The 63,641-nt window shown below is 41.6% G+C and overlaps 2 protein-coding genes and 1 long non-coding RNA gene across 4 annotated transcripts; 2 read left to right on the forward strand and 1 right to left on the reverse strand.

Moving 5' to 3' along the window:
- The first annotated feature begins 36,552 nt into the window (after positions 1-36,552).
- On the forward strand, positions 36,553-38,443 carry LOC145779267 (uncharacterized). Of its 2 annotated transcripts, XM_082590805.1 has the most exons (4): positions 36,553-36,687; positions 37,280-37,466; positions 37,692-37,812; positions 38,096-38,443. In XM_082590805.1, exons 1-4 carry the CDS (start codon positions 36,658-36,660, stop codon positions 38,106-38,108), a joined length of 351 nt encoding a protein of 116 aa, XP_082446931.1. In that variant the 5' UTR covers positions 36,553-36,657; the 3' UTR covers positions 38,109-38,443. The 2 variants fall into 2 exon arrangements, with proteins under 2 accessions (XP_082446931.1, XP_082446930.1); XM_082590804.1 differs by lacking the exon at positions 36,553-36,687 and having other exon boundaries at positions 37,233-37,466.
- A 4,196-nt stretch (positions 38,444-42,639) lies between these two features.
- LOC145780107 (uncharacterized) lies at positions 42,640-45,057 on the forward strand. Its single transcript, XR_014290599.1, has 4 exons — positions 42,640-43,027; positions 43,245-43,451; positions 43,786-43,911; positions 44,516-45,057. It is a non-coding gene; the product is annotated as an uncharacterized LOC145780107 (long non-coding RNA).
- Positions 45,058-51,807: 6,750 nt separating this feature from the next.
- On the reverse strand, positions 51,808-59,117 carry LOC145780120 (elongation factor 1-alpha). The gene is made up of 8 exons (XM_082591831.1): positions 59,036-59,117; positions 54,480-54,652; positions 54,155-54,334; positions 53,676-53,848; positions 53,145-53,419; positions 52,750-53,006; positions 52,248-52,482; positions 51,808-52,177 (listed from the first exon to the last, which is right to left on the reverse strand). The coding sequence occupies exons 2-8, from the start codon at positions 54,621-54,623 to the stop codon at positions 52,059-52,061; spliced, it is 1,383 nt and encodes a 460-aa protein (XP_082447957.1). The 5' UTR covers positions 54,624-54,652; positions 59,036-59,117; the 3' UTR covers positions 51,808-52,058.
- Between the last annotated feature and the right edge of the window lie 4,524 nt (positions 59,118-63,641).

Below are 63,641 nucleotides of genomic sequence, written 5' to 3' on the forward strand. Positions count from 1 at the left end.
ATTTAAAGCCTTTTACAGTTTTGCATTCATTTCTTATGGTAGGGGGAAGCTTGTTCCAAACTGTTGGCCCCATGTTCCGTATTGATTGTTTGCAAGTGTTAATTCTGCAATTAATCGCAATATAAGGAGAATTACTTCTTGTTGTTAGGCTACTTGATTGTTTACACATAATTATATCATTGAATGTTGTGGGAAGTAGCTTTTTTGAATATTTAAACATGAAAGTTGCATAGTTTTCATTGTTTTAAACATGAAAGTTGCAATCTCTGTATTTTTTATGTGGTTAATTGATTTTAAATTATTGAGTTCCATTAGCCTACACCTTTTATGCTTTCTCTGCGGTCAATGTCAAATACAATACGAAAAAAGTTATTGCATGTAGCCTACGTTGCAGCTTTTGCACTTAAGTTTTGTTTTCATGACACCATGTTGAGATACAATATAATATCTGAATCTCATTCTGAAGAAAGAGGCGTTCTTCCCGGCTATCACCACAAGGCTGAGCACTCACTAGTAGCCTACATCGAGCAGTTGCGATTCGCTAACCATAACGGTGTAGCTTCCACGCTAGCCATTCAGACCATCCAATCAACAATATGTTTCTCGGCAGCCGATTTGTAGCAAGAATTGACAGCGATAGACACCGTGTTTCGCCCATGAGGCTGGGCTCGTCAGTATCGCACCACTAAGTGTTAAACTGTTTTATTTGCATCAACAGCGCACGGGTACAAATAATTGACACGGCGAGAGAGCACAAACAAACATAGCCAGGTCGAAGACTTTAGAAAACCGGCCTGCCACACCCCGCGGCGGCGGGGAGCGGCGTGATTTAGGGGTGACGATGCACCCGGAGGGGTAAGTCCACCAGCTTAGGTCGCGGGGGCTAGGCTGGGGAGTCGAGGTACCTGTGGAGGGAGAGTGTGGATCGAAAACGTTACATGACCCGTCCGCAAATTTAGAATGGCGGAGCGGGCCAGGGAGACAGGCTCTTTCTGCATTGCCCAGAAAGATGGCCTGCGACGGGCCGGGCGACCCGTCGCGTGTGGACGCTGGAACCGGCAGTAATTGACCGCCGGGCGGCGCCCACGTCTCCCTCACGCGACCTCGGCGCAGGTACTTGACTCTTATACCCGGTCTGCCAGTAGGCAGAGCGGATAAAATTGGGGTCTACCACGAGGAAGAGAGTCAACTATTTAAGGATAATTTGGTTCTCGTGGCAAACAAAATTCAAATAAAAATGTGGAGCAGAGGCTCGATTAATCAATAGAAACAAAAAATATAGGTGGGATTGTAATACATAGGGGAGACCGGGGCTAGTTGTAACATTTTTTGAATTATTTATTATATGTCTGTAAAAACAAGTCTGAGCGAATTTTTTGGAGATTAGTTGTATAGGTAGACTATTTACGCATATTATTCCACCTAAAGCCCTGTGATATATATGAAGGATTTTGAGAAAATTGGCCTAGAAAAACTTTAATCGGGCGTTACAACTTGCCCCGGATCTGGGGCAAGTTGTAATACAGGCAGAGGCAAGTTGTAACAGAATATTTTTCCTGCGAATAAATAGCAAACACTTTACTAAACATTCACTTTTCTTCAAGAAAGGTTTATTCACTCCTCAAGGTCAGAAAATTTTCACCAGAAGGTACACACTGAAGCAAAACTGCACACAATATAACAGGCATTTCAAAAATTCACATTTTTCCTTTACTCCTCACAAAGGTGACAATAATACTTTGGCAATCCCTCGGTACATTGAGAATGCGACCAACCATGGCACTTTTCACACCTGACCCAATTTTCTCCCGGTCTACTGTTCGAATACGCTCGAAAGACATAGGCCTACAGGTGTTCAATGTTTTTTCTTACAATCAGTAAGCTATCTTAGGTAGGCTAGTTAAGTTTACCTTTAACTTTCTTAACCAGTCTGTACAAAGTCACATGGCATATGTTGTAATCTTTGGCAATTTTTCGAATAGACTCATTTCCAGTGATGGCTTCCTCAGCAGCACGTTTTAATACAGCAGGTGGAATCTTCCCACGTTCACTTTTTCTTTTATAATTACGCATAATTGTAACAGTTACCAAGTAATCTAGCTCATTTACTGCCAAAGAACATAACACAGCTCTTGTTACATCTTGCCCCAATAGCAGTTAGCCATGAACTGTTCGATATTTCACCAATAAAATGCCACATATTTTTGGTCACCTTTAATTTTTTAAATACCTAAGTAAATGGTTATATCAAAAAAAAAAGACCAGCCCTTTAGCTTACTTTTTCTTGTCGTAGTAACTACAAGTTTATTTTTCTAAAATTTTACTTTCAGTAGGCAAAAAATGCTTTTCGTTATAACTCAACTGTACGGAGAGATATTGAAACGAGGGTTTATCTGTAACTTAGCTACAATACACTTGATAGAGGGCGCAATAGAAAAATACATTTTTCTGTTTAGTTGGGGAGAAAATGATAGTGTTACAACTTACCCCTGTTACTTTTAGCCCCGGTCTCCCCTACTCACTGGAGAAGAGTAAGCTTTGATTCGGCGAGCACGGATGTGCACTGGCCAGACGTTGACGCAGGTTCGCCCAGCTGGGTCGGGGAGGCTAGCGATTGAAACTAGAGGCACTGATAGGCTACATTACCAGGAAAAAGTAGAAAATTGGGGTGGAAATTTTGAGGCTGCATCGAGTTGATCAGGGGATCGTGTTGATCAATGCGTTGAAAGCAGAGCGAGGTTGATCCGAGCGGGCAAGAACAGCGTTACAAGGCGAAGGCAGCGTAAGATAATTCGAAACAATTGATTGATTAGTACATAGAGATATAGTGATGATTGAAGTTACTTAATTGCTGTTAAACCATGTATACATTAGACATTTTATTCCTTTCCTTTGTTCATTTTTAAATGCTTGGGTTTGATGAGACTGGAGCGTTATAAAAAAAGATGACACTGGTTTATAGACATAAGTTGATGATATAAGGTGATGAATTTTAAGCCAATATTGTTATAAGGTTATAACGTCTAAACGGTTTGCTGTCTTGCGCGCTCGGATACTTACTGCAACGTTTCTGTTATTGGGGAATAAGTTTCTGATCGCTGAAGTCGTCTTTTCTATGACGTAGCCCCTCCACAAGTGAGCCCGGCGTTCCAAGCTTTCCAGACGCGGAAGGATCCTTTGATTGAGAGGGAAGCCACTTTTCTAGCCACCTCTGCTACCCCACGAGAAGGAACGCCCAAGGCCGTCAGAGCTCGAGAGCTCGTCGGGGCATAGCTCCCGAGGGAGCCTACGACGAACGGAAGTGACAGGACGTCCCTGCAAGGGCGCTTCCTGTCTTCCTTTATGTTGACACATAACTCGCCGTACTTGTCGTGTTTCCTGTCGGCGGCTTTTCGAAGAGAATCCGCGCCGTTGTCGAACGGACATGTGACGTCACATACGACCGTGACACCGTCAGGGCGTTGCAAGACGATGTCAGGACGCAGATCGGCACCGCCCGCTTCCACGTGCTGTGGAACCGTACTATCTATGGAAAGCCCGGGTTGCCATTCGGCAGGCACGTGCCCCACGATCTCCCTTAATACTGAATTGTGTCGTTCCGTGACGACAGTCATCACGGTAGGGCAGTGATTCAATATGTGGGGGAGAGTCTCTTCCGCTTTCCCACAAGCACGACACATGGCAGGTAGGTAACGGCGGCCATGGCTTGGTTTTGATTTAAGTGGCATTAGATTCAATCTAGCTTTGTACGCAAATACTCGGTCCGCGTGATCCAGGAGCTCCGGGCGCCGGGTCCAGGAATTTGAGAAACCGGACAGGCAGTGGGCACTGACCGTCTTGCCTTGGTCAGGTTTGGATTCCCACTGTCTCCTCCACCACAAGTCATTGTGTTGATGGAGGGTCGGCACCACTTTTTTCCTTAAGGGAGGGGTGATTGTGGAGCTCCCCGCGGCCAACTCAAGGCCGCCATCCGGGCGGGCGGACCAGCGTACGTTCAGACGACGGGTAGCCGCCGGGACACGGCCCCACAGGCTCTCGCCTGTAGGGCACGGTCTAGAGCGGGCGCCGTCGGGAGGGGGTTCACTGTTTAGATAACTGGCCAGGTGACCAGGCGTGGGATCCGGAGTGCCGAGCCTCAGACAGGCATGACGCCTAAGCTGCCCGAGAGCGACGGCAGAGACAATGTTGTCAGGTGACGTCAGCATCTTGAAAGCATGAGCTACCGAAAGCGTGTCACTTTCGCGACACAAGTTCAGGATGCCCAAACCTCCTAATGCAGGCTTACAGTAGAAGAACGCGCTGCACGCCCACTTGGGAAGACGCCACGCCACCTTCAAACACCGCAATACCAGTCGGTCAAGCTTCAGAAGCTCATACTGTCTGAAGCGCCGCACTCGCAGATGGTATGACGCGGACGGGAGAATGATAGAGGTGAGTGCCAGGAGTTTCTGGCTTGGGGTAAGAAAGGATTTCATTAATAGAGAAATGTGCTTCTCCAGAGTGGAGATGAAGGGTTGGGTTAGGGATGCGTCCGAGGCGTAACCGGTTCGAGCGCCGAGGTATTTATACGTCTCGCCCTTGGGGATGACTCGAATTTTCTCCCCGGCAAGGGAGAAAGGTTTCGGGTCGACCCGCAGACGGGACGCCGACACTTTCCCATAGGAAAGGGTGCCACACTTGCGTGGGTTGAACCGTAGCCCAGACCAGGAAGAGAAGGGTTCGGTAGAAGATAGGAGAGAGATCATCTGCTCGCGATCGGAAGAAACGAGGCAGATGTCGTCCGCATAAGCCATACAACGCACTTTAATGTCGTCTTCTTTGGCAGGAAGGTTGTAGCCGCAATCCGTTTTGTCACGGACGCCCCTGAGGAGCACCTCGATGACCAAATTGAATAGCAGCCCAGACAACGGGCAGCCCTGACGGACTCCCCGCCCCACAGGGATACGGTCGGTTTCACCATTGCCGCAGCGGACGGTGCAGGTGTTAGCGACGTATATGTCGGAGATGCATTCAATAAGGTCTGTGGGGGCGTCGAAATGACGCAGGACCTCGGCTATGCACTCGTGCCGGACACTGCCAAAGGCGTTTCGGATGTCCAGAAACGCAACCGACACAGGCCTTTTGCGTGACTGTGCATCCGAGAGGATGGTGTCGAGCATGAACACATGCTCATAGACGCCTTCTGTGGGCATGAATCCTTTTTGCTCTCGGCTGATAACATTCCCCTCCACCGCCCATCGCTGCAGGCGCCGAGCCAATACGGCGGCGTAAATCTTGTACATGTTTCGGCAGATGGAGATGGGCCGCCAGTTGCTGACGTCGTGCAGGTCACCCTCAGGGTCTTTACATATGAGTGTGATCCTGCTGGCTCTCCACTGGTCCGGTACACGACGGTTGATCCGGCAGGTCTCGAAAAGGCTGGCCAAGAGTCCCCCTCTTGGGTCCAGGATCTTCCAGAAACCGTAGGACAATCCGTCAGAACCAGGGGCAGAACCGGCATCTAGCGACTGGAGGACCGCCTCCACCTCCCGGGCCGTAATGGGACCTTCACCGTCATCGACGGGGGAGAGGTTTACATTATCATGCTCGTAGCGGTGGGCGTTCATCCACTCGGGCATCTGCGAGCAACTCCCAGCTTCAGGAGCGGTCATGTCGCGTCGAAATCTCTCTTCAATTTCTTGAGGTGGGATTTCGCAACGACGGTCACAGTTTTTTCCTTCAACGATCCGGCGGACCGTTCCCTTCGCGTCCCGCGAGAAGGCGGCTCGCAACCCCACGCCGCTACGATATCGGGCTCCGTTCCCGCGCGAACCCCCACCGTCCGACCGAGGAGAACCCCCGTTCGAACGACGGCGAGCCGCGCGAGCCCGGGCGCCACGATTGAAGCGTGGTTTGCGAGGACGTGTCCTCTTGGGCGGCGAAGTGCCAGCGGTCCACTCTTCCAATTCGATGCAGAACTGGTCGAAATTTATGCCACCCGCTAAAGTAAGGTTCACTAAACTGCGAAGAGCCCGCCTGGAGCTCTTCGTCTTACTTTCCCTGACCGGTTCAACAGGGTGTTGGATGGATCGTTGATTGTTGGGTGTGATGGACATCCCTGGGGTAGTCTGTGGGAGTCCGGGGTCAATCGTGGGTTGGTTGCATGTCATGGTGTCACTTCGGGGTCGAGTCAAGGTTTGGGGAGAGATAGTTGGCAGGAATTTAGAGTGGGTGGTTTGGGTAGGTGGGGTAAAAGGTTGGGCTTCAGCAGACAGCGTCGAGGAACAAGGTTGTATAGGACAGATGGAAACAGGATTAAAGAGTAAAGAGGAGTGAGATGGATGTTGAAGAGACTTAGATGAAAAGGTTTGCATGGGCGGCTTGGAAGAGCTGATTAAGTCTCTAGTTTCAGCTCCGGTGGTGGCCGTCAGTGGCAGAGAAGAAAAAGAAAAAGGGCGCGAAGCCGGCTTGGATAAACCGAGCGAGTCCACTGCCACGGATCCGGTGGAGGTCGGCTTGCGCAGAGGTACATGTAGAAGAGGATTCGCTCTGACAGTAGGGCCGTAACCGTCCGTGGTTGGGCTATCAGGCGAGGAAGTGGAAGAAGAGGAAAGAGATTCGCTGTTCGACGAGTCAGACGAGTCGGAAGAGTCCCCACTTTCCGACCCAGGTCCGGCCGAAGACAGACGAGGAAGAAACAACACATCTAGATCAGGCAAGCTGTCAGTATCAGCAGGGCTGAGTGAAGTTTTGCCTGGATGAGTTAGAATAGAATGGAAAAGTTCAGGTGGGGGGGGCGAAGTGGAAGTGCTGTCTATGCCTTGGCGCCAGAAGACTTGAGAACGGATGACAGAGGAAGGGGGAAGAGGGGATGACCCCTCGACCGATGCGCCTGCAGTCGAGGGCCGGCGCCTTCCACGCCTGACAACAGAGGCGTAGGAAAGCCCAGGCTTGGTCATCATGGGGGGTCTGGTTTGGCTCTCCGAGGGTGTCGGGTCATTGCTCGGCCAGGGAAGGCAGGTTGGCAATTGAAGGCCCTCGGGGCAGGATCGCCAGTGCTCTTGGGCCCCATCCAGCTTGTAAGCTCGAGGGAGAACACGGCAGCACCTGCTGCAGGTGATCAGGAACTCGGCGCGCGAACCATGAAATGCTCGCATATGGTCCTGATACGCCTGCACATCTCGGTAAGGTTGAGATGCCCTCCTGCAAGTGGAGAAAGGACAGAGAAGGGGGAATAGATTCGAGAGGGCGAGGCGAATAGGGCAGACGGACTGCAGTCTATTCGACCTCTGGAAGGGTGACTCGAAATGGGTGGGGTGGCCACGATGTGGTGTGGAATTGCGGATCGGACCCTCGTCACCGTGACGAAGTGACGAGTTCGCAAAAAGCAGTGAGTCTACCGGGGAGGCTTCACCATCTGGGTTTGAGTGAGTGACCACTCACAGGAACCTGCTTCCTCGTCGGCCAGCCTAAGCCAGTGGACTGAGAAGGTGGGAAGGAGAAACCAACACCGGCCAGGTTATGTCTAGAAGTCTTCAAACCTGTACGACTTGAAAAGCGAGACATGGTTTAAATAAAATAGTTCTAAAAAGCTGGTTATTACAAATTGTTTAAAGTTTAAAGCGACGTTTCTATGTTTTGGAGAGTTAGCTAACAATTTAAATAACAAGTGACAGATTGCAATCAAATTAATTGTTTAAAGTTTAAAGCGACGTTTCTATGTTTTGGAGAGTTAACTAACAATTTAAATAACAAGTGACAGATTTCAATCAAATTGAGGGTTGAATCAGAGATTTGCTAAAGAATTGACAAATAGAAAAAACAATTTACCTCTGGACCTGGACCTCTGGAAGGGTGACTCGAAATGGGTGGGGTGGCCACGATGTGGTGTGGAATTGCGGATCGGACCCTCGTCACCGTGACGAAGTGACGAGTTCGCAAAAAGCAGTGAGTCTACCGGGAAGGCTTCACCATCTGGGTTTGAGTTATTACAAATTGTTTATTGTTTAATTGTTTGTTTTGTTAAATTGTTTATTGTTAAATTGTTTATTACAAATTACAAATTGTTAAATTGTTACAAATTGTTGTTATTACAAATTGTTTAAAGTTTAAAGCGACGTTTCTATGTTTTGGAGAGTTAGCTAACAATTTAAATAACAAGTGACAGATTGCAATCAAATTAATTGTTTAAAGTTTAAAGCGACGTTTCTATGTTTTGGAGAGTTAACTAACAATTTAAATAACAAGTGACAGATTTCAATCAAATTGAGGGTTGAATCAGAGATTTGCTAAAGAATTGACAAATAGAAAAAACAATTTACGTAGAAAAAACAATTTACGTTGATTCTACGTTAATGGATAATACTAAAACGGAAATGTCGGTTAAAGTTGAAAAGAAAACAAAGTTTGATTACGAATTAGTGAGACAGATTGAAAAAGGATAATTAATGCTTTAAAAGCAATTGTTTGAATTTTCGATTGTGACGTCACCATTAAACTTTATGCTAGCTGGCAGAGTGACCATACGAGATACTTTACGGCTAAAATACAGAACAACAATACAATATACAAGTCAAAAGGTCGCAAAATTGGTGGAAAACAATCAGTTTAGTTCAAGGATGAGAGATTCCAAGTGAAAAGAAAATATGAATAACGTCTAATGTTAGATTAAGAAGAAAGAGATAAAATTATATTGAAAGATCACTGGCAACACTAGGATTGTCGCAGAATTAAAGCTAAAAGGCTATGATAAAAAAAATGGTCGAAATGGGTGATAATTTGGGTAAAATAGATGGGTCAATTAGCTTATTTTTACAAAAATGTAGAAAGCACACAAGTTGGTTACACAATATAACTAAAATTATTCGAATTGATAAAACTGAGCGGCAATATTGATGTAAAGATGTTCAAAAATTAGGCTAGGATTTTTTTGGTTTTTAAATGTTGCAACTGGATTTTAATTTATTTATGAAAATTACTATAAAACAACAAAACACAAATAATTACAGTTTTTAAAGTCTTTTTTGATCTTCTCTCATCTTAAACCAAAATTTAGTGTGATCTTCGGGGTAAAGATGGGGGTAACAAGCCCGGGCTGGAATTGCGAATCCCGGTGCTTGATAAGGGTGGGAAAGGTTAGCTAGGGTAAAGATTGGGTATTAAAGTATTCCGTGTTGATTGGGTAGGGTACTAAAGACTTGAGGTTGACGAATTACCTTTCTTTAAATTTCCGAATGGTTCGAGACTGAGTAGGTTACCGTACTTTTCACTGGCAGCTAGCAAATTTACTGTTTCTAAAACTGATAATTTTCTTTTTGCTGAGAATTCTTAATTTCAAATTTCCTGACCAAGTTTTAATTTCGTTTTACTGCAGAACAACAAACTGAGCAATAAACTGACTGATTTTCCCCAATTGAAAGCCGTACTGTCGTCTTTTCAGCACAAGGCTGAGCACTCACTAGTACAGCGAGCAGTTGCGATTCGCTAACCATCCCGCTCCGCCATTCTAAATTTGCGGACGGGTCATGTAACGTTTTCGATCCACACTCTCCCTCCACAGGTACCTCGACTCCCCAGCCTGGCCCCCGCGACCTAAGCTGGTGGACTTACCCCTCCGGGTGCATCGTCACCCCATAAATCACGCCGCTCCCCGCCGCCGCGGGGTGTGGCAGGCCGGTTTTCTAAAGTCTTCGACCTGGCTATGTTTGTTTGTGCTCTCTCGCCGTGTCAATTATTTGTACCCGTGCGCTGTTGATGCAAATAAAACAGTTTAACACTAGTGGTGCGATACTGACGAGCCCAGCCTCATGGGCGAAACACGGTGTCTATCGCTGTCAATTCTTGCTACAAATCGGCTGCCGAGAAACATATTGTTGATTGGATGGTCTGAATGGCTAGCGTGGAAGCTACACCGTTATGGTTAGCGAATCGCAACTGCTCGCTGTACTAGTGAGTGCTCAGCCTTGTGCTGATAGCCGGGAATAACGCCCCTTTCTTCACAATGTCCTCTGCCCTGGCGCCTGCTGGTTTTGTTGGCTCTTTTCTTTCCACAAAGATAAGAGTTAAACTGATTTGAATAAGATCATTGCTGAACAGATATTTCAGAGATGCAAATTGACAGATTGTTTGCGCAGTTTTGGATATAGAAATTTGCCAGCTCAAGTACAAAAGTAGCCTAAACAGTTTAAAGCCATTTGGAAAAATTGAAGAAAAAAGCTCAAGAAAAATTCATCTGCAATCAATTAATCAAGACTATAGCTTAATACTCAACCCCTGCCCAATCAACGGAAAAGAATTCAGTACCCAACCTCTACCCTTGTTAACCTTTCCCACCCTTAACAAGCACCGGGATTCGCAATTCCAGCCCGGTCTTGTTACCCTCCATCTTTACCCCGAAGACAGTATTTGTAGCTTAAAGAAGAAAGAAGGACAAAAAGACTTTAAAATTGTAATTATTTGTGTTTTATTTCCATTTTAATAGTAACCTTTATTCGTAAATTTAAAAACAAAAAAACAGTTCCAATATTTAAAACAAAAAAATCCTAGCCTAATTTTTGACCTTCTCTATACCAATATTGTCGCTCAGTTTTTACCAACTTCAATAATTTCAGTTAATTTGTATAACCAGCCTGTTGTGTCTTCAAATTTTTATAAAAATAAGTTAATTTGCTCATTTAATTACCCAAATTCCACCCATTTTGATTATTTTCATCGCCATAGCTTTTTAGCATCATTTTTTTTAAAGAAACCTAGTGTTGCCAGTGCTCCCAAAATTCAATTTCATATTCTCTCTTTTTAAGCCTGAATTACGTGTTGCTTTTAATTGTTTCATACTGAATCCTTAATCGTTGATCCGAAACCATTTAACTGAGTTATTTCCAATCAATTGTAACGACTTTTAGCGTATTATATTATATTTAATTGTTGTATTTTATTAATCGTCGCAGGGTCACTCTGCTAGCTGGAGTAAAGTTTACGATCTGACGTCACAATTGTACATTCATTCAATTGCTCTTAAAGCTTTATCTCTTTCCTCTTATTCCTCCCACCAATTTGTAATTAAATTTTTTTTTTTTTGTTTATCTGTCACTAACATTTTTACATTCTAATACTATCCTGTAACTTTAAATTGCTTTTTATCAGTCAAATCTTTAGTAAATCGTTGGTTTTTAAATTCATTTGATCACAATCTGCCACCAGTTCTTATATCGTCACTTTTAAATCTCTAAATTTAGAAACGTCGCCGTAAACTTTAAATCTTTATAATAACCAGCTTTTTATAATTATTTCATTTGAATTATGTCTCGCTTTTCAAGTAGTGCAGGTTTGAAGGCTTCAAGAGATAACCTGGCCGGTGTTGGTTTCTCCTTCCCACCTTCTGAGTCCACTAGCCTAGGCTGGCCGACGAGGAAGCAGGCTCCTGTGAGTGGGCACCCACTCAACCCAGATGGTGAAGCCTCTCCGGTAGACTCACTGCTTTTCACGAACTCGCCACTTCGTCACGGTGACGAGTGTCCGATCCGCAATTCCGCACCACATCGTGGCTACCCTATCCATTTCGAGTCACCCTTCCCGAGGTCGAATAGATTGCAGTCCGTCTGCCCTATTCGCCTCACCCTCCCCAATCTACTCCCCCTTCTCTGTCCTTTTTCCACTTGCAGGAGGGCATCTCAACCTTACCGAGATGTGCAGGCGTATCAGGACCATATGCGAGCATTCCATTGTTCGCGCGCCGAGTTCCTGATCACCTGTTGCACTGTTGCAGGTGCTGCCGTGTTCTCCCTCGAGCTTACAAGCTGGACGGGGCCCAAGAGCACTGGCGATCCTGCCCCAAGGGCTTTCAATTGCCAACCTGCCTTCCCTGGCCGAACAATGACCCGACGCCGTCGGAGAGCCAAACCAGGCCCCCTATGATGATCAAGCCTGGGCCTTCCTACACCTCTGTTGTTAGGCATGGAAGGCGCCGGCCCTCGACTGCAGGCGCATCGGTCGAGGGGTCATCCCCTCTTTCCTCTTCCTCTGTCATCCGCTCTCAAGTCTTCTGGCGCCAAGGCCTGGATAGCACTTCCACTTTGCCCCCCCCGCCTGACATTAGACCAGAACTTTTCCGTACTTTTCTATCTCATCCAGGCAAGACTTCGCTCAGCCCAGCTGATGCTGACAGCTTGCCTGATCTAGATGTGCTGTTTCTTTCTCGCCTGTCTTCGGCCGGACCTGAGTAGGAAAGTGGGGACTCTTCCGACTCGTCGAACAGCGAATCTCTTTCCTCTTCCTCCACTTCCTCGCCTGATAGCTCAACCACGGACGGTCACGGCCCTGCTGTCAGTGCGAATCCCTTTCTACATGTACCTCTGCGCAAGCCGACCTCCACCGGATCCGTGGCAGTGGACTCGCTCGGTTTATCCAAGCCGGCTTCGCGTCCCTCTTCTTCTTCTCTGCCTCTGACGGCTTCCACCGGAGCTGAAGCTGGGGACTCAATCAGCTCTTCCAAGCCGCCCATGCAGACTTCTTCTTCCAAGCCTCTCCAACGCTACCCATCTCCCTCCTCCTTACCCTTTAATCCTGTTTCCATCCCTCCTATACAACCTTGTACCTCGACGCTGTCTGCTGAAGCCCAGCCTTTTACCCCACCTACCCAAACCACCCACTCTAATTTCCTGTCAACTATCCCTTCCCAAACCTTGACTCGACCCCGAAGTGACGCCATGGCATGCAACCAAGCCACGATTGACTCCGGACTCCCACAGACTACCCCAGGGATGTCCACCACACCCAACACTCAACGATCCATCCAAGACCCTGTTGAACTGGTCAGGGAAAGTAAGACGAAGAGCTCCAGGCGGGCTCTTTGCAGTTTAGTGAACCTTACTTTAGCTGGTGGCATAAATTTCGACCAGTTCTGCATTGAATTGGAAGAGTGGACCGCTGGCACTTCGCCGCCCAAGAGGACACGTCCTCGCAAACCACGCTTCAATCGTGGCGCCCGGGCTCGCGCGGCTCGCCGTCGTTCGAACGGGGGTTCTCCTCGGTCGGACGGTGGGGGTTCGCGCGGGAACGGAGCCCGATATCGTAGCGGCGTGGGGTTGCGAGCCGCCTTCTCGCGGGACGCGAAGGGAACGGTCCGCCGGATCGTTGAAGGCAAAAACTGTGACCGTCGTTGCGAAATCCCACCTCAAGAAATTGAGGAGAGATTTCGACGCGACATGACCGCTCCTGAAGCTGAGAGTTGCTCGCAGATGCCCGAGTGGATGAACTTCCACCGTTACGAGCGTGATGGTGTAAACCTCTTCCCCGTCGATGACGGTGAAGGTCCCATTACGGCCCGGGAGGTGGAGGCGGTCCTCCAGTCGCTTGATGTCGGTTCCGCCCCTGGTTCTGACGGATTGTCCTACGGTTTCTGGAAGATTCTGGAGCCAAGAGGGGGACTCTTGGCCAGCCTTTTCGAGACCTGCCGGATCAACCGTCGTGTGCCGGACCAGTGGAGAACCAGCAGGATCACACTCATATGTAAAGACCCTGAGGGTGACCTGCACGACGTCAGCAACTGGCGGCCCATCTCCATCTGCCGAAACATCTATAAAATCTACGCCGCCGTATTGGCTCGGCGCCTGCAGCGATGGGCGGTGGAGGGGAATGTTATCAGCCGAGAGCAAAAGGGATTCATGCCCACAGAGGGCGTCTATGAGCATGTGTTCATGCTCGACACCATCCTCTCGGATGCACAGTCACGCAAAAGGCCTGTGTCAGTTGCGTTTCTGGACATTCGAAACGCCTTTGGCAGTGTCCGGCACGAATGCATAGCCGAGGTCCTGCGTCATTTCGACGCCCCCACAGACCTTATTGAGTGCATCTCCGACATATACGTCGACAACACCTGCACCGTCCGCTGCGGCAATGGTGAAACCGACCGTATCCCTGTGGGGCGGGGAGTCCGTCAGGGCTGCCCGTTGTCGGGGCTGCTATTCAATTTGGTCATCGAGGTGCTCCTCAGGGGCGTCCGTGACAAAACGGATTGCGGCTACAACCTTCCTGCCAAAGAAGACGACATCAAAGTGCGTTGTATGGCTTATGCGGACGACATCTGTCTCGTTTCTTCTGATCGCGAGCAGATAATCTCTCTTCTATCTGCTACTGAACCCTTCTCTTCCTGGTCCGGGCTACGGTTCAACCCACGCAAGTGTGGCACCCTTTCCTATGGGAAAGTGTCGGCGTCCCGTCTGCGGGTCGACCCGAAACCTTTCTCCCTTGCCGGGGAGGAAATTCGAGTCATCCCCAAAGGCGAGACGTATAAATACCTCGGCGCTCGAACCGGTTACGCCTCGGACGCATCCCTAACCCAACCCTTCATCTCCATTCTGGAGAAGCACATTTCCTTATTGATGAAATCTTTTCTTACCCCAAGCCAGAAACTTCTGGCACTCACTTCCATCATTCTCCCGTCCGCGTCATACCATCTGCGAGTGCGGCGCTTTAGACAGTATGAGCTTCTGAAGCTTGACCGACTGGTTTTGCGGTGTTTGAAGGTGGCGTGGCGTCTTCCCAAGTGGGCCTGCAGCGCGTTCTTTTACTGTAAGCCTGCATTGGGAGGTTTGGGCATCACGAACTTGTGTCGCGAAAGTGACACGCTTTCGCTAGCTCATGCTTTCAAGATGCTGACGTCACCTGACAGCATTGTCTCTGCCGTCGCTCTCGGGCAGCTTAGGCGTCATGCCTGTCTGAGGTTCGGCACTCCAGATCCCACGACTGACCACCTGGCCAGTTATCTGAATAGTGACCCCCCTCCTGACGGCGCCCGTCCTAGACCGTGCCCTACAGGTGAGAGCCTGTGGGGCCGTGTCCCGGCGGCCACCCGTCGCCTGAACGTACGCTGGTCCGCCCGCCCAGATGGCGGCCTTGAGTTGGCCGCGGGGAGCTCCACAATCACCTCTCCTATAAGGAAAAAAGTGGTGCCGACCCTCCATCAACACAATGACTTGTGGTGGAGGAGACAGTGGGAATCCAAACCTGACCAAGGCAAGACGGTCAGTGCCCACTGCCTGTCCGGATTTTCAAATTCCTGGACCCGGCGCCCGGAGCTCCTGGATCACGCGGACCGAGTATTTGCGTACAAAGCTAGATTGAATCTAATGCCACTTGAATCAAAACCAAGCCATGGCCGCCGTTACCTACCTTCCATGTGTCGTGCGTGTGGGAAAGCGGAAGAGACTCTTCCCCACATATTGAATCACTGCCCTACCGTGATGACTGTCATCACGGAACGACACAATTCAGTATTAAGGGAGATCGTGGGGCACGTGCCTGCCGAATGGCAACCCGGGCTTTTCATAGATAGTACGGTTCCACAGCACGTGGAAGCGGGCGGTGCCGATCTGCGTCCTGACATCGTCTTGCAACGCCCTGACGGTGTCACGGTCGTATGTGACGTCACATGTCCGTTCGACAACGGCGCGGATTCTCTTCGAAAAGCCGCCGACAGGAAACACGACAAGTACGGCGAGTTATGTGTCAACATAAAGGAAGACAGGAAGCGCCCTTGCAGGGACGTCCTGTCACTTCCGTTCGTCGTAGGCTCCCTCGGGAGCTATGCCCCGACGAGCTCTCGAGCTCTGACGGCCTTGGGCGTTCCTGCTCGTGGGGTAGCAGAGGTGGCTAGAAAAGTGGCTTCCCTCTCAATCGAAGGATCCTTCCGCGTTTGGAAAGCTTTGAACGCCGGGCTCACTTGTGGAGGGGCTACGTCATAGAAAAGACGACATCAGCGATCAGAAACTTATTCCCTAATAACGTTGCAGTAAGTATCCGAGCGCGCAAGACAGCAAACCGTTATCCGAGTATCCGAGCGCGCAAGACAGCAAACCGACCACTCACAGGAACCTGCTTCCTCGTCGGCCAGCCTAAGCCAGTGGACTGAGAAGGTGGGAAGGAGAAACCAACACCGGCCAGGTTATGTCTAGAAGTCTTCAAACCTGTACGACTTGAAAAGCGAGACATGGTTTAAATAAAATAGTTCTAAAAAGCTGGTTATTACAAATTGTTTAAAGTTTAAAGCGACGTTTCTATGTTTTGGAGAGTTAGCTAACAATTTAAATAACAAGTGACAGATTGCAATCAAATTAATTGTTTAAAGTTTAAAGCGACGTTTCTATGTTTTGGAGAGTTAACTAACAATTTAAATAACAAGTGACAGATTTCAATCAAATTGAGGGTTGAATCAGAGATTTGCTAAAGAATTGACAAATAGAAAAAACAATTTACCTCTGGACCTGGACCTCTGGAAGGGTGACTCGAAATGGGTGGGGTGGCCACGATGTGGTGTGGAATTGCGGATCGGACCCTCGTCACCGTGACAAAGTGACGAGTTCGCAAAAAGCAGTGAGTCTACCGGGAAGGCTTCACCATCTGGGTTTGAGTTATTACAAATTGTTTATTGTTTAATTGTTTGTTTTGTTAAATTGTTTATTGTTAAATTGTTTATTACAAATTACAAATTGTTAAATTGTTACAAATTGTTGTTATTACAAATTGTTTAAAGTTTAAAGCGACGTTTCTATGTTTTGGAGAGTTAGCTAACAATTTAAATAACAAGTGACAGATTGCAATCAAATTAATTGTTTAAAGTTTAAAGCGACGTTTCTATGTTTTGGAGAGTTAACTAACAATTTAAATAACAAGTGACAGATTTCAATCAAATTGAGGGTTGAATCAGAGATTTGCTAAAGAATTGACAAATAGAAAAAACAATTTACGTAGAAAAAACAATTTACGTTGATTCTACGTTAATGGATAATACTAAAACGGAAATGTCGGTTAAAGTTGAAAAGAAAACAAAGTTTGATTACGAATTAGTGAGACAGATTGAAAAAGGATAATTAATGCTTTAAAAGCAATTGTTTGAATTTTCGATTGTGACGTCACCATTAAACTTTATGCTAGCTGGCAGAGTGACCATACGAGATACTTTACGGCTAAAATACAGAACAACAATACAATATACAAGTCAAAAGGTCGCAAAATTGGTGGAAAACAATCAGTTTAGTTCAAGGATGAGAGATTCCAAGTGAAAAGAAAATATGAATAACGTCTAATGTTAGATTAAGAAGAAAGAGATAAAATTATATTGAAAGATCACTGGCAACACTAGGATTGTCGCAGAATTAAAGCTAAAAGGCTATGATAAAAAAAATGGTCGAAATGGGTGATAATTTGGGTAAAATAGATGGGTCAATTAGCTTATTTTTACAAAAATGTAGAAAGCACACAAGTTGGTTACACAATATAACTAAAATTATTCGAATTGATAAAACTGAGCGGCAATATTGATGTAAAGATGTTCAAAAATTAGGCTAGGATTTTTTTGGTTTTTAAATGTTGCAACTGGATTTTAATTTATTTATGAAAATTACTATAAAACAACAAAACACAAATAATTACAGTTTTTAAAGTCTTTTTTGATCTTCTCTCATCTTAAACCAAAATTTAGTGTGATCTTCGGGGTAAAGATGGGGGTAACAAGCCCGGGCTGGAATTGCGAATCCCGGTGCTTGATAAGGGTGGGAAAGGTTAGCTAGGGTAAAGATTGGGTATTAAAGTATTCCGTGTTGATTGGGTAGGGTACTAAAGACTTGAGGTTGACGAATTACCTTTCTTTAAATTTCCGAATGGTTCGAGACTGAGTAGGTTACCGTACTTTTCACTGGCAGCTAGCAAATTTACTGTTTCTAAAACTGATAATTTTCTTTTTGCTGAGAATTCTTAATTTCAAATTTCCTGACCAAGTTTTAATTTCGTTTTACTGCAGAACAACAAACTGAGCAATAAACTGACTGATTTTCCCCAATTGAAAGCCGTACTGTCGTCTTTTCAGCACAAGGCTGAGCACTCACTAGTACAGCGAGCAGTTGCGATTCGCTAACCATCCCGCTCCGCCATTCTAAATTTGCGGACGGGTCATGTAACGTTTTCGATCCACACTCTCCCTCCACAGGTACCTCGACTCCCCAGCCTGGCCCCCGCGACCTAAGCTGGTGGACTTACCCCTCCGGGTGCATCGTCACCCCATAAATCACGCCGCTCCCCGCCGCCGCGGGGTGTGGCAGGCCGGTTTTCTAAAGTCTTCGACCTGGCTATGTTTGTTTGTGCTCTCTCGCCGTGTCAATTATTTGTACCCGTGCGCTGTTGATGCAAATAAAACAGTTTAACACTAGTGGTGCGATACTGACGAGCCCAGCCTCATGGGCGAAACACGGTGTCTATCGCTGTCAATTCTTGCTACAAATCGGCTGCCGAGAAACATATTGTTGATTGGATGGTCTGAATGGCTAGCGTGGAAGCTACACCGTTATGGTTAGCGAATCGCAACTGCTCGCTGTACTAGTGAGTGCTCAGCCTTGTGCTGATAGCCGGGAATAACGCCCCTTTCTTCACAATGTCCTCTGCCCTGGCGCCTGCTGGTTTTGTTGGCTCTTTTCTTTCCACAAAGATAAGAGTTAAACTGATTTGAATAAGATCATTGCTGAACAGATATTTCAGAGATGCAAATTGACAGATTGTTTGCGCAGTTTTGGATATAGAAATTTGCCAGCTCAAGTACAAAAGTAGCCTAAACAGTTTAAAGCCATTTGGAAAAATTGAAGAAAAAAGCTCAAGAAAAATTCATCTGCAATCAATTAATCAAGACTATAGCTTAATACTCAACCCCTGCCCAATCAACGGAAAAGAATTCAGTACCCAACCTCTACCCTTGTTAACCTTTCCCACCCTTAACAAGCACCGGGATTCGTAATTCCAGCCCGGTCTTGTTACCCTCCATCTTTACCCCGAAGACAGTATTTGTAGCTTAAAGAAGAAAGAAGGACAAAAAGACTTTAAAATTGTAATTATTTGTGTTTTATTTCCATTTTAATAGTAACCTTTATTCGTAAATTTAAAAACAAAAAAACAGTTCCAATATTTAAAACAAAAAAATCCTAGCCTAATTTTTGACCTTCTCTATACCAATATTGTCGCTCAGTTTTTACCAACTTCAATAATTTCAGTTAATTTGTATAACCAGCCTGTTGTGTCTTCAAATTTTTATAAAAATAAGTTAATTTGCTCATTTAATTACCCAAATTCCACCCATTTTGATTATTTTCATCGCCATAGCTTTTTAGCATCATTTTTTTTAAAGAAACCTAGTGTTGCCAGTGCTCCCAAAATTCAATTTCATATTCTCTCTTTTTAAGCCTGAATTACGTGTTGCTTTTAATTGTTTCATACTGAATCCTTAATCGTTGATCCGAAACCATTTAACTGAGTTATTTCCAATCAATTGTAACGACTTTTAGCGTATTATATTATATTTAATTGTTGTATTTTATTAATCGTCGCAGGGTCACTCTGCTAGCTGGAGTAAAGTTTACGATCTGACGTCACAATTGTACATTCATTCAATTGCTCTTAAAGCTTTATCTCTTTCCTCTTATTCCTCCCACCAATTTGTAATTAAATTTTTTTTTTTTTGTTTATCTGTCACTAACATTTTTACATTCTAATACTATCCTGTAACTTTAAATTGCTTTTTATCAGTCAAATCTTTAGTAAATCGTTGGTTTTTAAATTCATTTGATCACAATCTGCCACCAGTTCTTATATCGTCACTTTTAAATCTCTAAATTTAGAAACGTCGCCGTAAACTTTAAATCTTTATAATAACCAGCTTTTTATAATTATTTCATTTGAATTATGTCTCGCTTTTCAAGTAGTGCAGGTTTGAAGGCTTCAAGAGATAACCTGGCCGGTGTTGGTTTCTCCTTCCCACCTTCTGAGTCCACTAGCCTAGGCTGGCCGACGAGGAAGCAGGCTCCTGTGAGTGGGCACCCACTCAACCCAGATGGTGAAGCCTCTCCGGTAGACTCACTGCTTTTCACGAACTCGCCACTTCGTCACGGTGACGAGTGTCCGATCCGCAATTCCGCACCACATCGTGGCTACCCTATCCATTTCGAGTCACCCTTCCCGAGGTCGAATAGATTGCAGTCCGTCTGCCCTATTCGCCTCACCCTCCCCAATCTACTCCCCCTTCTCTGTCCTTTTTCCACTTGCAGGAGGGCATCTCAACCTTACCGAGATGTGCAGGCGTATCAGGACCATATGCGAGCATTCCATTGTTCGCGCGCCGAGTTCCTGATCACCTGTTGCACTGTTGCAGGTGCTGCCGTGTTCTCCCTCGAGCTTACAAGCTGGACGGGGCCCAAGAGCACTGGCGATCCTGCCCCAAGGGCTTTCAATTGCCAACCTGCCTTCCCTGGCCGAGCAATGACCCGACGCCGTCGGAGAGCCAAACCAGGCCCCCTATGATGATCAAGCCTGGGCCTTCCTACACCTCTGTTGTTAGGCATGGAAGGCGCCGGCCCTCGACTGCAGGCGCATCGGTCGAGGGGTCATCCCCTCTTTCCTCTTCCTCTGTCATCCGCTCTCAAGTCTTCTGGCGCCAAGGCCTGGATAGCACTTCCACTTTGCCCCCCCCGCCTGACATTAGACCAGAACTTTTCCGTACTTTTCTATCTCATCCAGGCAAGACTTCGCTCAGCCCAGCTGATGCTGACAGCTTGCCTGATCTAGATGTGCTGTTTCTTTCTCGCCTGTCTTCGGCCGGACCTGAGTAGGAAAGTGGGGACTCTTCCGACTCGTCGAACAGCGAATCTCTTTCCTCTTCCTCCACTTCCTCGCCTGATAGCTCAACCACGGACGGTCACGGCCCTACTGTCAGTGCGAATCCCTTTCTACATGTACCTCTGCGCAAGCCGACCTCCACCGGATCCGTGGCAGTGGACTCGCTCGGTTTATCCAAGCCGGCTTCGCGTCCCTCTTCTTCTTCTCTGCCTCTGACGGCTTCCACCGGAGCTGAAGCTGGGGACTCAATCAGCTCTTCCAAGCCGCCCATGCAGACTTCTTCTTCCAAGCCTCTCCAACGCTACCCATCTCCCTCCTCCTTACCCTTTAATCCTGTTTCCATCCCTCCTATACAACCTTGTACCTCGACGCTGTCTGCTGAAGCCCAGCCTTTTACCCCACCTACCCAAACCACCCACTCTAATTTCCTGTCAACTATCCCTTCCCAAACCTTGACTCGACCCCGAAGTGACGCCATGGCATGCAACCAAGCCACGATTGACTCCGGACTCCCACAGACTACCCCAGGGATGTCCACCACACCCAACACTCAACGATCCATCCAAGACCCTGTTGAACTGGTCAGGGAAAGTAAGACGAAGAGCTCCAGGCGGGCTCTTTGCAGTTTAGTGAACCTTACTTTAGCTGGTGGCATAAATTTCGACCAGTTCTGCATTGAATTGGAAGAGTGGACCGCTGGCACTTCGCCGCCCAAGAGGACACGTCCTCGCAAACCACGCTTCAATCGTGGCGCCCGGGCTCGCGCGGCTCGCCGTCGTTCGAACGGGGGTTCTCCTCGGTCGGACGGTGGGGGTTCGCGCGGGAACGGAGCCCGATATCGTAGCGGCGTGGGGTTGCGAGCCGCCTTCTCGCGGGACGCGAAGGGAACGGTCCGCCGGATCGTTGAAGGCAAAAACTGTGACCGTCGTTGCGAAATCCCACCTCAAGAAATTGAGGAGAGATTTCGACGCGACATGACCGCTCCTGAAGCTGAGAGTTGCTCGCAGATGCCCGAGTGGATGAACTTCCACCGTTACGAGCGTGATGGTGTAAACCTCTTCCCCGTCGATGACGGTGAAGGTCCCATTACGGCCCGGGAGGTGGAGGCGGTCCTCCAGTCGCTTGATGTCGGTTCCGCCCCTGGTTCTGACGGATTGTCCTACGGTTTCTGGAAGATTCTGGAGCCAAGAGGGGGACTCTTGGCCAGCCTTTTCGAGACCTGCCGGATCAACCGTCGTGTGCCGGACCAGTGGAGAACCAGCAGGATCACACTCATATGTAAAGACCCTGAGGGTGACCTGCACGACGTCAGCAACTGGCGGCCCATCTCCATCTGCCGAAACATCTATAAAATCTACGCCGCCGTATTGGCTCGGCGCCTGCAGCGATGGGCGGTGGAGGGGAATGTTATCAGCCGAGAGCAAAAGGGATTCATGCCCACAGAGGGCGTCTATGAGCATGTGTTCATGCTCGACACCATCCTCTCGGATGCACAGTCACGCAAAAGGCCTGTGTCGGTTGCGTTTCTGGACATTTGAAACGCCTTTGGCAGTGTCCGGCACGAATGCATAGCCGAGGTCCTGCGTCATTTCGACGCCCCCACAGACCTTATTGAGTGCATCTCCGACATATACGTCGACAACACCTGCACCGTCCGCTGCGGCAATGGTGAAACCGACCGTATCCCTGTGGGGCGGGGAGTCCGTCAGGGCTGCCCGTTGTCGGGGCTGCTATTCAATTTGGTCATCGAGGTGCTCCTCAGGGGCGTCCGTGACAAAACGGATTGCGGCTACAACCTTCCTGCCAAAGAAGACGACATCAAAGTGCGTTGTATGGCTTATGCGGACGACATCTGTCTCGTTTCTTCTGATCGCGAGCAGATAATCTCTCTTCTATCTGCTACTGAACCCTTCTCTTCCTGGTCCGGGCTACGGTTCAACCCACGCAAGTGTGGCACCCTTTCCTATGGGAAAGTGTCGGCGTCCCGTCTGCGGGTCGACCCGAAACCTTTCTCCCTTGCCGGGGAGGAAATTCGAGTCATCCCCAAAGGCGAGACGTATAAATACCTCGGCGCTCGAACCGGTTACGCCTCGGACGCATCCCTAACCCAACCCTTCATCTCCATTCTGGAGAAGCACATTTCCTTATTGATGAAATCTTTTCTTACCCCAAGCCAGAAACTTCTGGCACTCACTTCCATCATTCTCCCGTCCGCGTCATACCATCTGCGAGTGCGGCGCTTTAGACAGTATGAGCTTCTGAAGCTTGACCGACTGGTTTTGCGGTGTTTGAAGGTGGCGTGGCGTCTTCCCAAGTGGGCCTGCAGCGCGTTCTTTTACTGTAAGCCTGCATTGGGAGGTTTGGGCATCACGAACTTGTGTCGCGAAAGTGACACGCTTTCGCTAGCTCATGCTTTCAAGATGCTGACGTCACCTGACAGCATTGTCTCTGCCGTCGCTCTCGGGCAGCTTAGGCGTCATGCCTGTCTGAGGTTCGGCACTCCAGATCCCACGACTGACCACCTGGCCAGTTATCTGAATAGTGACCCCCCTCCTGACGGCGCCCGTCCTAGACCGTGCCCTACAGGTGAGAGCCTGTGGGGCCGTGTCCCGGCGGCCACCCGTCGCCTGAACGTACGCTGGTCCGCCCGCCCAGATGGCGGCCTTGAGTTGGCCGCGGGGAGCTCCACAATCACCTCTCCTATAAGGAAAAAAGTGGTGCCGACCCTCCATCAACACAATGACTTGTGGTGGAGGAGACAGTGGGAATCCAAACCTGACCAAGGCAAGACGGTCAGTGCCCACTGCCTGTCCGGATTTTCAAATTCCTGGACCCGGCGCCCGGAGCTCCTGGATCACGCGGACCGAGTATTTGCGTACAAAGCTAGATTGAATCTAATGCCACTTGAATCAAAACCAAGCCATGGCCGCCGTTACCTACCTTCCATGTGTCGTGCGTGTGGGAAAGCGGAAGAGACTCTTCCCCACATATTGAATCACTGCCCTACCGTGATGACTGTCATCACGGAACGACACAATTCAGTATTAAGGGAAATCGTGGGGCACGTGCCTGCCGAATGGCAACCCGGGCTTTTCATAGATAGTACGGTTCCACAGCACGTGGAAGCGGGCGGTGCCGATCTGCGTCCTGACATCGTCTTGCAACGCCCTGACGGTGTCACGGTCGTATGTGACGTCACATGTCCGTTCGACAACGGCGCGGATTCTCTTCGAAAAGCCGCCGACAGGAAACACGACAAGTACGGCGAGTTATGTGTCAACATAAAGGAAGACAGGAAGCGCCCTTGCAGGGACGTCCTGTCACTTCCGTTCGTCGTAGGCTCCCTCGGGAGCTATGCCCCGACGAGCTCTCGAGCTCTGACGGCCTTGGGCGTTCCTGCTCGTGGGGTAGCAGAGGTGGCTAGAAAAGTGGCTTCCCTCTCAATCGAAGGATCCTTCCGCGTTTGGAAAGCTTTGAACGCCGGGCTCACTTGTGGAGGGGCTACGTCATAGAAAAGACGACATCAGCGATCAGAAACTTATTCCCTAATAACGTTGCAGTAAGTATCCGAGCGCGCAAGACAGCAAACCGTTTAGACGTTATAACCTTATAACAATATTGGCTTAAAATTGATCACCTTATGTCATCACCTTATTTCTATAAACCTGCGTCATTTCTTTTATATGATACTCCAGTCTCTTCAAAAACAATCATTCTACAGTAAAAAGGAAGGAAATAAAATGTCTAATGTACATTGTGACTTGAAACTGGTTTAATAGCAATTAAGCAATTTCAATCATCACTAGATTCTCTATGTACTAATCAATCAATTGTTTCGAACTGTCATACGCTGCTTTCGCCTTGTAACGCTGTTCTTGCCCGCTCGGATCAACATCGCTCCGCTTTCAATGCATTGATCAACACGATCCCCTGATCAACTCGATGCAGCCTCAAAACTTCTACCCCAATTTTCTATTTTTACCGGAAATGTAGCCTATCAGTGCCTCTGGTTTCGATCGCTAGCCTCCCCGACCCAGCTGGGCGAACCTGCCTCAACGTCTGGCCAGTGCACATCCGTGCTCGCCGAATGAAAGCTTACTCTTCTCCAGTGAGTATTAATTACACTCCCACCTATATATATATATATATATTATATGTATATATATGTATAATTGTATATATATACATATATATTTTTTTTATTACAGTATATTGATTTATCGAGCCTCTGCTCCACATTTTTATTGAATATTCGTCTGCCACGAGAGCCAAATTATCCTTAAATGGTTCGACTCTCTTCCTCGTGGTAGACCCCAATTTTATCCGCTCTGCCTACTGGCAGACCGGGTATAAAAGTCAATGTACCTGCGCGAGGACGCGTGAAGGAGACGTGGGCGCTGCCCGGCGGTCAATTACTGCCGGTTCCAGCGTCCACACGCGACGGGTCGCCCGGTCCGTCGCAGGGCTTCATTCTGGGCTATGCAGAAAGAGCCTGTCTCCCTGGCCCGCTCCGCCATTCTAAATTTGCGGACGGGCCATATAGTGTTTCGATCCACACTCTCCCTTCACAGGTACCTCGACTCCCCAGCCTGGCCCCCGCGACCTAAGCTGGTGGACTTAACCCTCCGGGTGCATCGTCACTCCATAAATCACGCCGCTCCCCGCCGCCGCGGGGTGTGGCAGGCCGGTTTCTGAAAGTCTTCGACCTGGCTATGTTTGCTTGTACTCTCTCACCGTGTCAATCTTTTGTACCGTGAGCTGATGATGCGAATAAAACAGTTCAACACAAGGTATTGATTCAACGAGCCTCTGCTCCACATTTTTAATTGAATATTCGTCTGCCACGAGAGCCAAATTATCCTTAAGTGGTTCGACTCTCTTCCTCGTGGGAGACCCCAATTTTATCCGCTCTGCCTACTGGCAGACCGGGTATAAGAGTCAAAGTACCTGCGCGAGGACGCGTGAAGGAGACGTGGGCGCTGCCCGGCGGTCAATTACTGCCGGTTCCAGCGTCCACACGCGACGGGTCGCCCGGTCCGTCGCAGGGCTTCATTCTGGGCTATGCAGAAAGAGCCTGTCTCCCTGGCCCGCTCCGCCATTCTAAATTTGCGGACGGGCCATATAGTGTTTCGATCCACACTCTCCCTTCACAGGTACCTCGACTCCCCAGCCTGGCCCCCGCGACCTAAGCTGGTGGACTTAACCCTCCGGGTGCATCGTCACCCCATAAATCACGCCGCTCCCCGCCGCCGCGGGGTGTGGCAGGCCGGTTTCTGAAAGTCTTCGACCTGGCTATGTTTGTTTGTACTCTCTCACCGTGTCAATCTTTTGTACCGTGAGCTGCTGATGCGAATAAAACAGTTCAACACTAGTGGTGCGATACTGACGAGCCCAGCCTCATGGGCGAAACACGGTGTCTATCGCTGTCAATTCTTGCTACAAATCGGCTGCCGAGAAACATCTGAATCTCAACTAGTTTTAAAAGTATTGGCTAAGTTAGTTACTGTATACATGTATATTTCTCACTAAAGATCACTCTGTATTACCCTATTAGGCTACAGAAAATTAACGAACTACATGTAGTAGGCCTAGCCTAATCAGCAATTTAGCACGAATCTCAAAAACATTGCATCTGTTCATAAGAGTGTAACACCAGTGCTGTATTCGAGGGTATACGGCGGTAGGCTATACGCAGTATACCCTCTGCTTTTTCGAGCAATTATAGTATACCCTCTGGTTTTCCAAAGAGAATGCGTATTAGGGCGTGTCATTAATAGCAATAAATTTTTTATTGTATTTTTTTTTAGATGCTGGGGTCTAAAAACTTGTGTATGATTGTAGTAAGATAGAATATGCAATTTTTTCAATAAATTTTAGTTGTTTAGCTTGGTAAATTAACAAAAAATTAAAATATTCTCAAAAAAAACATTTTTTTTCAATTTATTTTAAGTTGATTCTTTCCCAGTTTAAAATATTCTTCGTCACTTTATTCTGTATTATATTTTTTGACATAAGCAACAATTATTTGTTCAATTTTTGTTCTTTCAAGTAAGAAAAACAAGTTTGTTTAGAAGAAATCTTGAAAATTGAGTGAAAAAATGCCTAAACCACCTATATTTGCCAAAAATTGTGTAATTTTTCAAACTTTGCACATAAGAGGAAACAATTTACACTTTGCAAAATTGTCTGAAATGCTGTTCACAAATACAAAAATAGTTTTTAAAAGTTGCAGGCATTGTCATTTGAGCTAAATCCTGTTTCGATTCATTTTTACTCATAATTCGTCGACTCGCTTGTTGAACTCTAACAAAGCTATCTCTCTTTTCGTGGGTGTAAACTCGGCTTGCAGCTTCTGTCACCATCTTTACACATCTTTCTACAGCTTGGCCGTGGCAGGGCCATTCAGGGACTTTCATTGGCGTATCAACAAACTTTTTGATTTCTTCCAATGGTAGCATAACAGTTAAAGGAGGCTCATAGACTTCTGTTGACCCATCGATCAATTCAATCAAAGAAGTTGCATTAATGTTAATTGTAGGAGTCTTTCTAGGACGAACAGAGTCATCACCTAAACTGGATACTCTGTCACCGCCTCTTATTGCTGTTATTTTTTCCAGACCTTTTTTCCTCATTTCCATATCTTCTGAGCACAACATAGTTTGAATTATGATCTCGCTAAATGCATACCACGCTGATCGTTTGATTGTCGGCAAAACTGCTTGTATGACAGATTTGTTTTGCTGTTGAAGTAGACGAAGCTGAAACAAAATATGACTTGGTCCTTCAATCCAATTGTGCTTGACTTTAATTTGAAACCAACAAGGGTAATATAGACACCAACAATATATTCAACAATCAATTTCAAATTTTTGAGATTTTTTCCTTTTAGATTGTGCTTCGAAACCCATATTCGACAAAATCTGTTTGCTGTGGTCAACCATCTAGCATGATTGACAGGGCCAATGTGTAAGAGAGCCAAATCCGAGGGAAGATTTCCAGTTTTGATTGACTGTGTCATCCTGTAACCATATGCTTGGTCAGTCGAAAGATTATCTATAACACTATCTTCAAGTTGAATAAGTGCTTCTCCAATAGATATCTTGGAAAAGGATTGATGTATTTCCAAGTCCGTTGCGTTCTCCAGCATTTTCCCAAGGTTTCCAGCCCATTTGTTGTTAGATAAAGTGTTTCCATCCAAGCAGGTTATTAAATGCCGGAGTGGCAATTCGTTTGTGTGAAGTGCACAAACTAACCAGTTTAGTTTTCGACCAAGCTTAACTTCAACCCAGTGCATTGAACCCCCCTCCCAACCAGTATTGACATTTGTAGAGTCACCACCAACTGCTTGCAGGGTTTTGTCACTTCCAGTCTCCTTCAAAAAATTAACCAGATGACCAGCAATAACTTCGGCATGTTTTTCCGTAGAACTTTTTACTGGGGTAAAATGGCAGACATAGTTTCCACCAGGCTCACTGCATACCGTATAATGCTCTTTTTTGATCATACTGGGAAATTGTCGATTCGAGTTGTCGGCATGCAACATAATCTTTGTTATATCTTGTCTACCATCATAAAAAATGCATTCAATTGAGCGAACTGCCGATGCGTCATGAGGTGTCCGGCTGATGAAATCGGATACTCTTTCTTGAGCCCTTTTGACTTTATTATGATCCACAACAAAAGTGTGATCATTCCCAGTAACTAAACCAGCATCAATATATGCTGCTGTAGTAATAGCAGCTGTTGCGCGCAAGCCAACTCCGTACGAATACTTTGCATAGCAACGTGAGGAATTTCTAGTCGATTATACTGTAATCGTTGTGGTTGTTGAGCAGCAGATGAAGACATTCTTGGTGCCTGCATTTCAATATCGTAGCTTGGATCTTTTTCAACGCATGCATCACTATGAAAGTCTTCTGTGCTACTTTCATCACTGGAGATTGTGGTTTCAATCTTCATTTCTTGCTGTTTGCTAAACTTAAATAGATTATTTTTATCCTCTTCTTGTCGTTTTAGTTTTTTTATTAGTCTGCTATGCTCCGGATAATCTGGTAAGCCAATTTGATATAGTCCCAAAGATCCATTTTTTTCTCTTTGACTTTTGATAAATGCAAGTTCTTTGACAGGGATTTTCACATCTTTGTTACACTTGCAGTGCATGTGAATTTTTTTTTCGCAAATACCATTGACAGTGCACCACTGCACCCATAATCAGAGCATAACACAATTCGGCATTTGCAAGTAAGAATGTCAAACAGCTTGTCCAATTTGTTAATGAATGCTTCTTTTTGATGTAGTTTTCCTCTCCCTAAAGATATTTTTTTGGCTTGCTCCCAATTTTCTTGAATCTTCCGTGTAATGTTTACCCTAGAGTTTACTACTGGGGGTATGAAACAACAGTTAGCAAGCTTCCATTTGTCAATCACTTTTGAGTAGATATCTTTAGCAAGGCTTGTTGATGGATAGTTTCTAACATCTTCACTACACTCTTCTCTCAGCAGAATGCCACATCTCATCACGTAGAGTAGGCAATTCAGATGGCAGCAGCTCTCTTCCAGTTCCAATCAGATTGTTCATATGTGTAAATGTACTACTCCTGGTTTTTCGCTTTAAATCCATATCAATCACCGTTTGAAATTACAGTAAATCAAATCACACAAAAGATTTTGATATCATAATAAGCTCTATAATATTGTTAATCTGTAACATGATAAAATATAGTTTGGCATGTAGTTAACTGCTCTAGGCTGCTGCTGAGCTGAGTCGGAGTCTGCCTCACTTTCTGACCTAGTCTTGTTCTGCAACGATCCCTGGTCCATATCTCAAAGCTAAAACCTCAATTGCTAAGGCACCAGGGATCAGTTAACAGTAGATGTTAATCAGAAAATATATTTCGCACTTGCTAGTGCATCTTCAGTTCTGGTCTGAAGATGCACTAGCAAGTGCGAAATATATTTTCTGATTAACATCTACTGTTAACTGATAGTTTGAAATAAAAATTGTCATACAGCAATAGTATTTACTGTTACAAAAGTTAGTTGATCAACAACTACCGGTACTAATTTTAATTGATTCTAAGTTTAGTTTACTTACAGTAATTGAATTTAATCGAATTAACCTACTTTAATTGCAGTCATCGCAGGCAAAAGTTGCTGGTTAATGAGAGTTTTTTTGCTAGCATTTCTGCACTTTATGATATCATAGTACTTCATTTGATATCTCACACCTCCTTAGCAAGCTTCAAAACGAAGCAAACTATGACGTCACAGAGCCTACAAGTTGTAAATGAAAATTTCTAGAGGTCGGTAAAATTTGTAAAAATTGTAAAATATTTGAATTTGTAGGGAACGATTTACCAAGCAAGACGTCATTTATTTTTGAAAAAATATATATTTAGCGAAGTTTCTAGTCCAACTACAAGTTTTTAACACCCGTCATTTTAAATTAAAAATTTTTGAGTAAATTGACACGCCCTAATGCGTATGCTATCCTTGCTGGTTCTTGACAACTAGGCCTACTACAGAATTCTAAAATGGTGCCAATTAACGCGAATCAATTCATTCAGAGCATTGTTAGCTAAAGCTACCATATGTCCTCTTTTAAGAGAATTTGTCCTCTTTTTTGAAGAAAAATAAATTGTCCTCCGAGGACACCCAAAAATGCTCAAATGTCCTCTTCTTTTACATTTTCAGTTTTCTTGCTCATATTTTCAACAGGATTTCATTGTTTTGTGAGTTTTTCGCAATTTCCAACCATTTCTGTACCAATTCAACATTCTGATTTATAGATTTTCAAAAAAATATTGACGTACTATATGATCTGCTGTTCTAAACAATCTCAGACGTTCATTGAAACATACAACATTGCTTTGCGATTGTCTTAAGTAGCCAAATAGTGGTCAGCGATGAGTGCGAGCGGAACTGCGAATTCACTTGTGAGAAAATTTCCTCATTTGCGAGATGTTTTGGTGCCCTCAGGTTTGGTGGCTGTGCAATTTTAAGATAGTGGTAACACTGTTTTATCAATGTATATTTTAAACTTTTGGGTTTTGCCATCTTTCCCTTTTGTTGGTGTCAAATTTGTATATTTACTTTGCCGTTCTGTACATGTTTGCGCCAGCAGCAAAAAATAAAATTGAATTGATCAACAAATTAATGAAAAAGAAAAATTGAGACAAACTAAAAAAAAGTTGTAAATGTCAAAAAATGAGTAAATCACAAAGAAATAAAACATTAAAAAACGCAAAAACTTGCAAAAGAGTTTGACATATTTACATTTTAAGGTTCTCACAGTTTTACAATAAATTATTATTTTACCCAGATCTATTTTGTATTGATTCATCGCTTGTAAACGTTGCTGATTACCAACTTAATAGTTTGGCTAATTTGTCAAGTAAAGCAAATCGAAAAAATAATCCAAAGTGCACTATGCATAACATAGCCTATAGCCCATTTCAAAATAAATCGTGGCATGGATACTTGCAACTTATGTGGGTGCAAATGTAGAATGACTTTAATCTATGACGCAGCCACAATGGTACAAGAAAAAAACAGCCTTTTAGTTGAGTCTGTCTTTAGCATCTCATTAAAGGCGGGTGCAACTGCAATTATATTTCGTGCAAGTAATTTTATGATTTCGTTAAAGCTGATTTTTTTTCAAAAAAAAGTTAAGGCATGGCTACCTGCAGATACTGCCTGATTTGTCCCATTTTTATGACATTATCACATCACATTTTTATTTTGTCGTACAAATCTAACAAATCGGCTTTCGAGAAACAAACAAACTTGTCTGTTTTTTTTTGCTGTGACTTTTGCTGCATAGGTTTATAATTAAGCTTATCCAAAAAGATGTCAAAAATTCTTGACACATCACAGCATCATAAAGGCGAAAAGATTGTTGCTGTTTTTTGATGTCTCCTCGCCATGTACTTTAGCCTACTAGCTTTCATAGTCATGCCTTTGCCCTTTTTACAGCGTTGATATAACGTTACTTCGCCAATGAACGTTCAGGTGCGGATGCAATATTTAGTTCGTTAAGCTTCTATACGCAGGAGGCAAACTTATCCAGCTTTTTGTACAAATTGCTTGCGGTTGTAATGTTTAGGCCTAAGTGTTAGTTTTTGTAGTGTAGGCCTAACTGAATATCTGAGAATGAACATTCATGACGAATTAAATATTTAGACAACTATTATTCCATGTCTAACACTAGATTTTGGTCCTGCAACGTTAAAATTAAGATTGTTCATGACTTCTAAACATTAAATGGATGTATGATCACGACATAGGCGAAGCACAATTTGACAGATTTTTATTTTTGATTTGTTTTGGAAATGCTCTCAGAGCGCACCAAATTGGAAGTGTTTTTCAAAAATTTCTGGGGGAGGCCCCCCAGACCCCCCTCTGGAAGTGTTGCTTTCGGGCTTCGCCCGACGGTTACGCCCTTCGTACCTACTACCTTGTTGCAGAATATTTCCAAGTTGCTTTCTCAACGGTTTAAGCCACCGAACGTCACTGGTATTTATCATTTTATCAAATCTGAGACAGTATACCCTGTGCTTTTTTTACGAATACAGCACTGTGTAACACTTTAACTAAATTAACGCAGAAGATAGGCAGTTCAACATAATTTCCTTGGTCTTTTAAAGCTCCTTGTAGCCTAATAAGTTCTTATTTCATAATTATACTTTCCATTAACTTATTAATTTTACTTTAGACATAGAAAGTATATGGAGATGGCAACCAAAGGTGTGTTGGAACCACAAAAATGCCACCAGCAAGCAGAGCAGCTGATTTTGAAAGTGATGAATTGCCATTGAACAGAATCACTTGGGAAAGCTGCAGGTGGAAAATTATTTAAGTCGAAAATGATTTATCAACTCACTCGGGGCACCAATGCAGTAGTTCTCCGTTTTATTCAATTAAAAATGTTTGTTCCCCTGAAGACAGCAGATACGCTGCTGGCGTAACAAAGCTTCGATGGCACAGAGGCAACGCAAGAGTCTCAAGTAATTTCTTTTATTCGTGAGTTCGAATTGCAGTTAGATTTTGAATTTCTAAATACACTAATTTATGTTATTTTATTTTTTATGTTATCTGTATAAAAATTGTTTTGTGCAGAGGTATATAAAGCACTTTCAGAAAAAGGAAAAAGCAAGCAGTTACGTAATTTAAAATTGGCAAATTTCAACAGTATGTTTACGAACTAGGGTGAACTCTGGTGAGATTCCGTCACAGAGGTGAACTGCGGATATAACGTTTTGTTAAAGCGGAAAAGATTGAAAGTGATGAATTGCCATTGAACAGAATCACTTGGGAAAGCTGCGGGTGGAAGGTTATCTCAGTAGAAAATGATTTATCAAAATTATATTTGTGCATTACAAGTGAGTTTTTTAAGAAACGTAGCCTAAATGTTATGGGAAAATTACATTTTGTAGAAAGCTAAAAACAGTGGAAATTACATTGCGGGTCCCTACAAAGCTTTTAGTCCAGTGATTCTCAACCTTTTTTGGCCCATGGACCATATTTTTAAAAAAAATATCCGATGGACCACTTTGCTATGTTGATGCCTCATGAACGCCACTAGTCGAAACTGTATTGCACATAGGTCAGAAAACTCAAGAGCGTGTTCAATCTTAGTCCTTAATAAAATAATACGTAATTAACTAATTAAGCAAACTTTCTTAATTTACACACTTAAGCTTAACTACTTGAATACACATAATTTTAAATTCAATTAAATTTTATTCTATCAAAACATCATGCACAATTGCACATAGCCTATTGTTTCAATAAAATGGTAATGTCTGGTAATGTCTCAGTTGTCAGTTTTGCATTCTTAGCAACATGCGCTTCTGACATTTTGTCAATTTGAAAGCACTGCAGAATAGCCTACAACAGGGGTCACCAACCTTTTTTGCACGCGGGCTACTTTGGCACTAAGGAGAGCTGTGGCGGGCCGCACAAATAAAATTTTAGGTAGGTTGACTTTAATACTAGAAAAGAACGCATTTCGTACCCAGTAGCCTATCAAGCGGATTAGCTACATGTTGTTAATATTTATCTTAGAATACCGCAGCAATAAAATTAGTCGAACAACGCAACTGCCAGGCCAAGCTCCTTTAACAACACTTTTGACTTCTTCAACAATGCCTAATAAACGAGGCCACTTGTTTTGCGCACTTATAGCGAGGCGTGCGGTTTCATCAGAATATTCATCGCCAAGCAAGATTGGTGTTGTCACTTCGCTTCACAAAAGATATCTTGCAATTAACAGTTTCAGTAAACAAGGAAATGTTTGACACATCGCAATACAGGCAACAATGGTGACCTGCAAACATATCAGTGAAAAATATCCCAGCAAACATTGATTGCTGGGCCAGCATTGGCTATATGCTGGGTATGTTGGCACAAGGTCGGCAATTTCGTCCAACATTTTGCCAACAATACGCCAACAATGTCAATACTTCTTATTGAGCGTTGAAAAAGGTCTCAAAGATTTTATTTCAGGTTTATTTGTTTTAAACTTGAAAAATACTAACACAAACCTCTTTTCATGTGGTATTGCTGCAAAACACTGTTGTGTGATTGGTTAACATCGGTCAGAAGCATTGCCAACGTTGTGCCAATTCATAACAATTTTGGCGTTTTCTTTCAAATTATGCAAATGTATGCCATCATTTTGCTACAATTTTAAATTTTAATAATAGGCGATCAATGCTGTTATTATTTTCTGATACCGTACAAGTATATTATGAATATTTAAGACCAGCGTTGGTCAGAAGAGTAGCCAATGCTTTGCCAACAAAGTAGTTTCATTTCAGTTTGTTTATGCCAAACTGAGCAGAGATCTAGAAAAAGGTAGGAGCAACAAAACGCGAACGAGATAACGTGCTTGACCGAAACAGTTTAAAGTTTCCATTAGCCTACACGTTTCCACAAAATAAACAATTGCAACGTTGGCTATATGCTGGATGTGAGGGCACAAGGTCGGCAATTTCGTCCAACATTGCCAACAATTTCAATACTTCTTATTAAGCGTTCAAAAAGGTCTCAAAGATTTTATTTCAGGTTTATTTGTTTTAAACTTGAAAAATACTAACACAAACCTCTTTTCACGTGGTATTGCTGCAAACCACAGTTGTGTGATTGGCTAACATCGGTCAGAAGCATTGCCAACGTTGTGCCAATTCATAACAATTTCAGTGTTTTCTTTCAAATTAAGCAAATGTATGCCATCATTTTGCTACAATTTTAAATTTTAATAATAGGCGATCAATGCTGTTATTATTTTCTGATACCGTACAAGTAGGCTATATTATGAATATTTAAGACCAGCGTTGGTCAGAAGAGTAGCCAATGCTTTGCCAACAAAGTAGTTTCATTTCAGTTTGTTTATGCCAAACTGAGCAGAGGTCTAGAAAAAGGTAGGAGCAACAAAACGCGAACGAGATAACGTGCTTGATACCGAAACAGTTTAAAGTTTCCATTAGCCTACACGTTTCTACAAAATAAACAATTGCAACGTTGGCTATATGCTGGATGTGAGGGCACAAGGTCGGCAATTTCGTCCAACATTGCCAACAATATGCCAACAATTTCAATACTTCTTATTAAGCGTTCAAAATGGTCTCAAAGATTTTATTTCAGGTTTATTTGTTTTAAACTTGAAAAATACTAACACAAACCTTTTTCATGTGGTATTGCTGCAAAACACTGTTGTGTGATTGGCCAACCTCGGTCAGAAGCATTGCCAACGTTGTGCCAATTCATAACAATTTTGGTGTTTTCTTTCAAATTAAGCAAATGTATACCATCATTTTGCTATGATTGTAATAATAGGCTATCAATGCTGTTATTCTTTTTATGATACCGTACAAATATAACTTACCGGTACTATGAATATTTAGGACCAGCGTTTTAGTTGGTTTATGTCAAACGAAGCAGAGATCTTGAAAATGGTAGGAGCAACAAAATGCGAGCGTGATAACGTGCTTGATGCCGAAACAGTTTAAAGTTTCCATTAGCCTACACGTTTCCACAAAATAAACAATTGTAAGGTTGGTTATTATATGCTTGATGTGTTAGCACTTCATTTCAGCACTTGTTTTATAATTTAAAAATACCAATAGCCTAAATGACTCTTTCATGTGGTTTAGTAGAAAAACATAGTTTCTCCAGCATATTCTGGCACCAACAACATTATGATATAAATCGTTTGTTCATATTCAATTGCTTCAGATAATTTAGTGCAAGAGATGTCTTGTGATTCAGAGGGCACTTCCAGGAAGTTTACGCTTTGGCGCCACCAATATATTGTTAGCAACAGCTAACAAATAATAAAAATAAAAACGTGGTTGCAAATTCAAGTTGCCAGGTCTTCATTTTTTTTCCTGGAGTCAACAACAGCTTTATTAACTTTCACGTTTAACAATACTATAATGTGTTTTAATATTTTGTCAGGAGCAGTCATGTTGCGTCGAAATCTCTCCTCAATTTCTTGAAGCGAGATTTCACAAAACGATCGCTACTTTTACTTTCAACGATCCGGCAAATCGTTTTTTCTTCTCCCGCGTTGCATAGAACAATACTGCAGGCACAATAATTGTTGTGAAAACTCCATTATGACGTCACTACTTAAACTTTGACTGGGCAATATGACGCGTTGAAGTGAAATAGGCAACAAAGCTTTAGAATGCGGCGATGTGTTATATCAACGTGAGGAGACGCAATTTAGAAGAAGAACTTGTTTTTTTTTATGAAGGAAGACAAAGGCCATGACTTAATCCTTTGCTAAAGGGATTATGACGTCACTCGATTCACTTCGACTGTTCAAGCATGGCGGTTGTGCGCAATACACAATTACGTGGAAAGCCGAAAGCACAATGCTTATGTGAACAGCGCTAAGAGGAATTTTCGCTTCTTGCATCGAAAATATAAAAAATCGAATTCAATTGAGATATTAGTTTTAGAAATGATCAATTAGAAATGAGCCAAAAGAAGTTTTAGAAATGATCAAAATGAAACTATAGGAATGACTTACGACAATGTTTATGAAAACCTGGTAAGTGAATGTCTTTTATTCATTGAACCTGAAATAATTGTGTAAAGTCGTTTTTGTCACTAGGCTACGTTTACACAATTTAAAGAAAGTTATAAAACTCAATGACCAATGGAAAACTTTCATATGAAATATTCTCGTGACAAATTTAGTGCCAGTGCTCCTAGATGAGTGCTAAGAAGATATCAGCAAAGTAGCAGAGCTTGTGATCTCCCACAACATGTGTAGGGTTTTGCTCAATATTTGATTCTGCTGCTCCGGCAGTGTTTGCCTGACTGCTTGAATGTGTTTGTATTTTTATGTCGTGTGGATAGGTCTGTGATGGTTGTAGAGTATTTGCAAATGTAGCTTTCATTGCCGTCAACTGAATAATAATAATAATAACATGTTTTATTTTGCGCCCATTGCGACAACATAGCCTACAGTAGCCTACACTGCGACCTACATACGCAACACAATAGACGACTGGAATCCCAAATAAAACTTTAAACGTTGGCTGTCATTTGTAACAGTCGAAAATTTCTGTAACAAGTGCTGAAGCTTTTTAATATGATGGATGAAACCCCTGTCATTACATTCGATTTACATTTTGCAGGTGGCAAATTTAAGTCAAGTTGTTGGCAAAAATGCAAGCGATTGTATCAGTGGACTTATTCCAACTATTATTATCGAACACAACACAGTTCAAGTCATGTCGAGAACAAAGAAAGAAAAAAAAAACATCGTGAAGTCTAAGCACTCGTTTAATTGTTTAAAAAAGAATCTGAAAAAGGTTGTTCTTGGTGAGTACGGATAAATGTTTCTACTACGACTAAATGATTATGTCATAACTATGCCATTTTGCTCTTTTGATTAATGTATGATGTAATTGTGAAGAGTATTGAGTAATGTATGAAAATGTTTTAGTGGTGTACTCGCATTGATGTGAACAACGAACATGGTGGTTAGTAGGCTATGTCGGCATTTATATACTGATTTAACACTTCTTTTTTTACTTTCATGATTAGACATGGTGATGGCGCACGACAAAGCTGCTGCCGTGCAGCAAATTGATGAAGAGTTTCAGAGTGATTTCGAAATTGGAAGGACAGGCAATTGGTGGCCGAAAAGGGCAAAAACTAACTTTTGGTGAGCTTGTTATATGTTTGAAAGACAACAGCGAATGTGTTGCTTTAGTTGTTGAATAACTACTGTAGCCTACACGCAATTAGAATGTATTGGAACTTGATTATTGCTCTGCGTGGCGCAGAATCGAATGATAAGTTTTTTGTCACGCACGTTGGAGAGAGGGATATTACATTGATATTGCAGATTCTCAATTAACTTCGCATTATCCTGGACGACAACTGATCAAATCCTACACTGTTGCCAAACAGCCCTCTTGAATTAAATATTTTTGTTTCATTTGCAGGAATTCAGAATGATAAAGATACACAAGAAAAAGCTGCTGATGTGCAATGAATCTCCATCTATCAATACGATTTGATGTGGCTTGTTTCTAATAAATGTGAAAATATACGAAGCTCGGCTGTTACTTTGCTTTGTCACAAAGGGAGTAGTGTTGCTTATAAATCCGTGTTGCTGCTGTTCTTTCGCCCAAGGATTAGCTAGGTTCAACAATAAACTTTTGGTGATGAGCGAGGTTTAGGTACAGAGACGTTTGGCAAATGTAGATGCCAATGCTGTTCAGATGTTTTATGCACCAGCTTGCTTCGCATGTCCAACCTTGGTCAAAGCGCGGGCATCACAATAGTCAATAGGTCAGAAGCAGCATCATGATGCATAAAAGTCAACCAGAATTTAGGCGCCAGATGAAGCAAAATGGTGTACAAGCCATCTTGCCAACGTTGGCCAGACACAGATGCCAACGTTGGCAAGATGAAGCAAAATGGTGCATAAAACATTTTGCCAACGTTGGCAAGATGCAGAAGCCAATGTTGGCAAGATGCAGAAGCCAACGTTGGCAAGATGCAGAAGCCAGCGTTGGCAAGATGCAGACGCCAACGCTGGCCAGATGCATCCAAATGGTGCATAAAACATTTTGCCAATGTTGGCAAGATGCAGAAGCCAACGTTGGCAAGATGCAGAAGCCAGCGTTGGCAAGATGCATAATCCAATGTTGGCAAGATGCAGAAGCCAACGGCGGCAAGATGCAGACGCCAACGCTGGCCAGATGCATCCAAATGGTGCATAAAACATCTTGCCAACGTTGGCGTCTGCATCTTGCCAATGTTGCGGCCAACTTCTTGCCAATGTTGCCCCAACAATCAATGTTTACTGGGATAGGCTCCAATAACAGGGAGAAAGAAACCAGGCACCATGAAATAAATGCCTGTGGAAATCACCAAAAAAACGTTTCTATCATAACTTATGAACAATGTTCCCGTTAAAATAAGCAATGAGTTGGTTTTTCATCATTTTTGTGAGAGTCCATAAAATCGTCTTTCTTTGATTAATTAGATAACTGTCACTTGCGGTGCTTATATCAGCATGGCAAGAATTGTTGGTTCTAAATATTTTCATAATACAACCAGAAAAAGTCATTAAATTTATATAATATTTTGCCAATTTATTATAAACTGAGTTGGCACACCGACCTATTTTGCCAACAAACACTTGCATATAGTGAATAATAAGCGACCCCACCTAGAACTACAATCTGATTGGTCGGTCGGTGGAATGGTATGCAAAGCGAAAATATGCTTTCCGGAAAGTATTTTTGCCTTCATGCTCTTTAACTCCTCAAGAAAAGTATTTTTGGTTATACTTGTACGCTGATACCTTCCGCGGGCCGCACATAACAGCGTGGCGGGCCGCCATTTGGTGACCCCTGGCCTACAATACTTAATTTAGCGGTTGAAAACGTATAATATGTGACATTCTTAAAATAATGATTGATTGATTGATTGAATCTTTATCCTCGCACTGGGAAAGCTTCTTGCAGAGCTCATTCCTGGCAGTTTCACACCTACTTGTAGAGGCTTTGAATCACTGACGCAAGCCCAGTCACCGAGATTGACAGAGCGAAGTTTCCGATTGTTGAAGTCTTGTTACTTGGAATTATTCCATCCATTAGGTGCCGCTGAATGGAGAGCAGTTCTTAACGTGCGTTGCTCAAGCGCACACCCCGAGAGTCGAACCAGCGCGGCTTGATCTTGAAGCTTCTTCGTTTCAGAAATTTAATTAACATTCAGTGAAACAGCAAGTAGCTCTACTCTCCCTATAGAAACTTTGTAGGCTACCATGAAGAAGCGCAATCTTCGTGCACCGACAAAGTCACAACAATTACAGCAACATATGATTTATTGATTAGGCCTGCCAGGTGCCAGCACTTCACTTATGCCTTAAAAAGTTCAATAGCCTACTCGTCAACTGGTAAATAACTTCAAAAACTGCTGAGCTTATGCTAATCTAGCACTTCCAGAAAAATCAAGAAGTAAACATGATTATCATGTCACGCTGACATACAATCATACGTGCTACATAATTTCTTACACCTGTATTCCTTACATAAGTCCTTACATAATTTACCGTATGGTACTGTAGTAAATGATACAATTTTGAAGAATGTTTTATAAAGAATTTATAGAACTCTCTGTAGACCAACAGAAATTCCAGGTGGACCACCAGTGGTCCACCTGGACCACGTTGAGAATCACTGTTTTAGTCAATAAAGATGAATCTAAGTATAAAACGTCATAATTCACTACAACAGAAGCAAGTCGTGTGACCATCATGTTAATTGTACTTGTAATGTATAGAGTGACCTTATTTATGTCAGGTGACATGCAGTCAGATATTTCATATCTTAAGATCAGATTTATTCTAATATAAAATATGGAAATGCTAGTACTTGGACATTGGTTACAAGATTTTAAAAAAAATTGTGAACTTGAATATATAGATTCATATCCTTTACTATACAAGTCGGTGTTTTTTTTGTAATGTCCCAAAATGTAAAATCTTGAATTTCATATTTTTTGACATAATTTCTACAATTTACCGGTCAACATTTTTTGATGGTGGTGTAATTATAATCAGCAAAGGTGGGCAGTAATTAGTTAAAAAAGTAACTAGTTACATAGCTAGTTACTTTTTGAGTAACTGTAACTTCGTTACTTTTTTGAAAAAGTAACGATAAGCAGTAACTACACTGTAAATGAAAAAGGTTCGTTTAGGGTTCTTTTAGGGTTCTTTTTTCGAGAAAAACCCTAGGCTTAGGGTTCTTTTAACAAAAAAGGTTCTTTATTGCAAAAAGAACCCTTTGCTTGCCAAAAGAACCCTAAGCCTAGGGTTCTTTTTCGGAACTTGTTTCGAAAAAGGTTCGTTTAGGGTTCTTTTTTCGAGAAAAACCCTAGGCTTAGGGTTCTTTTAACAACAAAGGTTCTTTATTGCAAAAAGAACCCTTTGCTTGCCAAAAGAACCCTAAGCCTAGGGTTCTTTTTCGGAACTTGTTTCGAAAAAGGTTTGTTTAGGGTTCTTTTTTCGAGAAAAACCCTAGGCTTAGGGTTCTTTTAACAAAAAAGGTTCTTTATTGCAAAAAGAACCCTTTGCTTGCCAAAAGAACCCTAAGCCTAGGGTTCTTTTTCGGAACTTGTTTCGAAAAAGGTTCGCTTAGGGTTCTTTTTTCGAGAAAAACCCTAGGCTTAGGGTTCTTTTAACAACAAAGGTTCTTTATTGCAAAAAGAACCCTTTGCTTGCCAAAAGAACCCTAAGCCTAGGGTTCTTTTTCGGAACTTGTTTCAAAAAGAACCCTGCAGAAAGGTTCTTTTCGAAACGTTTTTTTTTTAACCTTTTTTTTAGATTCTTTTAGCAACAACACTGTAAAGGAAGAACGCTCGAAAAAGAACCTATTAGGGAGCTACTGGGAATGGGGGTTCTTTTTAAGAAAAAAAAACCTTTGGGGGTTCTTGAAAGAACCAATACAGGGTTCTTTCAATAACTTTTTGAGGTACTATTATGAACATTCGATGAAATACCTTTCAGGTTTTTTCTTATTTAATACTTTTTTGAGGTACCAACCTTAGAAAACGAAAAACGATGAAGCATCTTTATTCTTTACATAGGACGATAAAAAAAATACAGACCACAACAACTACAAAAATTACATAGGATGATCGATAGCGTTTAAAGAGCACAGAAAACATGCTTGTAACAACGAGATACCGGTACACGTTTTCTGATCTCCTAAAAATCTTCCGAGCATCCTGTATAATCACTGCCCATTACAATTTATTCACAAAACGCAATACCTTGCTTGTTACCTCCACATCTAAATGTAAAATGTGGGTAGAGAAAAAAGACAAGGTATGCTTAATGGATTTGGGGTACTGGATGTTAAACACCCAGTAAGTACTCAACAGCACGGCCACAGCATCCGCTAAATTATCCATGCCAATTACTTGACACCCGTTGACCATGACAGTGAAGCCATCTTCTTCTTCAAACCGTATAACCGGATATGTTGATTCTGATATTGGTGCATTACATTTTGGTAAAGGCAAGACTGTACAGTTTGTGCATGGGCAATCCGATATTGATGCAGTAAGGTTTGATAAACGCAAAACTGTACAGCTGTGAAGAGAGAAGGCATATTGCGTGACCGACAATTCCAATCGACTGAACGAATGATGATGATGATTAAAACATAGTCTACAACATTTGTAAAATGAGATGAAACGACACACGATTTTTGATTTGGTTTTTGTTTGTGCTTTTAATATGCTTGATGTGCATTAATTTAGGCTACTTTAATGTGCGTGTTAGACAATTTCACTTGCGCTGTAACTTTTGAGCTTTCGATTTGTGACTGTCTTTGAAATTATGAAATATTGAAATAAGCAATTTTAGAACGAATGCAATACAAACCGATTTGCCAATTACGAATCCTTTTTTCTTTTGGCGATCAGTGCAAGAGAGTGCAAAACAATAAAGAACGCATGACGAAATAAAGGAACACAAGTAGGCGAAACAAAAAAACTAACGTAAAATTATCAAAACAACCTTGTGTTTTTATCGTTTAGTGTCGCTGTTCAGTCAAGCTTGAAGTCGTTGTTTAGAAAACTTTTTTTTCGTCTTCGTAAGCTGAAGGAAGCATTCGTGCGTCTCTTGACGTAATTTCTACTAGTTATCGTACGTTTACGGGTCAGACCAGTTTACCGGTCAAGCCAGTGTATGTGGTGACTACAACGCATTTCACAGTTTACGATAGTTAGATTAGTGTATAGACATAGAGTCAAGACATCTGCTGCTGCTGCTGCATATATAAGATAGTATCAGTAATTATGCCAACTATCGAAGTGCAGAAATCAACTCGTGAAGATCTGTATGCTACAATTAGTTGGTAAGATACTGTTCTTTATATTATTAATTATGTCGTACTTTGGCGATATACTGGTTAAAAGTTTAATTCTCTGTTTCTATTTACAATTTATAATATTGTCTTCAGAAACCGTCGCATCTGGATGCCCGTCAACTGTCAATGTCTACTCTACTGTAAACCTTATTACTGCAAACCTTGTATCTATGGTTGTGTGCGTGCTAATTGTTGTGTTTTACAGTTGGTTGGCGAGGTAGAAGATGCTTTCAACATTGAGCGTCATTTGAAACAATTGAGAGGGGAGATGGCGAAGGGGGAGAGCTGTCGCAACAACGGCTTGATTCGCGACCGAATGTTGCGCACTCGATCCACGTGTTTGCACAATGGGAACGAAATGTCGGTTGCGGATCTGCAAGCGAAATATCTGTCGTTGGGAACCGCTGTTTGGGTATGTTGAACATTACGTTCATTTTTATATATATACGGCACTATTTAAAGACTAAAGCCAGTGTGACGTACTGGTTAGTAAGGTGACTGGGATCTAGCTGACATCAGATATATCAGGCGACAACTATCAGGCGATCGCTGCTGGAACTTGTTAGCTCAGTGCAGTAAACTCACAGTATAAACACAGAAGCCTGATTAATTGACAAATATATTTCGCCTTTAAGGATTATTATCCAACTGACCCTGTGTTTATACTATGAGTTTTAATATATCCTATATAGTGACAGAAATCGTGGATGTATGTGAGGGTTAATTTGAGGTTTTTGTCTTTCCAGATGATCGAAGAAATGAACAGTCTGGTGCAAAAAGATTGTGTTGAACTGCTCTCAGAAACTAGCCACCACCGTTTTTAGCAGGACGTTAAAAAGCAGAAATTGCCGGCGGACATTCTGAACTTACAGGTAACATAACTAAACTTGCATTTTCATTATATCAAGTTAAGTTTAAACTATCTTTTTTTGCTTGAGGAGAAGGGTTTACAATAATTGACGTCACCCAGCGTTTCACCCCCTCCTCCAATATCAACTTTCAGGTACCCTCCCCAGTTACCGGTTGACGTTGAACGCTCCCTAATTTGTAGTTTGTACAGTTTGTATAGCAACTATTAATTAATAGATAATAATAGATCATTTTTTAGAGAAGAACTAGTTTAATCCAAGCTGGCTATACTCACGGTACCGTCACTCTTTCATGAGAGTTATCATGGCTACATCACAACCAATGCAATAAGCATCAATTTTCAATGCATGCTTTGTTACGGAAATTGGTGGTTATAATTAAGCTAATTAAGAATGTAAAAGTTGATTAAGAACATTACTGATGTCCTGCATGGCGAGCCATCGCACTTGATTGATAAATCGCTAAATGTGATACGAAGTAAAAGGCTCTTGGTTGTGTGTCTCCCACCCATTGTAGGCTATTTGTTTGGTGAAGTGAATGTTGCTCAATGCCCGCACTTGTGCTGGCCATCGAGTTGATATATAATATGCTCATTGTTTGTTATAGAATCCAGAATCAACATATCCGGTTATACAGTTTGAAGAAGAAGATGGCTTCACTGTCATGGTTGACGGGTGTCAAGTAATTGGCATGGATAATTTAGTGGATGCTGTGGCCGTGCTGATGAGTACTTACTGGGTGTTTAACATCCAGCACCCCAAATCCATTAAGCATACCTTGTCTTTTTTCTCTACCCACATTTTACATTTAGAACAAGCAAGGTATTGCGTTTTGTCAATAAATTGTAATGGGCAGTGATTATACAGGATGCTCGGAAGATTTTTAGGAGATCAGAAAACGTGTACCGGTATCTCGTTGTTACAAGTACGTTTTCTGCGCTCTTTAAACGCTATCGATCATCCTATATAATTTTTGTAGTTGTTGTGGTCTGTATTTTTTTATTGTCCTATCTGTAAAGAATGAAGATGCTTCATCGTTTTCTTTACACTTGTTCATTTCTACAAAACACGATTTCTTGATAATCGTGTTTTGTGAAGGTATTTGCTTTGTAACCGTCTTTTTCAATAAAACCTTAAGCATCAGTTATAGCACTGTAAGTTTATCTAAAGGTGTCTATTGGAATCATAGGAAGGTTGGTGCCTCAAAAAAGTATTAAATACGAAAAAAACCGTGAAAGGTATTTTGTCGAACCTTCAGAAGGTTCATAATAATACCTCAAAAAGGTACTAAATAAGAAAAAACCTAAAAGGTATTTTATCGAGAGTTCATAATAGTACCTCAAAAAGGTACTAAATAAGAAAAAAACCCTGAAAGATATTTTATCGAACGTTCAGAAGGTTCAGAATAGTACCTCAAAAAGGTACTAAATAAGAAAAAAACTCTGAAAGGTATTTTATCGAACGTTCAGAAGGTTCAGAATAGTACCTCAAAAAGGTACTAAATAAAAAAAAACCTGAAAGGTATTTTATCAAAGGTTCATAATAGTACCTCAAAAAGGTACTAAATAAGAAAAAAACCTGAAAGGTATTTTATCGAACGTTCAGAAGGTTCATAATAGTACCTCAAAAAGGTTCTTTTTAAGAAAAAAAACCGTTGGGGGTTATTGAAAGAACCCTGTATTGGTTCTTTCAAAAACCCCCTAAAGGGTTCTTTTCTTAAAAAGAACCCCATTCGCAGTAGCTCCCTTATAGGTTCTTTCAAGAACCCCCTAAAGGGTTCTTTTCTTAAAAAGAACCCCATTCGCAGTAGCTCCCTTATAGGTTCTTTCAAGAACCCCCTAAAAGGTTCTTTTCTTAAAAAGAACCCCATTCGCAGTAGCTCCCTTATAGGTTCTTTCAAGAACCCCCTAAAGGGTTCTTTTCTTAAAAAGAACCCCATTCGCAGTAGCTCCCTTATAGGTTCTTTTTCGAGCCTTTTTCGTTTACAGTGTAGCTACTATTTTAGCGTTTTTCAACAGTTATAAGTTACAGTTACTTAATTTCCCAAACAAAAATTGGTCGTTTGTATTTCAGTTTATGGCAGTTTTTTCTTAGTGGTCAAATAATTGTTTGTTTGGGAGAGATTACAGGCGTTCAGCGACAAGAAGCGAGGAGCTGTGTAAACAGCTAGATAGGATTTTGCGGGCACCAGCGACAGAAAGGAGGCCGTGTAAACTGCGAGGTGGGATTTCGTAGTGTTCTAATCTATACGGATTGATGTCTGTGACGCCACAATCCTTCGTTTGTCCCTTTACTTTATTCATTATGTTACTTCTTCTCGTTGAGGGTTGGAGGCAATGAGGCGCCAAGTTTCTCTGTTGTGAGATTTTTTTACTGCAGTTTTGTAATTAAGTCCTGACCGGTCTTCAATACCCTATTTTGTTTACCGCTCATTTTTCCTTCTAGTAGTTGTCTTTGAATAGAATCATTGCGAATCATGTGGCCAAAATATTTCAATTTTCTTGATTTAATTGTTTGTAGAATTTCCATGTTGGTATGTATTTTAAATAGTACATCTTTGTTTGTGATTTTATCCTTCCATTTTATCCGTTCCCCTACTAAGCTATCTGTTTTTAGAAAGTTCACGTTCTCTCTTTTTGTAAGCGATTTTTTTTTGTAGATTTTGGTTATATAGCTTTGAAAATAGGTGAACAAGGTAGTCAGTGCTCAGTAGTAGAAATGGATCTGTCTAAAGTATCTGAGACTGAAACAAACCCCACTGGTAAAGGAATATATGGGTATAGCCTACTGCTACTGGGCATGACGCGGAAAAGACTACAAGAACTTCGGGACCGCAACAAGGTGGCTGTCTGCCTGCCATTACTTACCCGATTGTTGGAATCTTTGGAAAACAGATTTGGTCATGTTTTTAATGATAGTGACTGCCAGATAGCTGCTGCGTTTCACCTACAATTCAGACTTTCTTGGCTTGACAAGGCTGAAGAAATTAAGACGGCTCAACATTAGGGTGGATCGTTTTTCAACTTTTTTTCTTAATCGCTTATTAATAGTGCGGAAAAGTTGTGCACTGACATTGTAAGCACAACACAAAAAAAAATTTCAAAGATTTTAATATCTTGGGTTGCCCCAAAGAAGTTGAAATATTGGAAAAAGTGGAAAATTTTCAAAATTTTTATTTTTTGCTTTAATTTTTAATCGCGTATTATGAGCGCAGAAAAGTTGTGCACTGACATTGTAAACACAACGCAAAAAAAAATTAAAAAAAAAATTAATATCTTGGCGTGCCCCAACAAAGTTTAAAATTCAAAAAAGAATTGCAAATTTTTAAAAATTCCATTTTTACACATTTGTAACTGCACTGCCTCCCGCGAATCATTGTAAATTACGCAGAAAATCAATATTTACAAGTAGAATTATGGTACAAGTACATGTAAGATACGCAAACCTTTTAAGAACATGATCTAAAATCTTGTTTTGTATTGAGACGGGGCATGTCTGTGCTGGACTATAGCCGACTTCTGATGAATCCAACGCGGTTAGCGGCACCACATACTGCAACAGAGGCCTCCGTGACAACCTTGACACCTCGCTCGACTGCTTGCGTGTGGCAGGGGAAATTGAGAGAATGTTGGCTTGTGTTGATGTTTTTGAACGACCACAGTTCTCTGTTGTCATTTTCTTAGTTATTGGAGGTTCGGTTTTGTCGTTATCGGTTTGCCAGCATATCATATCAACATACTGACAGCATTAAAATTAAATTTTGGCAGTTTGAAGAGCCTGATTTCAGTGCAAACGGGAGTTTCTCGTGCAAGCAGTAGGCGGCGTATTCCCAGCTCACGCTCATGTGATTCTTTGTCAAACAGCATTGATAAAAATCTGTTTTCGCCGTGGCCAAAAATTCATTTTTTTAAATAACAGGGTCGACAATGGCCTTTAGTTTATCCGACAGGTAGCAAGATTTGCTGATGGTTTGCCATAGATGAAAAGCACCTCTGATACAGAGTAGATTGCACTTTATTTCGAACCACATAGGAGCATATACCTTCATGACAAAGGTAGCCAACGTTTTTAAATTATCAGAGGGTTCTGTGGTCCCTATATACAACCGCAGAATGCAATTCCCCGCAGTTAGCCAGCGTGAGTGATTAAGCTTACCTGGACTTCTTGTGACGAGTGAACTGGGAATTTCTCCTGTACAAATGCAATGACAAATGTCCCGGAGGTATCTTTGGTCTGTGTTTAAATCGGTCGCACCCATTTGAGGAAAATTACTTGGTATTGATTCAAATCGTCGGATAGGCATTTTATCACATGTAAGTAAAGCTTTTCCAATCTGTCCGGAATACCCACGAGAACCAGTTGTACTGCCATCCAAAAACTCAAAAAGATGCCGCAGGGGTAATTCGTTTGCGTGGAATTGACATACCAACCATTGCAGCGGTTTTTGAAACTCTAATTCCAACAGTCGGATAACACCGCCTGCATGACCCGTATTTACCACAGTACCATCACACCCCACGGCTGTTATTAAGCTGGTGTCTGTTCCTCTATCATGAACTGCTGATATTATGGAGTCGGCAATGCTTCTGGCTGTTCCCGCGGTTGGACTTACCTGGCCAAAATACTGAGATCCAGGTTCGATAATAATACACACATGCTCTTCAACAACAGATCTTTCATGAGACACCCCATGATCGTCTACTTCAATCTTTAGTGTCTTGTCTTTTCTGCCATCAAAATACAAACCGTGTAAAACGTCCGACCTGGACTCTTGCAATTCTTCTCGATTTCTACTTCTTGATCTCCGAACTTTGTTTCTATCAATAATACCAGTTTTATCAGCACTAACCATTACCATACCTACGTCGTGCAATGCAACAGACGCTACAGCGGCCGCTGCTCGATCAGAGATGGCATAGCGATCCCACATAAGTGCCATCGAACGCATCGCCACAGGTCTGGTGGTCTAGTATGGTGGGATGAAATTAGAGTCATGGTCGTCGTCATGAGATCGATTTGCGATCCGTGTAGCTGCGTGAGAGAGATACAGCTTGAAACCTGCAGAAAGTCAAGTGCTGTGTTGCCTACACATAACACACAAAAGGTCCGCACTAAGGGGAAGGAAGCAAACGTTGGTGAATGTTCATGTTATTAAACAGGATACAGACAACCATGACATCAGCAATGCGAAGTAAATATTGATTTTCGGAAATTTTCTGAAGCGGTTCAAAACTAAAAACAAAAAATAAAATTTTTGGAAATTTTCCACTTTTTCTGATATTTCAACTTCTTTGGGGCACCCCAAGATATGAAAATTTTTGAAATTTTTTTTTGTGTTGTGCTTACAATGTCAGAGCACAATTTTTCCGCGCTCTTAAAAAGCGATTAAAAACTAAAACAAAAAATAAAATTTTTGGAAATTTTCCGCTTTTTCCAATATTTCAACTTCTTTGGGGCAACCCAAGATATTAAAATTTTTGAAAATTTTTTTTTGTGTTGTGCTTACAATGTCAGTGCACACCTTTTCCGCACTATTAATAAGCAATTAAGAAAAAAAGTTGAAAAACGATCCACCATACTCTACATCTCAAAATACAGTACGGTAGTTAATCTATTACAGAACCGCAGCAATTTCAGCATCGACGATGCAGCAAGCAGCACCGACACTGGTGTTGACAGGCATGAAACAGATGACTTTTTTGCTCCGTTATTTAAAAACACACAAAAAAGGAAGCGAGTGCGCAAAAATTCTAAATGAATTTCTCGAACGTAACCCAACAAAGACGGTTACGTCTGATGCATTCTCCAATGACGCTACCAGGCGTTTGTTCTTGCAATACAATACCTCTATCCCCTCCAGTGCTGCTGTTGAAAGACTGTTCTCCCTTAGAAAGGACATTTTGAAGCCAAAGCGAGCTGGACTTAGCGATCAACATTTTGAAATGCTTATGTTTCTGAAAGGAAATTGATGTTGTGCCTCTTCGCTCATTTTAGATAGGCCTATCCGTGTAAAAACATGGACACGCCCTGCTGGCTACTGCTTGTATACGGAGTGTCCTGTGCATGTCGTTTTTATTCTTTTATATTGGGTAGGCAGACGTTTTGGGCTTAGATTATAATGGATGTTTGGAAGCATTATAGTGTGTGGACAGCTAGCAGAGTGGTTGCTGTTTTCTAGTTAAGCAACAGCTACGAACAAAGTATCATTTTTCCCTTTATCATGTATTTTTCACCTTGTAGCCTACTTCATGTGAAAAGAGTAGTTGTAGATCAGTATACACATCCATTTTCTTTAAAAAGTAACTAGTTACTTTTAAAAACACAGTACTGTAGCTAGATACTTTTTGAGCCAAGTAACTGTAACTCAGTTACTTGTGCCCACCACTGATAACTAATCAGTTTGAGTAGCTTAACTTCGCAAGGAAAATTGTATGCTTTTTCGTAAGCTATGGATTAACATTCATTGCCTGTAGCCAGTGGCGTACGCAGGATTTTCTCAAGGGGAGGGTTTTTGACAACCGGCGGGCGAAGCCCGACGGATTTTCGCCTAAAACGACACCCAGCGACGGGGGTCTCCTCCAGAAAATTTAACAAATTACTTTGAATTTGGTGCATTTTCAACAAAAATGTGAGTATAAATATTCCTGTGAAATGGTGCTGTCCGGTGTCATAGCAAAAGGATAAGATCATGTTTTCTTCGGCATTTTTCGGAAATACAGCTAAGTCTCTACTTTTCTTGTTGCTAATTCCTGGCTGAGATGTTTGGTACCGTATTGGCAAAACTCGCTCTTTTAATGCAATTTTGTTTAAAATTAGGCAAGTATTTTTAGACTGAAAGCACCATTCTTAGTATCGTGACGTCACAAATTTTTAAGGGGGGGGGGCATGCCCCCCCATGCGTACGCTAGTGCCTGCAGCTAACGCCAAATGGTGGATACGGTACCGCCTTATTCAATAGCTAATAACTTCAAATGTGACCAATAAAACTTGTTTTTGTGAACCAACCAAACTGTCCACTTGAAGCGGTTGACCGTCTCGTATCATCACTACCGGTAAGAGACCTTTTACTCAATACAATAGTGTACCAGCCTCATTTTTTAGTCATAGGGAACGTTCAAATATTACGTAACGCTTTTTCACTACGAATTCAGCACAAAAACCTACCATTCCGTACTCGAAAGCGTTACGTAACGTTTTGCTTAAACCCCCTCCCCCGGATGTGACGCTAACGTAACGCTTTGCATAAACCCCCCTCGAAGGCGTTACGTAATATTTGAACGTTCCCATACCGTACCACAGCCTCATACTGTACTAAAAAATGAATCTGGTACACATCACCAATCGAACCTCCTGACAAAGTTTCAGCTTATTTTTTTTCTGGGTCAAATCATTCAGCTACTGGACTAATTCTTGATTTTGGTTCATAACCTTAATTACATTCAGATTGTGAATACGGGGTTCGAAATAAAGTTTGCTCACCCTTGCACTGTCCTTAAACTTTAGCTTAGGGAACGTTCAAATATTACGTAACGCCTTTTTTCCGAATTTTTGACCCCCCTCCCCATGTAACGCTTTTTTCAATCCCCCCTCCTCCATGTAACGCTTTTTCAGTACAAATTTAGCACAAAAAACTACCATTTCGTACTCGAAAGCGTTACGTAACGTTTTGCTTGAACCCCTCCCCCCCAATGTGACGCTAACGTAACGCTTTGCATAAACCCCCCCTCCCCCTCGAAGGCGTTACGTAATATTTGAACGTTCCCTTATACAATAGTACCATAGTCATAGAACTGATTAGCGAGTTGGACTGTTTGGTGGTTTGATAAATTTGTCTCCCTGGGGCTTTCGCCAAATTTGAAAAACACTGGTATAGACAGAACAAAACAATAACTTTTAGTGTACGGTTATAATTTTTAATCGCCAGAAAATAACACCACAACCAACGATTAATGGTGGTAAAACACGGTCCTGTTTTTCCTTCTGAAGTGTTTACGATGAATAGAAATGAAAATGCGATGCCACACGACAAGCGCTAGGCCGCAAAGGATATTAGCTAACGTAACAAGTTTAATCCTGAAATGAAAATGGAGCAATAAATCTACATGGTCAAACGGGACCGGTATTGATGTGGCACGATGCTGGGACCTCAGTCACTTCTTGCCAGCCTTTTGGGCAGACTTTGTCGTTTTTACAGTTAGATCTTTCTTTTCTACTTCCTTGATGACTCCTACAGCAACGGTTTGTCGCATGTCACGAACAGCGAAACGACCTGCAAAAGCATCAAGTTACTTAAAACTATCGTTATAAAAAAAAGTTACCAAAACGATCGTGGTACGTACCGAGGGGAGCATACTTGTTGAAAGGTTCAACACACATTGGTTTGGAAGGAATGAGCCTGATAATGGCCGCGTCTCCACTCTTGACAAACTTGGGTTCGGCTTCAAGAGTTTTACCAGATCGACGATCGAGCTTTTCCTTCAGATAATCAAATCTGCAAGCAATATGGGCTGTGTGACAATCCAATACAGGACTGTATCCAGCCTGTATCTGACCAGGGTGATTCAACACAATGACCTGAAAAAAAAAACGCGTGGTAAAACCTTAACAGTTGTTTTTAAATCCACTTGATCTATCAAATTATGTTGCCCATGGAGGAAAATAGAAAATAAAACTTGCTTTAGAACACTAAACATGTTAAATTTACGTAGTTTGATGTCGATTTTTAACTAAAAGAGGGAGGTACACAAGGCCTTAAATGTGAGTGAAGAAACGCCAAAAACGTTTTACTCCTGCTTTAACATTTGACGTTGGTTGCGGTGCCAAATTTATTCTATAAGATACCTGTGCAGTAAAGTTAGCTGCAGGCTTTGGAGGATCGTTTTTGCTGTCTCCAGCCACGTTGCCTCGCTTGATTTCTTTGACGGAGACATTCTTAACATTGAAGCCAACATTATCTCCTGGCAGAGCTTCTGCCATAGACGTATGATGCATTTCAACGGACTTCACTTCAGTAGACAAATTACATGGAGCAAAGGTGACAACCATTCCAGGCTTGATTATTCCAGTTTCAACTCGTCCAACAGGTACTGTCCCAATGCCTAAAATGCAAGTTGCAATAATTCATGGCCGCAGAAGCATAACACGCTTTTTAAAAGTCCAAATTTAATCAATAAATAAATTATACATTGTGATTGTAACCATTGTGCAATAAAAAAAACAAACATCCAGAACATTACCTCCTATCTTGTACACATCTTGCAATGGCAAACGCAGTGGTTTGTCAGTAGGTCTGCTCGGTGGAAGAATGCTATCAAGAGCTTCCAGCAATGTCTTTCCTGAAGCTTTTCCTTCTTTTCTCTCAACATTCCAACCCTTATACCAAGTCATATTATCAGATGCTTCCAACATGTTGTCACCATGCCAACCAGAAATGGGCACAAACGCGACGGCTTTAGGGTTGTAGCCAACCTTCTTGAGGTAAGCAGTCACTTCCTTGGAGATTTCGTCAAACCTGAAATGAGGTCTCAATGAGGTTAGCACTGTAAATTGACACCATATGACTAAGGCTGTGAATAGGCTGCAAATCATACTGGATGACTTAAGTGTTCCCAGATTTAATAGTTTGTTTTGTGAACATGCTAACGACTCTGAACATGCCAAAATGTGTTTTTCATAACCTTGCACAATGCACATGTATTGGCAAGCATCACAAACAATATAAGCTTAGTAGCAGTAGCTGCATGTAGCATAGTATATCCAAAACATACCTTTTACTGCTGTATTTTGGTTCAGTGCTGTCCATTTTGTTGATTGCGACAATCATTTGCTTTACACCAAGTGTGTATGCCAAAAGAGCATGCTCACGTGTTTGTCCATTCTTGGAAATACCAGCTTCAAATTCACCAACACCAGCAGCAACAATAAGCACAGCACAGTCAGCCTTAACGAAATCAAACCTGTTAAGTACTTAGCAACCAGTTTGCCTATTTAACTAATCTAAAATAGTAGTAGCCACACCGTATGCAAATTAACCAGTTCGGCCAACTAGCCTTACCTGGCAACTCTGCAGCATCGACTAAATTAGGTCCACTCTTGAAAGTTAATCAGTAGACAGTTCTGCAAACCTTTTCTTGTACTTTTTAAAGTTTGAACAAACTAGCTGAATCGCAACACTGGATTGTGACTCTGCTGCATAGAACAACGCTATTAAAATTAACAGTGGTTTAAAAAGCCAATCTAAACCCACCTGGGAGGTACCGGTGATCATGTTTTTAATGAAATCTCTGTGACCAGGGGCATCAATGATTGTCACCTGGAACTTTGTAGTTTCAAATTTCCACAAAGCAATATCAATTGTGATACCTCGTTCACGCTCAGCTTTCAGTTTGTCCAATACCCAAGCATATTTGAAGGAGCCTTTTCCCATCTGAAAACAATTTAAGATTTTGAGGTATGCAACTACTGTATGATGTCCAGTAGTTAGGTACAGTTCTTGCACTGTAAATGTATGTATGCTACACAATGTATCATTACTAAATACTAATGCAGTAAAGAATTATGTGCATTCATACCTCTGCAGCTTCCTTCTCAAACTTTTCAATAGCTCTTTTATCAATGCCACCACATTTGTAAATAAGATGGCCTGTTGTGGTAGACTTTCCTGAATCTACATGGCCAATGACCACAATGTTAATATGAATCTTTTCTTTACCCATTGTTTTGTTTTAAAGACACCAATGCAAATCTGAAAAACAATGCAAAAAAATGTTATCACAAATTGTTTGAAACCACATCTTAAAATTGCATTAAACTTCAATACCATTTAAATTGATTAATGCAATAGTTTAGTTGTTTTAAGTCCACAATTATGGAAATGATTTTAGAAGCAAACTTAATATTTAAATTGCTTGCTAGACTGCAAAAGCCATTGGTTTTGACAGTATGTTACATTTCACACATACTTTGCAAAACGGATTGAGTACGGTACTGCAATACAGCCCTTAAAAAATTGTAACTACAATAGGGTCTTCATGTTTTACTTGATCTAACTTACTTGTCTAATGGATAACACTGTTAATCATAATACACATATTGCTAAATCACAATGGCACTACTCATTTACTAATTGCATTGTTATCATAATAGCAACTACAGTATTTGCCAAATCAGTTCTTAAAGGGTTAAGTTTTCCTTTACGCTTTTGATAGTTGATTACTAGATCATTGCATTCCCAGTCTATCATTTTATTTGCATTCTTTTTGTTATGCTTTTTTTTGTCTGTGTATACTACTTTTTTGCGATCTAGGATTAACATTCTAAATGTTTTTTACCTTGTCTTTTAACATTATTTTGCTTAATAACTTTATATTGCACCCATCAGGTTAATTTACAAGTGTGCATCTATTGAACGAGCAATTTTAGTTCAATATTTTTACTTTAACTTTATTTTACTGCGAGCTGTTTTCATACTCGGAAAGTATGTCACAGACTATCTTAGTCTTGGGCTAATTAATCTCTAATAATGGGAGCTATGAAAATCAGAGCCAAAATATTTTACAATGGCCATGTGTATTGTGAGTATAGAGATTAAATCTTTACCTAACAGATTTATTGAAATAAAATGATTGATGAAAAACCATCAGAAAGTAGGTTTTCAATTTAATTTGCTGAATAGCTTTAAAATTGAAATTTTTGAATTATAACATAGAGTAAAGCTAAACAAAAAATTTCTTTTGCTTATAAATAAAAGGCAATTTTACATTTCAAAGTAATTGCAGTTACATTTATATTGCATTTAACATGAACATATACATAACTAGCATTGCACAAAAATGTTTAGCCACCTGAGACAAAATGCTCATTGTGAAGGGCAGGAAGGTAAAAAATGATAACTGTAGTTATAGAAAGTTTGCAAATAAAAATTAAGTCAACAAATTTCACATTTCTATCACAATTCCTTCTATGAAATATTTCACCAGGCTACTGGAACGTCTTTATAAAACCTTTAATCGCCACAGATAAGGTTAATAGCTCGTTTTAAAGTGGAATTGCAATAAATTAATAATTCATAAAAGATCACAAGTTGAGCAAAAATGTAATGCTTTGTTCGGCAAAAACAGTTACATCCTCTTATGACGAATGGAAAATTACCTCGAGAAATTCTCAAATTTCAGAAAATGGAAAATTTTTTTATTACTTATATTTGAAAAAAAATAAAAAATTGGGCTGTAGGCTACCCAAACTAAAAATTAACACAAAAATACAGCAGCCTAACGATTGAGTCACCCCGGGTCAAAATTTAGCTAAAAAAAATGCATCCAGGTAATATCAAACTCATCCCTCCAACGACGACTAGTCCGAGAAATATCGCACACACCACTTATCCAGTTGAATATAATTGTCGAATTTAGAACTAATACAGTCGCGCTCAAAAGTTTAAGACCACCTGTCAAAATTTTGGATTCTTACAATAATCTATGGAAATCATTTTAAATGTTATGTCATATTGGGTTTTATGCCATTACTGCAGTGTTATGTAACAGAGCCTTCTGTTTAAGCCATTATGAATGAGCTATTTCGTTCAGAAATAAAAAATTTAAACTCTTTTTTAAGATTTGTTGCTGAAAAAAATGGGCAAAAAAAGGAGCTTTTCAGCTGTGGAGAGGTCAAAAATTGATATATTAAAGGAATAAGGGTACCGTACTCAGAAAGAAAAATATCTGAAAGACTAAAGTTCAGCAAGTCAGCAGTCCATCATGCAATAGTTAAATTTAAAAAATTTGAAAGTTTAGTGGACTTGAATAAGGGTGGTAGACCCAGGGTTACCAGTCCAAGAGATGACCATGTGATGAGGATGGTAGTGCGCTCACCCGCGTGCTTTGATGCCAAATTCATTGCTAAGACGGCTTTTTATGGTAGATGTACTTACATTTGTACCTTTACACAACAAAGCCGATCTATTTTTACTGGAGCACTTTTTTACTCTTGCTCCAGTATTTTTTACTGGAGCAAGACAGACATTTTTCCATCATAAACTGGTACGGCACATTAAGTGCAGAAGTTAAAAAATAATGTCAAAGTAACAAAGGCGGAAATTAGATCTTGGCATCTATGCTACGGTACCGTATATTGTACATCAGAAACTTCACTTTATTAATCTCGGTGACTGGGCCTGCGTTACTGGATTAAAGCCTCTGCAAGTATATGAAACTACCAGGATTAAGCTCTTTAGGCTTACCTAGTCAGAGATAAAGATGTAATCGATCAACGTATAGAAACAAAGCCGGATTAAATAACAGGCAGAAGATGTTCCATCAAAAGAAAAAAAAATCAGTCTAACAAAAATTCTTGTTGATTTCAATTTGCTTTTTTGAATGTGGCTGCAATGAATTTTCACCTTTTCTACATCAACATTAATTTTAGGCAGTGGCTATTTGACCGACTCCGGTCTTTGAATCTGAAACACTATTTGACCGGTCATGACGTCACTACATAAGCACTTTTTTCTTTTTCTCTTTCAAAGCAAAAGACGATAAGCGCCTTAAGTCTTAAATTCAACACGTTTTCTTCAACTGAGTCCGTGGCGCATACGTAACGTCTCAGCCTGCCATTCTAGAGGGAATGAGTTCGATACTACCTGGAAGCCTTTTTTTTTTTTTTTTTTTTTTTTAAGTACAAAAGGATACAAACTGATATGAATGAATCAACAAGTGAATAAAAAAGTTTCAAAACGAATTAAAAAAGTTTTTTCTAGTCTTTATTTTGTAACAAATTCCTTTCATTTCTTAGCACAAATTCTCTGAAAAATTCACACCTTCTAATAGGCTGTAAGATTACGTTTCGCTGAAGTCCGAAGTTAAAAATTAAATCCAGTCTCATTGTCGCACAACAATCAGTCAAGTTTCAAATCATCATCTCAACCAACCCTTCAAGACAACTTTCCACTTTCACTTTACTACGCTGAAGAGGTCGGGAGATCGAAACACTGGCCTTTGTCCGTAGTTGCTTTTCATAATGTCTTTTTAGACATTCTTTTTGGGTCAATAATGTCTTTTTAGATATTACTTTTAAAGAAATAAAAAGGAGTCAAAAGGCATGTAAATTTCACTCTGTGTGGAGCTACATGTACTTGAGAGGTTAGGCTAACTGTTATTCTTTTATTCACAAATTAAAAAAACTTAACTTTATTACTCACATTTGGAAAGATTTAAAAAATGGGCTGTAGGCTACTCAAATTAAAAATTGACGACAAAAATGCACTTTGGGTCAAAATTTAGTTAAAAAAAAAAAATAGAATGCTTCCAGGTAGTATCGAACTCATTCCCTCTAGAATGGCAGGCCGAGACGTTACGTATGCGCCACGGACTCAGTTGAAGAAAACGTGTTGAATTTAAAACTTAATGCGCTTGTCGTCTTTTGCTTGGAAAGAGAAGAAGGAAAAAGTGCTTATGTAGTGACGTCATGACCGGTCAAATAGTGTTTCAGATTCAAAGACCGGAGCCGGTCAAATAGCCACTGCCTTAATTTTATGTTTCTGCTTACGATGCGCAATTGTAAGCAGGGAAATTTTTCCATATTTCTGCTTTTTAGTGATGCTTAAATTTAACTCTACCCGAGACAAAACTTATTTATTACAAATATCAGTGCTCTGCAACCTTTACCATTGTGAGCCTTTCATTTACTTCTGCATTTGTCACAGAATTTACATCATACTGTACTTTTTAACATAATAAACAAGTGACATTTTATTCACTGAACTTAACCTTTTTTTTACTAAATTACTGAGTGTAAATTTAACAGGGTTGTCTAAAAATTCAGAATGACACTTTTAATGGACTGAATATTAATTTCTTTAGATAAGCATTTGCACAGCCCGTTGAAGAACAGTGAGCTAGGTTAAGTTTTAATTATTACAGCAACTCCATTTTGCTCTGTATGTAAATAAGTAATACAACTACTATTACAGTACTTTTACAATCTTTGTGTTTTAACTTCTATCAGTAACCTTCATTTACATTTCACAGTAATGGTGATTTCATCTCTTATAAAGCAATGTGCTTTATTACAAACCCACTATAAAATACATGATTTACTTTTACAACAAAACAAAGAAACAAGTCTTCCTTACTTCAAACACCGCAGGTCCAAAGGCGTTGCTGGAAGAAAAAGGAAGTGACGGACTGGAACACGTGGATTTACGTAAAATTTCTTTTTTCTTTTTTTAGAACTGCGCATGTGCCATTATGACATCAAATCATTTTTATTTATTCAACCATGGAGAGTTTTTGTGATCTTTTGGAATCAGACAAGGTATTTCACATTCAATTCAATTCAATTTATTTTTTACTGCTGGCGCAAACATGTACAAAACGGCAAAGTAAACATAAGAATTTGACACCAACAAAAGGGAAAGATGGCAAAACCCAAAAGTTTAAAATATACATCGATAAAACAGTGTTACCACTATTTTAAAATTGCACAGCCACCAAACCTAGAAGCGAAATATAAAAAAAAAACTTTATTTTTTGGGAAAATAGTCCTACAATGCGGCCGCGTGCCAGGATTTGGACCACCCTGGTCTATTATATTTCGATTGATTAATTTTTTTCGCTATTTTTGTGTATTGATTCTCTTGCATTTTGCTTTCGCTTTTTGTTTAACTTCCTTTCCAGCTTTTTCTTTTGCTCTTGTTCCTTCCATCATCACTCATCAGTAACACTAGCTGGTAAGAAATCCTCTTCTATGAAAATATTCCGATTCAATAGACAAATTCTTGATGCTTCCCATCCAGACAAAATATTGGATGGAGTCATTGCTTTGTTGTAGGCCGTAGCCTATAGACTGCCTGCGGTATATCCAATATAGTGAAGTGCCTACCAATATTACTTGAGGACCTCATCCAATCATCTGCATATTTATTGTAAATGTTTTTAAAGGATTTAAAAACCGACCTATCTTAAGGTTGCAGCCTGTGTGAGATTGCAGCGTTCACACTATATTGCTTGTGTTATTGAGCGAGATAACTAGCTGCCTAATTTATACATACATTCTTTCTGTTTTAATCACAAAATTTGAATGGGGTAAGTTGGGCCACCTGCCCAAGTTAACTTTTTAAAGTGGCCCAACTTACCCCAAATGCAGACATATTGTTTTATACAACTTGCCAGACTGACCTATAAAAGATTCGACAGAATGGAGTACCATAAACTGACACTTAACCCCTGGCGGTATAAATATAGGCTATAGGCTATGAGCCACAAATATAGCACTTTCAGTTGCAGTTCTGCATGCTTACGTTTCAAGTAGGCCTAAGTTAGATAATTTTTCAAAAAAAAACAAAAAAACTAAACTTTCTTACTTCACTCATAAACGCTGACCGCAATCAACTTCACCTCACCATTGTATGATCTGAGAATGAAACGGCATCACATGACGCCATCACGTGACATACAGCGATTGTGCATCGCAAGATATATGGGTGGCCCAACGTGCCCCACCGACCCAATTTCCCCTACTAAATAACTTGACAATTTCAGAACAAAGTAATTATAGCCTAATAGCCTACCACTAAAAATACTGATGGTGTATGGCGTAGGCTAATGTAACATTGAACTGAAAACTATTGATCCAGCTCTGCTACTGACCGCATGAAACTTTAGTATTGGTCTGATTTTCACAACATTCAACGGGTTTCAACTGCTACTAAAGGTATAGCCAGGGCCGTGTGAGCCAGTGGCGTAGCCAGAAAAAAAATTGGGGGGGGGGGGCCAAATATTTAATGAATTTAAGAGAACGACAAAGTGTTTGATTTAAGCCATCGCCACCTGATGTGCAGTGGCGTATCCTTGTGGGTTGAGCAAAGGAAGCAACAAAAGTGGTGGGGGTGGAGGTAGAGCGTGCCGAAGGCACGCGTATTCTAGGGGGTCCGGGGGCATGCTCCCCCGGATTTTTTTTTGCAAAATTACTCTCAAATAATGGACTATAGCGCTTTCTGGAAACACTTTTAGGGTAATATTTGTATGAAATTTATTTTATATTATTAAATTTTATTTTATTTATCATGAATCTGTTGGGTGCCATCGGGACATTGATGGAGGGAAGTGGACTGAAGGAAGTGCTAGAGACAATCTATGGCGAGAATGCTGTGGTACACATGATGAAGGGAAAGGCTGTGCAACGTGCGCTTCGAGGACATCTCCTAGTAGACCAGTGTCTCACCAATCAAATGGTCTCAGAGATTATTGAATGTGACCCAGAGTTTGAGATTCGCTTGGTTGAACTTGAGCAATTATACTGTCAAACTGAGGAAGACATTATAGATGTCGCCACATTATCCAGATCAGCGTGCATGGACATGCTTGCTTGTTCAGTTGCCGCAAAGAAATGCGAGTTGTCTGAAACTTTGAAAACTAGCAAGCTTTGGTTGAATCATCAGCGGATGTTGGGAATTGTCCGAGAACTTATCGAGGCCGATCGCACTGGACGCACGAACAAAAACCCTGCTCCAGACATTCTTCTAAAAATGGTTCACTGTAATTGTTCAACTGGGTGCAATACACTCAGGTGCGGTTGTAAAAAGTATGGACTTGAGTGTACAAGAGCATGTGGTCCTTACCAGGACGGCAACTGTGCAAATATTAACAATACACCCATCATAGAAGATACTGATGACTGATTTATAACTCACACCTGATGAAAAAATTTTGTGACTTTTGGTATATCAAAGTCTTCATTGAACGTATTTAGTAATGGAAAAGTGTGAATACACATATGAATGAAGACATTAGCATATTGATGTCATCGAAGATGAGGCAAACTGATTGTTTTCTGTGAGTCTACCTTTCGCACTTTCGTGTTTTTTACAATATCTCAACATACTTTAAAATTGTAAATGTTCGGGTAAATAGGTGAAAACGTCATGATGATGTAATGGATGACGTCAAAAGTGAACGTTAGAGTAGCCTACTGTGTTAACTGTTAAGATTACTGGGGTAACGTATTTTATGGTTAAATTTGCCATTTTCGTTGGTTAAGAATCAGTGTTTCCTTTGGACTTGGTATATATACGAGTATTTCGGTAAAATGGCGCCATCTTGAATTACGTAATATTTAGACCCTTTGTGACACTCGAATTTTGGTAAACTTTTTATATGTTGTTCTCTGAACCGAAAAGTATTGGAAAACACCATAAAACGTTTTCTTGCAATTTTTTCCGGGTTGGTCAACATAATGACCCTACTAGTAGCTCTTACACACGAACGGGCAAAAACTGCAGCTAAAATTAGAGAACACCAAAAACTCAGTTACACAAAAACTCATTAACTACACAAAAACCCAACAGAGTAAGCCATTCTGAAATTGCTTCCACAAATTAGGTAAAAGAAACGTAAATCGCGTAAATTTTGCGCGACTTACGATTTGCAAAATTTATTAGTGTCTTTCTGTGTGTCTAAAACAAGTCCTTGAGGGTGTTAATAGCCAGATGTCTTGGAAAACGTTATAAATTTTTACGAATTGTATTACATTTTCAACAAAGGGCTCAACTTCGGAATCCAAAGTTTGAAAATTTGGGGGGTACATGGCCCCTTTCGCCCCCTCTGGCTACGCCTATGGTGTGAGCATCATCTCAGCCCCCTCCCCCGAAATCCACTACTGGGCCTCAGCTATGTTTAGTGATCGCTCCATAAAATAGGACCGGAAAGCATTCAGGGTCGTTAAATTATTCAATGCAGAAAAAAAATTACATTTATCATTTTAGCAAAGATTAGTCTAAACAACTCTAAAATTTTCCAGAGAAAAGTTAATGGACAGATCTAAAAAAAAGTTGAGGAAGAACCAGAATTTTAACAATGAAAGCAAAATTTATAGCATAAGTTAACAATGCAAAACTTAATGTCTGAAAAATGAAAGGGGGGTGTAAAGGGCTTGCCCCCAGACATTTTGAGAAATACAATCTTGTTTTGGTCACTTTTTAGGAGCAATGTTTTTTTTTTATCAAGATGCGCACTTGAAGACTAAATTCATCAAATTAAAACTGGATTGAGGTAGAAGTTTTGGTTGAAATTTAAGTTAGCATACCATTTCAAAAAAAATCATTTACGGCCACTGAAAGATTTCAATAGCGTACCAAAGTTTATTTCCTAAAAGTTTGTATAGCATAGTCTGGTTTAGCCTTTCAAGAGGCTAGAACATCGAAATTTATTTGAGGAGTCCCCCACTTTCACCAATAGCATTTTCGCTTCCTAACTTATCTCGATTAACATTGAAATTTATCAACGTAGGCTAAATGTTAGCGTAATTAACTAGGTCAGGGGTTACCAACCTTTTTTGCATGCGGACCACTTTGGCGCTAAGGAAAGCTGTGGCAGGCCGCACTAATAAAATTTTAGGTAGGTTGAATTTTATGCTAGAAAAGAACGCATTTCGTACCCAGTATCCAGCGTTACATGTTGTTAATATTTATCTTGGAATACCGCAGCAACAAAATTAGTCGAACAACGCTACTGCCAGGCCAAGCTCCTTTAACAATACTTTCGACTTCTTTAACAATGTCTAATAAACGAGGCCACTTGTTTTGCGCACTTGTAGCGAGGCGAGCGAATATTCATCGTCAAAACAAGATTGGTGTTGTCACTTCGCTTCACAAAAGATATCTTGCAATTGACAGTTTCAGTAAACAAGGAAATGTTTGAGACATCGCAATACAGGCAACAATAGTGACCTGCCAACACATC

The sequence above is a fragment of the Aplidium turbinatum genome, chromosome 11, assembly GCF_918807975.1.
Source record: "Aplidium turbinatum chromosome 11, kaAplTurb1.1, whole genome shotgun sequence".
Classification (NCBI taxonomy): Eukaryota; Metazoa; Chordata; class Ascidiacea; order Aplousobranchia; family Polyclinidae; genus Aplidium; species Aplidium turbinatum.

Excerpts from the sequence above, each read along its gene's own strand:
- LOC145779267 (XM_082590804.1), top strand. The coding sequence starts at position 37,241 with ATGAAACCCCTGTCATTACATTCGATTTACATTTTGCAGGTGGCAAAT. Across the intron at positions 37,467-37,691 it reads TCTGAAAAAGGTTGTTCTTG|ACATGGTGATGGCGCACGAC; the intron begins GTGAGTACGGAT and ends TTTCATGATTAG.
- LOC145780120 (XM_082591831.1), bottom strand. The coding sequence starts at position 54,623 with ATGGGTAAAGAAAAGATTCATATTAACATTGTGGTCATTGGCCATGTA. Across the intron at positions 54,335-54,479 it reads TTGAGAAGGAAGCTGCAGAG|ATGGGAAAAGGCTCCTTCAA; the intron begins GTATGAATGCAC and ends AATTGTTTTCAG. Across the intron at positions 53,420-53,675 it reads CCAAAATACAGCAGTAAAAG|GTTTGACGAAATCTCCAAGG; the intron begins GTATGTTTTGGA and ends ACCTCATTTCAG.